Source organism: Arachis stenosperma, chromosome 9, assembly GCF_014773155.1.
Source record: "Arachis stenosperma cultivar V10309 chromosome 9, arast.V10309.gnm1.PFL2, whole genome shotgun sequence".
Taxonomy (NCBI): domain Eukaryota; kingdom Viridiplantae; phylum Streptophyta; class Magnoliopsida; order Fabales; family Fabaceae; genus Arachis; species Arachis stenosperma.
The window spans coordinates 29093630-29165718 of NC_080385.1; the positions used below are offsets into that span (position 1 = coordinate 29093630).

The window sequence follows — 72089 nt, forward strand, 5'->3', positions numbered from 1 at the left end:
AAATTTTAAAATGTGTTTGGATAGACTAACTCAAAGAGAGAACGTATCTTTGTAGAGTATTTAAAATTTTTAAGCACAAAATATTGTGCTAAAACTTTGTTCAGCTTAAAGAGTTTGGTGGTGAGGCAATGAAGCCTGCTCCATGAGTGAAGAGAAATTCACAGACGAGAGATAATTTAAGAGTGGTAAACGACGCACTCAAAATTTTATTCATGCTATACTTATACATGCATTGTTAGAAAGGTAAGAGAGAAAAAAGTTTGAATATATTAAAGATGTTAGAAATAAGAGATTAAATTGGAAAAAGGATTTGTGTATTATTGAGTATATTTAAATTGTTTGAAATGATATAATATAGAAGAATATTTATAAGTTATAAGAGAATCGTAACAATAAAGACCTAATATCTTATAATAAATATTTAGATATGCTAAATAATGTTAATTGATTCTAATTGATCCTAATTATATTCTAACATTTTCCTCACACTCAAGTGACAACTTAAGTTTGCAACTTATTTAAAACAACGAAATAAAGAGAAAGAAAAAAATTGTATAAACGGATAGAACGGGTGCAGACGGAACTGTCGAAAGGAAGCGCATATGAAAGAAGCGCAGACGAAACTGTCGAAAGGAAGTGCAGATGAAGGAAGCGCAGACGGAACTGCCGCTGTCTGAAAGAAGCGCAGACGAAATTGCAAGGAAGTGCAGATGAAATTGGCGGAAGAGTGGCCAACTACCGAAAAACTACTGAAAAGCTGGCGAATTACCGAAAAATTGCTGAAAAAGTGACAAAGTGTAAAGAGATGGCAAACTATCGGAAGGTGACGAAAAATATATGGTTTCTCCATGAGAATAAGTAAGTAGTGAATTAATGAGCTAATCGGTAAAGTGAAAAAGTATCAAAGCATTGACAAAAGGGAAGGAAAAAAAATGGCACGAAAGAAAAGTATGAAAAATACGGTAATTTCAACCGAAAAAAAAACTATTTTCCTCAAGGAGGATACCATGACTCTGATACTATGTTAGAAACAAGAGACTAAACTAGAGAAAAGATTTGTGTATTATTGAGTGTATTCAAGTTGTTTGGAATGATACAATATAGAAGGATATTTATAAGTGCTAAGAGAATCGTAATAATAAAGACCTAATATCCTATAATAAATATTTAGATATGCTAAATAATGTTAATTGATCCTAATTGATCCTAATTATATTCTAACATCCCCCTCAAACTCAAGTGACAATTTAAGTTTGTAACTTATTTAAAACAACGAAATAAAGAGAAAGAAAAAAATTGTATAAACGGATAGAACGGGTGCAGACGGAACTGTCGAAAAGAAGCGCAGATGAAGGAAGCGCAGACAGAACTGTCGAAAGGAAGCGCAGATGAAGGAAGCGCAGACGGAACTGCCGCTGTCTGAAAGAAGCGCAGACGAAATTGCAGTTGTTTGAAGGAAGTGCATATGGAACTGTCGGAAGAGTGGCCAACTACCGAAAAACTACTGAAAAGCTGGCGAATTGCCAAAAAATTGCTGAAAAAGTGACAAAGTGTAAAGAGATGGCAAACTATCGGAAGGTGACGAAAAATATATGATTTCTCCATGAGAATAAGTAAGTAGTGAATTAATGAGCTAATCGATAAGGTGAAAAAGTATCAAAGCATTGATAAAAGGGAAGAAAAAAAATGGCACGAAAGAAAAGTATGAAAAATACGGTAATTTCAACCAAAAAAAAAAAACTATTTTCCTCAAGGAGGATACCATGACTCTGATACTATGTTAGAAACAAGAGACTAAATTGGAGAAAGAATTTGTGTATTATTGAGTGTATTCAAGTTGTTTGGAATGATACAATATAGAAGGGTATTTATAAGTGCTAAGAGAATCGTAATAATAAATACCTAATATCCTATGATGGTTTCAGTGGCTAAGAGAAGGGGGTTGAATCTTAGCCCCCTTTTTGCTTGCTAACACTTGCTGGACTTAGAGGAAACTTTTCTGTTTTTAGCTCGTCCCTAGCCACGAGACATTTTCATTTTGTCTCGTCACTTGACAGGAGACATTTTTTATTTTTCATCTGAACAGTAAAAACAGAATTGAAGTAGGAAGAGAGAGAAGATAACACCCAGATATATCTTGGTTCAGCTGCTAAGTACAGTGCAGCCTACATCCAGTCTCCATCACAACAATGATGGAATTTCACTATAATCATCCAGATTACAACTTGTAAAGTGCTAACCCAACTTACAAGGGGATTCCCACAGAATCATGAAACACAACACAGATGTACAAAGGAACTCTAAGACATCTATGACTTTTTCTTTTAATTTTGCACTCTCTGCCTTTTTTCGCTCTATGGCTTTTTCATACAAACCTCACTGTTTGCCTTTTTCCATGAGACTCAAGACATGACAAAATCAAACAGAAAAATACAAAACAGAAAACAGTGAAGGAGAAGAAGAACTGCTAGCTTAGGTAGCTCTGAGAACTCTGTGCCTTGCACTCTCAAATCTTACTCCTTGCTCCAAACAGTGGTTGTTCTCTCTTTTTAAACAAGAGGGAAGCCTCCACACTTGAAGCCAACACCCAAACCAACTTCTTCCTCCTTCAAGAAAAAGAACCGGTTTGGCCACATAGAGAGAGAAGAGATAGCCATGCAAAACCCAACATGCAATTACCTCTAGTCCTTTCTTGATCATCACTCTTCATCAATCCGAGCGCTCCATCCTTGGCTTCCTCTCCAAGATGGATTTCTGGCCCTTGATGCTTCATGATGATGATGACTTCATCTGCTTCAAACTTTGCCTCTTCCATCACTTCGCCACTCTAGCTACTTCCTGTGGTGGTTGAGCAGAATCAAAGACAAGCCATGCTTCAAGAATCTCCCTTGCTGGCCGAATCTTCTTCCTTCTTTTTGAGTATGAAGGATCCGAGATTACCTCACCAAATCTTACCACATTTGGTGATTATCTCAGTCACAACATACTTTTGGTTTTCTTTTTCTTGCCATCATTAACTTGATGGCCTTGATGCATGCAGCTCCTTCTTTTCGGTAAGAGTAGCTTAGTGTAGCTTCCATGGTTTCCTGGTTAATGACCGAAGAGAAGAGAAAGAGAGAGAGAGAAGAAAGAGAAAACAAAAGCAAAGCTATGAGTGTTATGATGAATAAAGTAATTAGGTGCACTTCTCCATGCTTTGTGTAGTAGCGTGTAAACTACCATTAATTGCCATCAAATCACTTTGACCTTTTCTCTCTCATGTTCCCCATGCTAGTGAATTAAATTTCAAATCCTTCCAAAGAGTGAAATGGAATCCGTTGGAAGCATTGAGGCTTCTTCTTTGCTTCATGGATTCGGATAAAGCATGGAAACATTCATTAATGTTGGGCTTGGTAGCAATAGATTTCATTTTGGCCCAACTTCATTTTTCTTTCGGACCATAGCATGCATAAAGCACATTGGGATATTGAACTTTGGCCCACTAAAAGCATTTGCTTTCCTGGTAAGTTTGGTTTCGGATCAAGCATAGGAAGCTTTCATCAAAAATAAATATGGGCTCAGTTGCAATAACATTTTGTTTTCCAGCCCAATTAAAAACCTGCATCACAAAATTATTAATTAACATATGATTAAAGAAGATTAAATTAATAATTTTGTAATTAAATATTTTAATAATGTTTGTTCATCACAAATATTAATTTGGAGTTTTCCAAACTCATCAATCTCCCCCTTGATGACAAACATTGTTAAAATTGAAATGGAAAGAAATTTAAAGATTGAGTACGAGTACTCCCTTTGAAGATTGAATTTCTCCCCCTTTCAAATTATCACATGGCTCCCCCTTGATGTATGCTATTTTACCAAGGGAAGCACTAAACCTGTGACATTTAAATCAAGCTACAAATAACAATGTTATTTAGCATGTTATATGATGCTAAATGCTTGATTTATGAGCAGTTTTAAATTGATAATCAAAACTCATTTGATATCATAAACTGATTTTCTGCTCAATTATTACATACATCAAAGATATCCAAACATTTTCCTGTTTAATATATCAGAGCAAAACAACATGATGAAAAATATTTGTAGAGCAAAATAAGGCAGTTTTTGATACTTTATACAATTTAAAGGAACTGCCAAAAATAAATTTTCAATCCAACAAGTTTATCAATGATGAATCAACAGCCAGGCATCAAAATAAATTAAACATCATTATAAACCAAATGCCAAATAAACTAATCATGATGAACCAAAAGCCAAATGCAGTTCAATCAGCAGTGATCATAGTAAAACAAATGCAATAACAACATGCATTTTTTGAACAAGGGTGATCATGAATTTTCAATTTGAAAATTTCATCCCTGTTCTCATCCCCTGTTCTAGCCCCTGTTTTTATTTGTTCCAATTTCAATTTTGGAAACTAAATTTTCTCCCCCTCTTGTCATCAAAGGGGCACCTGCACAAAACATGATTAACATAGCAAAATATTCAAGAAAAAGTAGCAAAAGTATATCACAGTATCCTAGAGCAGTGAGTATCAAGTCATGCTCTTACAAAAAAAAGATTGAGCCTAATGGAGCCAATATCAAATAAAAGGAAACAAACAGTCATCATTCATCAGAAAGATTGAATTCTGAACCGGAATCAGCTTTGTAATCCCCTGTTCCCATTTCATCATCAAAGGTCTTAATCATGAAGCCAACTCTGTCATGACATTTCTTCCAAGCCCTTTCCTGTTCATATTCCAATTTTCTGGCAGTCTTGTGGGATTTGAACATCAACTTGGACATGTTGCGCATCTCATTGAGAACCTCCCGGATTGATGCAGTAACATTTGAGGGTTCAGGATGGCTCTCCAGATCACTGAGAGATGGTTCAGAAGGGACAGATTTCTTGCCTGAAACTCCTCCTCCTTTAATCATTGAGATCTTGTTCTCAACAGTTTCATTAGTCAAATCAACCTTAAAATACTCAAATATATATGTGAGAAACATGCCATATGGAAGGTTAGCCTTTTTTGTACTTTTCACTGCTTCCCACATATGGCGTATCATAACATAAGCAAATGAAATTTGGGAAGAAGTAAGAAGAGCAAATAAAATGATAGAATCAGAAACTGTTACTCTGTGGTGAGAACCGCCTTGTGGAGTGAGAATGTGAGTGATGATACGGTGCAACAGAGAGTTCTCAGGGCCGAGTGCTCGATGAGTTGGGATTAGTCCATCCAAACCAGAGAGATTTGCACAGATATGTTGCAAGACTGTTTGTTGTGCAATGCCAACTTGATCATCCCACTTATCAACCATGTAAACTTTTGGTCCTTCATCTTCATATCCGAGAGCAGCGCCTATGGTTTGAGGATTGAGGGTCATGTAAACACGTTTGACGTAAGAGTGAATTGAGCCGTCAATCAAACGCATGTTTGCATAGAATTTCCGGACCAGCCCCGGGTAAACAAATTTCTGAATGTGAATCAGTGGAGTCCACTTCAGAGCATCAAACATGGAAGTAAAGTTGATTCCTTTGGTGGCCAGTTTCTCAAGATTTACCAAGTAAGAAAGACAGAGAGGACGTTTAAGCAAAACCTCTTTATGAAATTCATAGAAAGCACATGAGGAGAACCGAGAGGGATCAAAATGAGAGTGAGTTTTGTGAAATTTGTTCTTGAAATCGAGCGATTCCAAATTTGCGGGTTCTCTTGTATCATGCAGAACAAAGCTTTTCGACCTTTTCTGAGAGCTCTTTGTGTGTGGAGTAGGTCTTTTCGGCGGTGATGGTGGTGGTGAGGTATGTGATTCCTCTTCTTCTTCTTGAACACTAGGTTCCTTGTTCTTTCCTCTCCCTGAAGATTTGTGAGCGATTACCTTGCGGCGCATGGTTTCGGTCCTTTTGGAAGGAGGTGATTGAGTAGAAGAGGAAGTAGAATGAAGATGGATATGTGTATGAGTTTGAGGTGATGAAAAAGGTGGACTTTTAGGAATGGGGGTTCGACCACTTCTCTTTTGTGCCGCTTTCTTTTTCATGGTAGGATGAATGGAGAAGTTGAATATGAAAGGGTGGGAGTGCCGAAAGAGAGTGAGGAGAGAAGGAGGTTAGTGGTGCAATTAATGAGGATTGGAAAGAGATGATGGGGAAGTTAATAACCATAATGGCACGGTTATTAACCAAGGGGTTTTGAAAAAGTGGTTTCCTAGAATCAAGGGATTAGATGGAGAGAGGGATTTGATTTGACAATAACCACTTCCAATGAGATTTGAAATGACAAACAAAAGATTTGATCATCATATAATGAGGAATAAAAAAAAATCAATGAAGGGTCAAACTTGATTTTGTGGGGCCCATTAGAAGCAAAGTCTGCGCAGCCTCCCCCTTAATCATAGCTCCTCCAGCATACCTTGTTTTTATCTCGTCCATTCCTTATTCTTGTCAAATTGAGCAAGCTCCTCTTGCATGGCCTTGACCCATGATGGATCTTCAAGAGCTTGTTTGACATTGTTGGGCTCCATTTGTGACAAGAGAGCAAAGTTGCTAGGTTCAGTTTGCCTTTTGGTGGAGGATCTTGTTGTTACACCTTGAGAGGGATCACCAATGATGAAGTCATGAGGATAACCCCTCATAGACTTCCATTCTCTAGGCTTTCGGACAGGTGTAGAACTTTGATGAACTTCTGGTGGTCTCACTGTTTCAGTTGCTCGTGCCTGCTCAGGAGACAAAATGGAAATGTCTCCTCCAATCTGACGAGATAAAACCGGGCTGACAGATTCTTCATTTTGCACAGATTTAGGATTTTCTTTACATGTTCCATCCTCTTCACAATCTGAATCATTATCCTTTACAGTACTGGGAATTAAGTTAGAATCACAAAAAGTAACATGTATGGATTCCTCTATGGTTCCATACTCTTTGAGATAAACTCTATAGGCCTTGCTTGTGGTGGAATATCCAACAAACATTCCTTCATAGGATTTTGGATCAAATTTTCCAAGGTTTTCCTTATTGTTAAGTACAAAACATTTGCATCCAAAAACATGAAAGTACTTAAGATTTGGAGGGGTTCCTTTCCATAGCTCATAAGGAGTTTTCTTTAACCCTTTTCTAATGATTGTTCTATTCAAAATATAACATGCTGTGTTCACAGTTTCAACCCATAAAAATTTGGGAATTTCATTCTCACATAGCATGGCCCTAGTCATTTCTTGAAGGCTTCGATTCCTTCTTTCAACCACCCCATTTTGTTGGGGGGTTCTAGGGCATGAAAAATTATGAGAAATCCCTAAGTCATCACAGAATTTTTCAAAGTCTTGATTTTCAAATTCTCTTCCGTGATCACTTCTCAAATGGGCAATTTTCAAATCTTTTTCATTTTGAATTTTCTTGCAAAGGGTAGAGAAGGCATAAAATGCATCATTCTTATGAGCAAGGAAAAGTACCCAACCAAATCTAGAGTAATCATCAACCACCACAAGACCATAATGTTTACTTCCCAAACTTTGAGTTCTAGTGGGACCAAAAAGATCAATATGTAACATCTCCAATGGCCTTTTGGTTGAGATTCCATCTTTTAATTTAAAAGAGAATTTTACTTGTTTGCCCAATTGGCAAGCATCACAAGTAAGATCCTTATCAAACTTGATGTTTGGAATTCCTCTAACCAAATTCCTTTTGACTAGCTTAGAAATTTGGTACATGCTAGCATGACCCAACTTTCTATGCCAAAGCCATTTTTTAGATTCAAGAGAGGTAAAGCATGTTATATTTTGTTCCTTTAAATCCTCAAGAGTTAATCCATACACATTATTGCATCTTTTAGCTTCAAATAGAACATCCCCAGTTTTCTCACAAACAACTAAGCAAACAAGCTTCTTAAAAATAACTTCAAAACCCAAATCACACAATTGACTAACACTAAGTAAGTTATGTTTCAAGCCATGTACAAGAAGGACATCATTTATACAAGATGAGAGATTTTTACCCACTTTTCCAATAGCCACTATTTTTCCTTTTGCATCATCACCGAAAGTGACAAATCCTCCATCATATTCATCAAGCTTTATGAAGAAGGTTGTCTTTTCGGTCATATGCCTAGAGCATCCGCTATCCATGTACCACATATTTTCTTTCTTCTTGGATGCTAGGCATACCTACACAATAAGCTCAAGTGACCTTAGGTATCCAAATTTTCTTGGATCCTTTCACGTTAAACCATCTCTTATGTCCCAAATCATTGTAATCAAAAACAACTTTACAAACTTTATCACCAATCATTCTTTCACCAAAGAAACATTGAATAGGAAAGTGTCCACTTCGATTGCATAGCCTACAAAATCTTGGAGTTGCTGTTTTGTTAAAGTAGGTTGGGTCTTGATACTTTGTATCATTTGAAGATGAAGCAATGTTTTCAAAATGTGATTTTTCAGATTTATAAAATCCCAACCCAGCTTTATCATAAAGAGGTTTTTGACTAGCCAAGATTTGATTCAAATTTTCAGAACTTTGGGTGAACTTGGCTAAGTCTTCCTTAAGTCTTTTAACCTCTTTGAACAACTCTTCATTTTGCTTAAAACAATTCACATATGCAAGGACAGAATGGTCACTTTCACAGCTTCTAACTTGGGCTTTTAACTGCTTATTCTCTTCCACAAGATCACAAGCAGTTTCGGCCTCTCTTAGTTTTTCTTTGAGAAAATCATTTTCAGCTTTAAGAATGAAATTTTGTTGTTCTAGATCTTGATTCTCAGTTAGAAAACATCTTATTTTTTCAGAGAGGTGATCTATCATGAGATGAAGGTCTTCAGTTTTAGGGTTTTGAAAGAATACCTGATCTACCTCATTTGCCATGAGACAAGGTTGTGACTTAGTCTCAGATTCTTCATCATCATCATCTGAGTCATTTTCCAAATCTTCCCATGAAGCCATCAGTGCCTTCTTCTTTCCCTTTTTTGGCTTTTCTTCCTTCTTTAACTTGGGACAATCAGATTTAAAATGCCCCATTTCCTTGCAATTGTAACAGATTACTTTGCTAAGATCTTTCTTCATCCTCCTTGAGCTGCTGCCTTTGCCTTTGAGTTTCATCATTTTCCTGAATTTTTTTGCAAACAACACAAACTCATTTTCAGAAGAGTTATCACTGGATTCATCATCCAGAGGGTTAGTCACAGAAGAAAAGGCAATTCCTTTCTTTTTTGAATCTTTTTTCAAATAGGAGTTTTCAAAAGCAAGAAGATTTCCTCTCAAATCATCAAGTGTCATGGAATCTAAGCTACTACTCTCAGAAATAATTAAAGCTTTTGTTTCCCACTCTTTTGTAAGACACCTCAACACTCTTCTCACTAGCACAGATTCTGAATGTGAAATTCCCAGAACCTCTAAGCCAACAATGATAGTGTTGAACCGTTCGAACAGTTCATCAATGGACTCTCCTTCCTTCATTGTAAACATTTCATATTCTCTGTTCAACATGTCTGTCCGAGTCTTCTTTACAATGGCGGTTCCTTCATGAGTGATTTGTAGCTTGTCCCAGATTTCCTTTGCCATTGTGCATCGTGATACCCGTCGGTACTCCTCAAAGCTGACAGCACAGTTGAGCAGGTTTACTGCCTTGGCATTTAACTCTACCTTCTTCCTATCTTCCTCGGTCCATCTTGCTTCTGGTTTGAGGGTGACCACTCCCTCAGCATTTGTGGTAGTTGGAAATTAAGGTCCTTCCAGGATAATCTTCCAAAGTCTTTAATCTACTGCTTGTACAAATATCTTTATCCTCTCCTTCCAATAGGTATAATTTTTCCCACAGAAAAGAGGAGGTCTGTTGCTTGATTGTCCTTCGGTCAGATTATAGGACACCACATTTGTGCCACTATTTTCCGCCATGAGGATCTTTACTCCAAGCTGCAAAGCTTGATCTCTTTGAGACCAAGCTCTGATACCAATTGATGGTTTCAGTGGTTAAGAGAAGGGGGGGTTGAATCTTAGCCCCCTTTTTGCTTGCTAACACTTGCTGGACTTAGAGGAAACTTTTCTGTTTTTAGCTCGTCCCTAGCCACGAGACATTTTCATTTTGTCTCGTCACTTGACAGGAGACATTTTTTATTTTTCATCTGAACAGTAAAAACAGAATTAAAGTAGGAAGAGAGAGAAGATAACACCCAGATATATCCTGGTTCAGCTGCTAAGTGCAGTGCAGCCTACATCCAGTCTCCATCACAACAATGATGGAATTTCACTATAATCATCCAGATTACAACTTGTAAAGTGCTAACCCAACTTACAAGGGGATTCCCACAGAATCATGAAACACAACACAGATGTACAAAGGAACTCTAAGACATCTATGGCTTTTTCTTTTAATTTTGCACTCTCTGCCTTTTTCCGCTCTATGGCTTTTTCATACAAACCTCACTGTTTGCCTTTTTCCATGAGACTCAAGACATGACAAAATCAAACAGAAAAATACAAAACAGAAAACAGTGAAGGAGAAGAAGAACTGCTAGCTTAGGTAGCTCTGAGAACTCTGTGCCTTGCACTCTCAAATCTTACTCCTTGCTCCAAACAGTGGCTGTTCTCTCTTTTTAAACAAGAGGGAAGCCTCCACACTTGAAGCCAACACCCAAACCAACTTCTTCCTCCTTCAAGAAACAGAACCGGTTCGGCCACATAGAGAGAGAAGAGATAGCCATGCAAAACCCAACATGCAATTACCTCTAGTCCTTTCTTGATCATCACTCTTCATCAATCCGAGCGCTCCATCCTTGGCTTCCTCTCCAAGATGGATTTCTGGCCCTTGATGCTTCATGATGATGATGACTTCATCTGCTTCAAACTCTGCCTCTTCCATCACTTCGCCACTCTAGCTACTTCCTGTGGTGGTTGAGCAGAATCAAAGACAAGCCATGCTTCAAGAATCTCCCTTGCTGGCCGAATCTTCTTCCTTCTTTTTTAGTATGAAGGATCCGAGATTACCTCACCAAATCTTACCACATTTGGTGATTATCTCAGCCACAACATACTTTTGGTTTTCTTTTTCTTGCCATCATTAACTTGATGGCCTTGATGCATGCAGCTCCTTCTTTTCGGTAAGAGTAGCTTAGTGTAGCTTCCATGGTTTCCTGGTTAATGACCGAAGAGAAGAAAAAGAGAGAGAGAAGAAAGAGAAAACAAAAGCAAAGCTATGAGTGTTATGATGAATAAAGTAATTAGGTGCACTTCTCCATGCTTTGTGTAGTAGCGTGTAAACTACCATTAATTGCCATCAAATCACTTTGACCTTTTCTCTCTCATGTTCCCCATGCTAGTGAATTAAATTTCAAATCCTTCCAAAGAGTGAAATGGAATCCGTTGGAAGCATTGAGGCTTCTTCTTTGCTTCATGGATTCGGATAAAGCATGGAAACATTCATTAATGTTGGGCTTGGTAGCAATAGATTTCATTTTGGCCCAACTTCATTTTTCTTTCGGACCATAGCATGCATAAAGCACATTGGGATATTGAACTTTGGCCCACTAAAAGCATTTGCTTTCCTGGTAAGTTTGGTTTCGGATCAAGCATAGGAAGCTTTCATCAAAAATAAATATGGGCTCAGTTGTAATAACATTTTGTTTTCCAGCCCAATTAAAAACATGCATCACAAAATTATTAATTAACATATGATTAAAGAAGATTGAATTAATAATTTTGTAATTAAATATTTTAATAATGTTTGTTCATCACAAATATTAATTTGGAGTTTTCCAAACTCATCATCCTATAATAAATATTCAGATATGCTAAATAATGCTAATTGGTCCTAATTATATTCTAACACAAGATATATGAAATGATACAATATAAAAGGGTATTTATAGGTGTTAAGAGAATTGAAATAATAAAGACGTAATATCTTATAATAAATATTCAGTTATGCTAAATAATATTAATTGATTTTGAAACTTATTTAAAATAACGACACAAAAAAAATGCATTAATTGATAGAACAAGTGTAAATAGACATGCCGAAAGAAAATGCAGACAGAATTGCCAGGAAGGAAGCGCAGACGGAACTGCCGGAAGGAAGCGTAGATAGAACTGCCACAATAAAACGTAGACGGAACTACCACAAAGAAATGCAAACAGAACTACCACAAGGAAACACAAACGAAACTACCACAAAGAAAGCGGAACAAAACTGCCGTAAGAAAAATACAGACAAAGATGCAGCAAGAAAAATGCAAATAAAATTGTCGCAAGAGTGGCAAACTGCAGAAAAACGGCCGAAAAGATGGCGAACTATCGAAAAGATGGTGAACTACCTGAAAATTACCGAAAAAGTGGCAGCAGTCCAAGGTGACGGCGATAGCACACGGCAGCGTTGGCGGCGTGCAGACTGGCGATTGGGTGGCGTGCAGACCGGTGACTGGGTGGCGCGACTCTTTTCTCCCATTACGGTCCTCTCCCTCGTCTCAGATCTTCTCTGCGACAGCGCAGAGATGGCGGCGCGACTGGAACTGGGTGCTGCTCCACCAACCTCGCGTCTTCTCCCTCAACGGCGTCCACGGCTCGCGCCTCCAACAGTGACAGGCAGATCGACGAGGAGGCCCGGCGGCGAGACACTGGCGGCGCTAGCTTTCTCCTGGCGATGACAAGGATGCGTGGACTGCCGCGGGCGGCACGACGCGGTGAGGGCGATGGCGGCGCGATGAGCTCCCCCCTCCACGCGGCGAACCCCTTTTTCCTTCTCCCTCAAGTTCATTTTCTGCTTCTGTTTCTTGTTCGCATGGAAAGAGGAAAGAAAGAAATCGGGTGAGCTGTTGCTAGGTTGAGTGAGAAGGAACCGAGTCATGGGTTACAGTTTCATTTTCAAAAATTAGGGTTAGGGGTATTTTAGTAATTTTAGTTAAAAATAGGGATAATATAGTAATTAGAAATAAATTCTAATCCAATAATAATAATGTATAAAAGTACTGTTTGCTCATTAATTTCACAAATTATTTTCAATAAAATGCTTGAATCCAAAAATTGGGAATAATATAATTAATTCTTTATTTTCCCAAAACAGTTGAAATAAGATTAATTATTTAATCCAAATCATATAAATTTCTTATTATTTCATAACTGCCAACTTTATAATTTAAATACAGAAAATAATCCAAAAATTATAAAATTGGATAATAATCATAACTTATCTCAAATTCAATAAATCAAAACTTGCCTTAATTATCTTTAATAAAATAATTTCTGAAATTAAGGCTATAAATAACTATATGATTTGAGACTTGATCATAATAGAACTTTTCAAAAGTTCTGAGTCTTACACTTTAAACCTTAAGAATCAAAACAGGATTAGGTCTAAACGTGGAGACCAATTTAGTACTTTACCCTATACTATAACTAACTCTAATATAAACTCAACACTCGTCCATAAAAACCCTAGCGCAGCTCTTCTCTCTCCCCCATAGAAGTAAAATCGCGAAGCTCTTTTGAGGGCTGTCGCCGCTGTCTCAGTCTAGGCCGCGATGGCCCTCCTCTGCTCCTTTTTCCTTTAACCTCCTCCTTCCTTCTTCGTCTTCTCTGTCTCCCCTTTCTTCTTCTCCTTTCTTCTTCTTCTTCTCCTATGTCTCTGGTGGACGAAATTGTTATTCATGTGTTATTCCATTTTACAAAATTCATTGCTTTTCATTCCCTGGCAATGGCGCCAAAAAACATGATGCCAATACCATGGTTCACAATTCCGTTCAACTTAACCAGCAAGTGTACTGGGTCATCCAAGTAATACCTTACGTGAGTAAGGGTCGATCCCACAGAGATTGTTGGTATGAAGCAAGCTATGGTCACCTTGTAAATCTCAGTTAGGCAGATTAAATGTTTATGGGTTTCGAAATTAATAATAAAAAGAAAATAAAAGGGATAGAAATACTTATGTAAATTAATAGTGGAAATTTCAGATAAGTGTATGGAGATGCTGTGCTCCTCTTGAATCTCTACTTTCCTATTACATTCATCCAATCCTTCTTACTCCTTCCCATGGCAAGCTGTATGTAGGGCATCACCGTTGTCAGTGGCTACATCCCATCCTCTCAGTGAAAACGTTCCTATGCTCTGTCACAGCACGGCTAATTAGCTGTTGGTTCTCGATCATGTTGGAATAGGATCCATTGATCCTTTTGCGCTTGTCATCACGCCCAGCAATCGCGAGTTTGAAGCTCGTCACAGTCATTCAATCCCAGAATCCTACTCGGAATACCACAGACAAAGTTTAGACTTTCCGGATCCTCATGAATGCCGCCATCTATCTAGCTTATACCACGAAGATTCTGTTGGGGAATCTAAGAGATATGCGCCCGGCCTAGAGTAGAACGGAAGTGGTTGTCAATCACGCGCGTTCATAGGTGAGAATGATGATGAGTGTCACGGATCATCACATTCATCAAAGTTAAGTGTAGCGTATATCTTGGAATAAGAATAAAAGAGAATTGAATAGAAAGTAATAGTAATTGTATTGAAACTTGAGGTACAGCAGAGCTCCACACCCTTAATCTATGGTGTGCAGAAACTCCACTGTTGAAAATAGATAAGTAAAAGGTTCAGGCATGGCCGAATGGCCAGCCCCCATGATCTAAGAACTATGCGCCCCCAGATGTTCCTTAGATCTAAAGTGATCAAAAATGACTAATACACTAGTAAAAAGTTCTATTTATAATAAACTAGCTCCTAGGGTTTACATGAGTAAGTAATTGATGCATAAATCCACTTCCGGGGCCCACTTGGTGTATGTTTGGGCTGAGCTTGATCTATCCACGAGCTGAGACTTTTCTTGGAGTTGAACTCCAAGTTATAACGTGTTTTGGGTGTTCAACTCCGGATCATGACGTTTTTCTGGCGTTTAACTCCAGACAACAGCATGTACTTGGCGTTCAACGCCAAGTTACGTCGTCAATTTCCGAATAAAGTATGGACTATTATATATTGCTGGAAAGCTCTGGATGTCTACTTTCCAACGCCGTTGAGAGCGCCCCATTTGGAGTTCTGTAGCTCCAGAAAATCCATTTTGAGTGCAGGGAGGTCAGATTCCAACAACATCAGCAGTCCTTTTGTCAGCCTTTTTCAGAGTTTTGCTCAAGTCCCTTAATTTCAGCCAGAAATTACCTGAAATCACAGAAAAACACACAAACTCATAGTAAAGTCCAGAAATGTGAATTTAACATAAAAACTAATGAAAACATCCCTAAAAGTAGCTTGAACTTACTAAAAACTACCTAAAAACAATGCCAAAAAGCGTATAAATTATCCGCTCATCAGTCTCCCTTGCCACCTCCTTTTCTCCTTCCTCTTCTCCCTTTTATTTATTTATTTTTTTTTTTGCTTTCTGTTTCTTGGTTCTTTTTCTCTATTTTTCTTTCAGAGATTTAGATTTGAGATCCAGATCCAGATCCAAAATAACCTCCTTTCGGACTTGAGTTTAGCTCTATGCTCTTGGTTTTATAATCTACCTGTGGTGTTTTTTTCTTATTTTGTGGTGGTACTATTGGTCTTTTTTATGGTTGTCGATGGTATTTTGATGTTATAGATCTTTTCAGATCTAGAAAGAAATTTCTACAAAAAATAGTTTGTTTATAGAAAAACTTTTAGAATTAGAAAATATTTAGATCTATATGGAGAAGAAGATGATATATCTTACTGTCCTGCAACATTTGTGTATAGATCTAGAAATAAAAGAAACTCAAATTTGTCTATGTTTTTACTTTTTAAGATTTTTAATAATGGAATATTGGGCTTGCTATTATATTATAGTTCAATATATAGGATATTTACCTTCTTGTTATCGATTTAGAATTGATATCTCTATATTATTTATTAGTGCCATTTGACTTTTTTTTATAAATAAAAAATATTATTTCTATAAAAAAAACACTGATATAATTAGCATTTTTGTTTATTCTCTAATGGATTCAAAAAAGACTACATAGTTCATCAATTATCTGTGTCAAACTCCCTATCTCGCGAAGCTTCTCTCCTTCATCTCCCTCAAACTCACTAATTTCTAGAGTGATCAAAATTTGTTGTTTAAATTAAGGAAAAGTATATGGTACTAACATATTATCTGCCAATTTATTGCCAATAATAATTAATTATTATATTTTAAACATATATATAAAGAGACATATCTAGAAAATATATCTATAAAGACATTTCTATTAAACACAGCCATAAAAAAGATATTTTTATTAGACACATTTACAAAGACACTTCTATTAAACACAGTTATAAATAAAAGTTGGCAGAAGTTGCCAGAAATACTATTGGTAATGTAGCGTGATTGTTAAATTAAAGAATAAATACTACTAATTTTGTTAAGGTTAAATACTTGAATTGATATTAAAAAAAAAAAGAATTAACGTCTACTCTTTCTTTATACATGTTCTTGAAGATCCCAATGCAAATGCAATCTGGTTATTGATGCTCCTTGGAAACAAAAGTAATTTCAATTGCCAGGATGAGAACCAAAACAGAGGATAATGTTTTCTTTATTTTTTCCCCGCAAAAAATAATGGAAACATGAATGATTGAAAAGAAGGGCATATCCAGGAATTGATCAACCACCAATTAGGGTTGCAAGGGCGAGCCGTGGTCCCATTCATATTAAAAAAAATTGCAGTAGATGATAATTTTATAGAGTCGTGTTGACATTTTAAGAATAAATTAAACTTTAGTTACTATGTATTATATTGAATAAATTTTATAGGCACTGAATTTCAAAATAAGTTTAAATATTCTTGGAACTTTATATATTTTCATTTAATTTATTTTTAATTGTGTTTCGAAAGTCTAAAAATTTTAATAATGTAATATTTTTTTTAACCAAACAGTTATTTCTATTCATCGATACAAAAATGTCAAATTGAATAGAATATTCTTTAATTATCATTCACTTATATAGTAGTATATAATATTTGGTTAGTCGTATTTTCTGCTAGGCTAAATTCAAAAATATTTTACACTCCAAAATTTTATTCTTCTAAATAATAAGAATCCAACTAAAAATTATGTAAAAGTATTGAACCGCATCATAGCTTAAATTTCATTTTCTCCCACGCCATCATTCTTCAATTGTTTAGATGGGTATTGGAGCTCTCGTTCTTATTTGTAGGGGTGTTTAAAATTGATCTGGACTGAACTAAATCGACGAATCAAACTGAAATAATCGAAATTCGAACAAACTAAAAATCGAAAAAACTAAAAAAAAAAATTGTTATTATTTTTTTGTGGTTCGGTTCGATTTTCGATTTTGATCATGAAAATTCCAACCCAACCAAACTGAACTGGTTTGCCAAAAATCCTAAAAAAATACCAACCCCACCCCCCAGACACCCCCCAAACGAGTGCTACTACTGCGCGTCCCTGACCGGAACCCCCAATCGAAACCTAACCTAGCTCTGCCTTCTCCAAATCTCGCCCTCTACGCACCCAGCCACGGAGCCAGCCACCCACGTCCTTGAGTTTCGAGGCCGGCGGCACCCACGTTCCTCCCACCACCTCGAAGTCTTCCTCCGAAGTCCCAACGCCGAACACGAAATTCCAGAGCAGAGATCCCAGAGCACCACGAAGTACTAGAGCAGAGATCCCCCACCGCCGGTGCACCACGAACACGAAGCCATCGCACAACAGACCAACACCCACTGACCCAACAGGCCAGCACAGCACCACGCCAGTGAGACGCCACCACCCAGCAGCGTTTCTGAGTTCTGGCCACAATCAACAGTTCAACACAGCACCTCCCAAGCTCCCACCCAGCCACCGATTCAAGTCAATATGGAGCCTGAGCCATCGATTCAGGTAATGTTTACCAATTGCTGTTTAGTGTTTACTGATGCATTGTTGCTACTTGCTACTTGTCAGGTAGTGTTGGTAATTTGTATTGATGAATTATTTTATTATTGGTATTGTTGCTGGTTGCTGTTTATTGTTCAGTTTATTGAAATCAGTTTACTGTTCATTTTATTGTTCATAGAGTAAAGTATCGTTTTTGTCCCCAACGTTTGAGGTAAGTCCCAAAGTTATCCCTAATATTTCAATCGTCCTATTTAAATTCCTAATGTTTCAAAATTGACTCAATGTTGTCCTACCGTTAGGGATTCGTTAACAGAATTGATGGTGAGACAAAATTGAGACGATTTTGAAACGTTAGGCACTTAAATAGGACGAAAACGTTGGAGACAAAAACGATACATAGAAATAAATTTTAGTTTTATCCTTCAATAATAACAATTTTTTTACTATACATAGTATTCAGTTATTTTTTAATCACATCTAAGTAAATTACACTTAATCACACATTACTTTCATTTTAAATAAATTTATTTTTTTATAATTTTCCACTTAAAGTTATAAGTTAATATAAAAATATAAAAAATTTAATTAGAATGAAAGCAGTGTGATTAAGTGTAATTTATTTCGATGTGATTAAAAAATTATTGAATATTATATACAGTAAAAAATTGATATTATTGAAGAATAAAATTAAAATTTATTTCTATGTATCGGTTTTGTCTCCAACGTTTTTGTTCTATTCAAGTCCCCAACGTTTCAAAATCGTCTCAATTTTGTCCTGCCGTCAATTCTGTTAACGGATCCCTAACGACAGGACAACATTGAGTCAATTTTGAAACGTTAGGGATTTAAATAGGACGATTGAAACGTTAGGGACAACTTTGGGACTTACCCCAAATATTGGGGACAAAAATGATACTTTACTCATTGTTCATATTATTGTTCAGTTTATGGTTGGTAATTTGGTATTGCTGGTTATTGATTTATTGTTCAGTTTATTGATGGTCAGTTTATTGTTGATAATTTGGTATTGCTGGTTATTGATTTATTGTTCAATTTATTGAGATCAGTTTATTGTTCAATTTATGATCAGTTTATTCTTGGTAATTTGGTATTGCTGGTTGTTGATTTATTGTTCAGTTTATTGCTGGTTTTTAATTTATTTGTTGTTGTGTTTCTGTCCTTGATTTATTGTATTTATTTATGTAGTTTGACGTCAGTTCAAGTGAGAATATGGGAGACACCGGATTGCCGCCAGTTCCTCTTTCGAATGAATCAACAAGTATCAGATCTCCGACTGCATTGCCTGCTATGCCAGCTCCTCACCGAAACACAAGGAAGCTTGCTAGTAGAGGCCGAGAAAAAGGGCGGGCTGTTGAAGAAGCTCCCATTAATGACTCCGCTGAAACTGAGGCTGACGAAGGTAAGAGAAAATCTTGTAGACCTAGGTCTTGGACATAGAATCACTTTACTAAAGATGAAACTAGTAATCCACAGTATCCTAGAGCTAAATATAATTGGTGTGGGGCTAGTTATGCTTGTGATACATATAAAAATGACACTAGTAACATGAAAAATCATTTGTTGTCGCAATGCAAAAAATTTTTGAAGGAAGCATTAGATCCTACCCAAAAGATTCTTTGTTTTCAAGATATGATAAAAGATGATAGGAATGGATAGGTAGTTCACTTTCTGCTATGTCATTTGATGTTGATCGTTGTAGACAAGTTTTTAAAAATATTTATGATGTAACTAACAAAGTTTCTGGTTCAACGTTTGTGACATCTTCTCGACACTTTAATGACTTTTGTAAAATATTGTCTACACTTAAGCATTGGATGGGAAGCTTAGATACGGTGCTTTCAGGCATGGCTGAGAAAATGAAGTCTAAGTATGATAAAGATATTGAGAAAATATAAAAAACACAAACATGATGATTTTCATTGCAGTGGTTCTTGATCCTAGATATAAGCTTCAATTGATTAAGTGGAGTTTTGAAAAGTTGTATGAAAAAGAAGATGTTGAATTCTTGACTTCAAAGGTGAAGGAGACGCTTTTCAAGGTGTTTGATAGCTATAGATTGTTTGGTGGTAACTATCAAAGATCTACTCGACAAGATCCTCCTGAAATTGGCACACAAGAGCTTGAGGCACATGAAACTTCTTTTGCTATAGAATTTGAGAAGGAAATACAATTCAATGAGAGTGTTAACAAAAAATGAGGTGGAGTTATATCTTATAGAGGCATTAGAAAAGAGTGGCGTGCAATTTAACATTCTAAATTGGTGGAAAGTGAATTCCACTACATATCCAATTCTTGGACAGATTGCAAGAGACGTTTTAGCCATGCCAATTTTTACGGTTGCTTCAGAATCGGCATTTAGTACAAGAGGAAGGGTGTTGAATAATTATAGGAGTTCTCTAACTCCGATGACAGCTAAAGTGTTAATTTGTACACAAAATTGGTTCCGAAACTCTCCAAAACTTGTCCTTGAGGAACTCATCGAGGAACTGGAGAAGTTGGAATTAGGTATGGTTAAGTTTCTATTTATAATTTTCTTTATTTTAATCTAGTTTTTATTAATATATATTATTTGTTATGATTGTTTCTTGTTTTATATATTTTATAGAAGTTGTACCCGCTCCTGATCCTAATGAAGAAGATTCTGGTGTTGAGTCTGATTGAGTACATCTTGTTATGGTATGAATTATTTTTTTATATTATTATTGTTGTTGTTGTTGTTGTTGTTGTTATTGTTGTTATGTAACTATTTTTTTTATTTAAGGTTGGTTTGCACTAAGAAGTTTAGCTGTTTTGTTGTAGAAGACACCATAACTTTGTTATTTTTTAATAACAATTTATTTTTATTTTCAGTTGTGTTGATTGTTGAACTATTAAACTTCTTTAATTGTCGTATTTGAATTCATTTTGTCGTTAAATTTTATTAGATCAAGACTTTGTTAGCTATTATTATTTGTGTTTTTCGATTTCAATGTTATGACTTTGTGAAATAGTATAGTAGTATTTTTTTTTGAATTAATTAAAAAAACTGAATTAATTTGATTTGGTTCGGATAGCCTTAATAAAAAAATTGAACCAAATCGAACCACAATTTAATTAAACGATCGAATTAGATAATTTTTTTCTCAAAATCGAACCAAACCGCACCACAAACACCCTATTTATTCGAACTCTGTTATGAATTTTGGCTAATACCATACCAATATTATTAAAAATTCAGGAAGACTTGAAAAAGAAAGAAGCGTCAGAACTATATAATGAAAGTTACTTTTAATTAATTAATTTATCATTATTATTTATTTTAAATTTAACTACGGAAGAGCTATTTTTTTTTTTTTTTGGTCTTGAACTAGTAAAGACTAAAGAGCTTATCGTTTGTTTTTACCCTTTTTTTATTTTTGTCTACAACACAAGTTTACGCTCGCTATTTATTTTGTGATTTTAACCAAGACTCGAATCTATGTGCAGCTCTTTACAAAACATGTTAGAACATACATTTACGCTCACACACTATCTATTTTCTGATTTTAATCAAGACTCGAATCCATGTGCAGCATTTTACAAAAAGTAAGCTAAAATAGATCCAACTTTATCCTTAACAGGCTAAATTTATAATGTATTAAATTGGTATATAGTCTATTACAATTTATTTTTTAAATATTAAGTTTGGCATGTTATTGAATTTGAACAGATTTAAAACCTAATAATAAATTTGATATATATATTTTTTATTTAAATAAAAAATTTTAAAAATTAATTTTTTAAAAAAATATTTATGTATAATATACTAAGTTTAATTCTTATAATAATATTTAAACTTTTAAAATATTTAAAATATAAAAAAATTATAACAAAATATAATAAATTTAAAAATTTTATAGCTTTTTAAATATATAAAATTATTTATATATTTATTTATATTTTAACAGATTTAGACATGTCAGATTAATTTATTCAATTATTTTATAAGTTTAGATCTGACTTATTAATAAAATTAAATTTTTAAATCAATCTAAATTTAAAATTATTTTATTATAATAGATCAGGTCAGAATAGACCGAATATTTGTCGGCTCTCACAGGCTATCTAATCTATTTTCACCCTTAATACTATTGCCTCAGTTGCGTTTATTTATTTATTTTTTCTTTATCATATAATAAATTTAAAAATTTTATAACTTTTTAAATATATAAAATTATTTATATATTTATTTATATTCTAACAAATTTAGACATACCAGATTAATCTATTCAACTAGTTTATAAGTTCAGATCTGACTTTTTAATAAAATTAAATTTTTAAATTAATCTAAATTTAAAATTATTTTATAACAGAACAGGTTAGAATAGGCCAAATGTTTGCCGGCAGGCTATCTAATCTATTTCCACCCTTAGTGCTATTGCCTCAGCTGCGTTTATTTATTTATTTTTTCTTTATTTTTGGTTTCCCACGGTATCCCCTAACCCGACAGGTCAAGGACTAATCCGCCGCGGTACTGAGCTCCATTTAAGGGTTTGTCACTGGCCAATGGGTTGCTGCATGCACAAGGCGGGATTCGAACTCCCGACACTTGCTTAAGCGGACTAGTGAGCTAACCACTAGACCAACCCAACTTGGTTATTTATTTTTTCTTTATGATATTACATTTGTGAAACATGGGCTTTTGATATTGATACTGGAAAGTATAACATGGGCTTTCTGATCCAACAATTGATTTCCAATTCAGTTAAAGCAGCCCACCAAAAAATTATATTCTTCATGTATATGTAGTATAGATAGTTGAGAAAAGAAAAAAGCAAGCCGAGGCCTACTTGATTTATTCGTCTAATCCTATTTGTGATGCGAATGTGATCATGTGAACTTTGAAGCTTCTTTATTTGCTGATAAATGAAAACGGATCTTTTTAATTATTGTTCTCAATTGATATGAAACGAAAAAGTCACTCTAAAATTAATAATATCATTCTCATTTGATGAAATTTTATTATAAATATGCTTTATACTAAGAATAATGTCTCAATTTCGAAGTGATATCAAATTGAAGTAACAAATTTACTGCTCCTAATAAGTTAGGGTACAACTTATGATTTTTTGTTCCTTGTTGTCTTGCTGACTATGGTGGTGTAGGAAATATGTCGGATTTTGTGTGTATTAGGTAACTATTTAAGCAGTTTAATCTCTAAGTATATACTTAGTTCATCAGAAAAGTAATACTATAAATTTAATTATATACTATTGCTAATAAAACCGTAAAAAGTATTTTGTCGGAGACACGTGTCCCTACAGACAGTTAGTTACTGAAATATTTTAAACGTTTGTGCTTTGATAAAATTGAAATAAATTATGTAAAAGATGTATAAAAGTCCAGTAAAAGAAAAAACGAAATTGATAAGTGGGATGTAATAAGTAAAAGTTTAAGAATTTTTGTCAATTAAATCTAATTAAGTTGGCTTAAATTTAATAAAAGTTACTCATATAATATACACATAAATTATATACTTTTTTAGCGTTTTTTTTTTCTTCATGTATTTCTTTTTTATTATTATTCTTTTATTATTATTGTAATCACTACAACAATATACACTATTTTTTAAGATTATATGTGTAAAAAACGAATTAAAATTCGTCAAAAAAATAAAATTTAACACTATTTTAACTATGAAAATATATTAATAAAAATTTTGTCAAAAATAATATTTTTAACATATAAGTAATTATAAAAAAACTTAAATCTTATTTTGATAAATATTGACTGTAAAAAATAATTTGTTAAAAAAATTTGAGAATATATTTTTTGTGATACTTATTAACCGTAAAAAATACTATTTATTTTCACACTTATTGACCATAAAAAATTCTCAACAAAAATTTTTAACAAAGAATGAGATGAGATCTTGAATCTGAAGAATAAACTGAGATGTTGAAGATGAAAAATGAGTAGTATAATCCCAAACTGAGAGCAGTATAATGCTAAAATTGATGGAGCTCAACGAAGAAGGGGAATAGTGGAGTAAGTTGAAAATAAATGAGTGTCAAAATTGAGGAATAATTTTCTACGGTCAAATTATTCATCAAGAAAACATAGAGAATTTGACATTTGTGATATTTGTCAAAAGTATATATTAATTTTTACACTTAACTATGGCTGTTAAAGAAAACGTGTTAAAATAACTCTCTTTTCTTGTAGTAAATTTTCTTTTTTTCTTTTTCTTTTTTTCTCTTCTTTTTGATATTATTGTAGTATTTTTTATTTTTGTTTAATTTTTTTATTTTTATTCTTATTCTTATTAAGAGGATAAAATAAAAAAAATTAAAAAGATAAAAACAAAAAATAGAAAAAATAATAAGATGATGACAAAGAAAAAAAAGAAGAGGAAGAATTTTAAATTGTGCATAATTTATAAAAAAAAGGTCAAAATTTTTTTACTGTAGGACAAAAGGTTTCTTAAGTTTGACATAGAAATTTCGTAACCGTAATACACAGGTTCTTATTAAGCCGATGAATCAAGAAGAATCATGAGAAGGTGAAATAAGAAAGAGAAAATGAAAAAGAAAAAGAAGAAGATAATGTAAGGAGGAGGAATATTTTTTATTTGTACAGAATTTATTAGAAAAATAGTATCGAAACTTTTCTTGTGTCATTTATAAAAAATATTTTATATCATTTTTAACTAAACATTGTGTTTTTATTATCACTCATTTGATTGTATGAGGTATTGAACTAATATATAAGAGAGTCATTCCTGTGTTATTTATCATAAGTTAATGTATCTATTTTTTGGTTATTTCTGTGTCATTTGTAATTTATACTTACCTTATGCATTATATATAATTACTCGTAATTCCTACAAAAAGGGAGGTAAGCCAAAAAGGTGAAGAAGAAGACCTACAACAACCTTCTTCAATATTATTTCATTACTCAATTACTAAATCAAAAATAAAATTAAGCACATAAGGAATAAATTAAACATTGAGAAGACTCAACATGTGAAGTGTTATAATAAATTAACCTGTATGGAATATAAATAATAAAATTTATAATAAAAATTATAAAACTTAAATAAATAGGAATAAAATATAAGAAATAAAAGAAATAGAGTACAATAACGAATAATAATATTTTATAGTTTATAAAAAATAGTTTAATTATTCTGTTAGTTTTTATAGTTTTATCAAATTTTAAATTAGGTCCCTATATTTTTTTTACACTGTTTTTAATTTTGTAATTAGATCCTTCATAGTGTAAAAAATGTTAGAGTTAACTGAATATTTTTTTTTGCAAATTAAAGATATCTATACACTACTAGAAAACTAGTTATTACAGACGGATATTTCCAACGGATTTTATCCCACTGAAATACAAACGGAATTTCAGAGGGATTTTTTTGTCGAAAAACAAAAAAAATAGATTAGCATAAATTACAGACGGAAAAAAAAATCCGTCTATAATTCTATCAGAAAAATTAATTTTTTTTCGCGGAATGGTTACAGACGGATTTTCCGTCTGTAATTAAGCAGACAAAATACGCGTTTTATTAAATTATTACAGACGGAAAATCCGTCTGTAATTTAAAATTTCCGTCGGAAATATTAGAATAAAGATTTGAAGATCACTGTTATCTCTTCATTTCACACTACACTCTCGCGAATTCGCGATTCCTCACTCATCCCTCTGAAGTCTGAATGCTTCATCGGCGGCGCTATTAGCCGTGCACCGCCGTCTCATGGAACCTCCATTGCACTCTATTTTCATCGGCCTTACTCGCATCACTCCCTTCCGTCGCACCCCTTCCCGATTCTTCTTCGTCGCACCCCTTCTGTCGGTCTTGCTCACATCGCTCCCTTTCGAACCCTAATGTGCGTTTCTCTCTTCGATCTCGCCACGTTTTCTCTTTTCCACTGTGTTTCTCTCTTCGATCTTGCCTCAGCTATGCAGTTAACCCTAATCTCCTTTCTCCTTCATCGCTGTTTTCTTTCTTTCAATACCATCGCTAACTCTAACTATATTATCCTATGTTCCATCGCTAACTATGATTCTATTTCCTATTCTATGATAAGAACTTGTAACGGTTATAGTTTTTTATTTTGTGTTCTTATAAACTTGTTCGTGAAATCAAGGTTCCTGAATGCATTGACTAGTTTCATTTTTATTGCTGAGGAAGAGGAGGAGGTATGCATCTGCATTTTCTGTTGTCATATATGTTTCATGCAAAACTGTTTGAAATTTTACTTGAACAATATGTTGCCTTGTATTTAATTTCTTTTTTCGTTTTGGTTATTAAACAGGAAGTAGAGATAGAGTATGTGGAAGGTTATGATGAACTTGAAGAGGAAGATGACATGGAGGATTTTGTTAATTTTAGATACATTTCAATTCTATTTTTATGTATTAGTCTATTATTTTCTTATATGTTGGAGGTGAAAAGTTGTGCATGTGGAGTTGGAGCTCTGTGGTTGAGTTTAGAAAAATGAAATAAACTAGGAAATGAATGCATTTGAAAATCAAAAGCATAACAGAGTTTTCTAATGCAGCTGGAAGCTCTGAAGATGAAGAGGCAGAAGCAGCTGCTCAGAGAAGGGTGAAACAGAAGAATAAGTTAGCTTCAATGAAATCTGAGAAGGATTCTGTTGATCTTAAATCAAAGAAGGCAAAGGTCCTTGTTGAGGTAAATCTATATTGCGTCCTTCAATTGAAAAAATGATATAATTTCTCTTTTAAATGCTGGTTTTTGTTCTGATATGAATTAATTTATGTAAACGAAAACTTGTTCAGAAGTTAACCACTTATTAATGGTGATTTAGGGTATAGGGATTCCAAAATTAATAAATAGAAAACCAAAACTACTACTTGTCTCTTTGCCTCATTGCCAAAACCACCACTGCCTTAAGCTTAGTGTGAAACCAAATCACTTTCATTCATTCATATTCATTCATTCATATACATCAAGGTGGTTAGATTAGGGGTGATTGATTTTAACTTGGGTGACTAATGAAAATCATTTGTTTATTGCTGATAGGCCCACATAGCCATTAGGATGGTAGGCTGGCGACATTATATTGGGCGGAAGGGATGAGCTCGGCGGTGGCACATGGTTGGGCTCCACCAGAGATGGAAGGGTGGCTTTCCTCACCAATTTCAGGGAAGTTGAAAGCCTTCTGGAACCCAAGACTAGGGGAGACTTGCCCCTTCAGGTCACACACACTCCATCTATTTGTTACTTTGTTTCTTAAGATCTTGTTGCTTTGAAAATTCATGTGACTATTTTCATATGGTACCAATTTCAAATATAATCTAATAACTTCATTTATATATCTTACGTAAACTGAGGAAATGTTGGTGATTTAGTTCATGAGTGCAAGAAGAAGCCGAGAAAAATAGAGCTTGTGAGAGATAATTCTCTTAGATTCATAGAGTAATAAACTAGAAAACTGAAATGTACAAGGGAACTAACTATTTATATTACCATAACAGTTAAACAGTTATTAATATCATCCATTACATATTTGCATCACGTAATCTTAACATATTTATTTATAACAAATGAAAATACTGCAACATGACAGAGTAAGAAGAGTCCTCAGGAGTTTGCAGAGCAAATTGTTGAAGAGGCACATGTATATAATGGCTTCAATCTAGTTTGTGTTGATATTTGCAGCTTCAATCTAGGCTGCTCAGAAAGGTATAATGAGTGTATGGGACAAAGCTGATATCATAAAGGTATTATGATATATAACACTTTGCAATTTGTATCTATTTTGATTTCTTTTTTCATTTTCTTTTGATTTCTTTTTTCATTTTCAATTTGTATCATATTTTGTGCTTACCTTGCAAAGGAATAAAGTGTATAGGACTCAATTGGAGGATCTTAGCATGAGTGATCCAGATCTTGTTCCACTTCTTATCCAGGTTCTTTAATCCATTTTCTTTCACTTTATTTTTATTCTTTTTAATTATATTAATTATAGACCAAGCTTAGTGGTGCGCGAAATTGTGAACAATACTTTTCACAACTCTCATAATCCCCGGTCATGAACTCCAAGAACTTGGTGGTTCAATTCCATGGCATTACACAACTTCGCACAACTAACCAGCAAGTGCACTGGGTCGTCCAAGTAATACCTTACGTGAGTAAGGGTCGATCCCACGGAGATTGTTGCTATGAAGCAAGCTATGGTCATCTTGTAAATCTTAGTCAGGCAGACTCAAATGTATGATGGTGATGAACGAAAATAACACAAAGGTAAAGATAGAGATACTTATGTAATTCATTGGTAGGAACTTCAGATAAGCGTATGAAGATGCCTTCCCTTCCGTCTCTCTGCTTTCCTACTGTCTTCATCCAATCCTTCTTCCTCCTTTCCATGGCAAGCTTATGCAAGGGTTTCACCGTTGTCAGTGGCTACCTCCCATCCTCTCATTGGAAATACGTCCCTGATGCTCTGTCACAGCATCGGCTATCCATCTGTCGGTTCTCAATCAGGCCGGAATAGAATCCAGTGATTCTTTTGCGTCTGTCACTAACGCCCCGCCCTCAGGAGTTTGAAGCACGTCACAGTCATTCAATCATTGAATCCTACTCAGAATACCACAGACAAGGTTAGACCTTCCGGATTCTCTTGAATGCCGCCATCAGTTCTTGCCTATACCACGAAGACTCTGATCTCACGGAATGGTTGGCTCGTTTGTCAGGCGAGCACTCGGTTGTCAGGCGATCAACCATGCATCGTGCAATCAGGAATCCAAGAGATATTCACTAGAGCTTTGATTGCTTGTAGAACAAGAATGGTTGTCAGTCACCTTGTTCATGAGTGAGAATGATGATGAGTGTCACGGATCATCACATTCATCAAGTTGAAGAACAAGTGATATCTTGGACAAAGAACAAGCGGAATTGAATGGAAGAACAATAGTAATTGCACTAATACTCGAGGTACAGCAGAGCTCCACACCTTAATCTATGGTGTGTAGAAACTCCACCGTTGAAAATACATAAGCATAAGGTCTAGGCATGGCCGAATGGCCAGCCTCCCAATGATCTAAGATAGCATAAAACGAAGATAGCTACCAAAAGTCTTCTAATACAATAGTAAAAGGTCCTACTTATAGATAACTAGTAGCCTAAGGTTTACAGAAATGAGTAAATGACATAAAAATCCACTTCCGGGCCCACTTGGTGTGTGCTTGGGCTGAGCAATGAAGAAATTTCGTGTAGAGACTCTTCTTGGAGTTAAACGCCAGCTTTTATGCCAGTTTGGGCGTTTAACTCCCATTTGGGTGCCAGTTCCAGCGTTTAACGCTGGGATTTCTTGAGGTGACTTTGAACGCCGGTTTGGGCCATCAAATCTTGGGCAAAGTATGGACTATCATATATTGTTGGAAAGCCCAGGATGTCTACTTTCCAACGCCGTTGAGAGCGCGCCAATTGGGCTTCTGTAGCTCCAGAAAATCCACTTCGAGTGCAGGGAGGTCAGAATCCAACAGCATCTGCAGTCCTTTTCAGTCTCTGGATCAGATTTTTGCTCAGAACCTTCAATTTCAGCCAGAAAATACCTGAAATCACAGAAAAACACACAAACTCATAGTAAAGTCCAGAAAAGTGAATTTTAACTAAAAACTAATAAAAATATACTAAAAACTAACTATATCATATCAAAAACATACTAAAAACAATGCCAAAAAGCGTACAAATTATCCGCTCATCACAACACCAAACTTAAATTGTTGCTTGTCCTCAAGCAACTGAAAATCAAATAAGATAAAAAGAAGAGAATATGCAATGAATTCCAAAAACATCTATGAAGATCAGTATTAATTAGATGAGCGGGGCTTTCAGCTTTTTGCCTCTGAACAGTCTTGGCATCTCACTCTATCCTTTGAAATTCAGAATGGTTGGCTTCTTTAGGAACTCAGAATCCAGATAGTGTTATTGATTCTCCTAGTTAAGTATGATGATTCTTGAACACAGCTACTTCATGAGTCTTGGCCGTGGCCCAAAGCACTCTGTCTTCCAGTATTACCACCGGATACATACATGCCACAGACACATAATTGGGTGAACCTTTTCAGATTGTGACTCAGCTTTGCTAAAGTCCCCAATTAGAGGTGTCCAGGGTTCTTAAGCACACTCTTATTTGCCTTGGATCACAACTTTATTTCTTTCTCTTTCTTTTTTTTTTCGGTTTTTTTTTCGCTTGCTTTCTTTCTTTTTTTTTTGTATTCACTGCTTTTTCTTGCTTCAAGAATCATTTTTATGATTTTTCAGATCCTCAGTAACATGTCTCCTTTTTCATCATTCTTTCAAGAGCCAACCTTCATGAACCACAAATTCAAGATACATATGCACTGTTTAAGCATACATTCAGAGAACAAGAGTATTACCACCACATCAAAATAATTAAACGATTATAAAATTCAGAATTCATGCAATTCTTTTCTTTTCAATTAAGCACTTTTTATTCAAGAAAGGTGATGGATTCATAGGACATTCATAACTTCAAGGCATAGACACTAAGGACACTAATGATCACAGGACACAAACATGGATAGACATAAGCATAGAATTCGAAAAACAGAAGAATAAAGAACAAGGAAATCAAAGAACGGGTCCACCTTAGTGATGGCGGCTCTTTCTTCCTCTTGAAGATCCTATGGATTTGCTTGAGCTCCTCAATGTCTCTTCCTTGTCTTTGTTGCTCCTCCCTCATGATTCTTTGGTCTTCTCTAATTTCATGGAGGATGATGGAGTGTTCTTGATGCTCCACCCTTAGTTGTCCCATGTTGGAACTCAGTTCTCCTAGGGAGGTGTTTAGTTGCTCCCAATAGTTTTGTGGAGGAAAGTGCATCCCTTGAGGTATCTCAGGGATCTCATGATGAGAGGGGTCTCTTGTGTGCTCCATCCTTTTCTTGGTGATGGGTTTGTCCTCATCAATGGGAGTGTCTCCTTCTATGTCAACTCCAACTGAATAACAGAGGTGACAAATGAGATGAGGAAAGGCTAGCCTTGCCAAGGTGGAAGACTTGTCCGCCACTTTATAGAGTTCTTGGGCTATAACCTCATGAACTTCCACTTCTTCTCCAATCATGATGCTATGAATCATGATGGCCCGGTCTATGGTAACTTCGGACCGGTTGCTAGTGGGAATGATTGAGCGTTGAATGAACTCCAACCATCCTCTAGCCATGGGCTTGAGGTCATGCCTTCTCAATTGAACCGGCTTGCCTCTTGAATCTCTCTTCCATTGTGCGCCCTCTTCACATATGACTGTGAGGACTTGGTCCAACCTTTGATCAAAGTTGACCCTTCTTGTGTAAGGATGTTCATCTCCTTGCATCATAGGCAAGTTGAACGCTACCCTCACACTTTCCGGACTAAAATCCAAGTATTTCCCCCGAACCATAGTAAGATAATTCTTTGGATTTGGGTTCACACTTTGGTCATGGTTCTTGGTGATCCATGCATTGGCATAGAACTCTTGAACCATCAAGATTCCGACTTGTTGAATGGGGTTGGTGAGAACTTCCCAACCTCTTCTTCGGATCTCATGTCGGATCTCCGGATATTCACCCTTTTTGAGTGAAAAGGGGACCTCGGGGATCACCTTCTTCAAGGCCACAACTTCATAGAAGTGGTCTTGATGCACCCTTGAGATGAATCTCTCCATCTCTCATGACTCGGAGGTGGAAGCTTTTGCCTTCCCTTTCCTCTTTCTAGAGGTTTCTCCGGCCTTGGATGCCATAAATGGTTATGGAAAACGAAAAAGCAACGCTTTTACCACACCAAACTTAAAATGTTTGCTCGTCCTCGAGCAAAAGAAGAAAGAAGAGAGTAGAAGAAGAAGAAATGAGGGAGAAAGGGATGGCTATGTATTCGGCCAAAGAGGGGGAGAAGTGGTGTTTAGGTTGTGTGAAAATGAAGGAATGAAGAAGGGTATTTAGAGGAGAGAGGGGAGATGGAGTTCGGCCATTATGGGTGGGTTTGGGAGGTAAAGTGGTTTGAATTTGAATGGAAGGTTAGGTGGGGTTTTATGAAGGATGGATGTGAGTGGTGAAGAGAAAGAGGGGATTTGATAGGTGAAGGGTTTTTGGGGAAGAGGTATTGAGGTGATTGGTGAATGGGGGAAGAAGAGAGAGGGTGGTGGTGGGGTAGGAGGGGGTCCTGTGGGGTCCACAGATCCTGTGGTGTCAAGGAAAAGTCATCCCTGCACCAAATGTTGCTCAAAATCACGTTTTGAGCCATTTCTGGCGTTAAACGCCGGGCTGATGCCCATTCCTGGCGTTTAACGCCAGGTTCTTGCCCTTTTCTGGCGTTTAACGCCAGTCTGGTGCCCCTTTCTGGCGTTAAACGCCCAGAATGGTGCCAGACTGGGCGTTAAATGCCCAACTGCTAGGCTTACTGGCGTTTGAACGCCAGCAACATCTTCCTCCAGGGTGTGCTGTTTTTCTTCCTATTTTTCATTTTGTTTTTGCTTTTTTCATTGATTTTGTGACTTCTTATGATCATCAACCTACAAAAAAGATAAAATAACAAAAGGAAATAGTTAATTATAAAACATTGGGTTGCCTCCCAACAAGCGCTTCTTTAATGTCATTAGCTTGACAGAGGACTCTCATAGAGCCTCACAGATACTCAGAGCAATGTGGGAACCTCCCAACACCAAACTTAGAGTTTGAATGTGGGGGTTCAACACCAAACTTAGAGTTTGGTTGTGGCCTCCCAACACCAAACTTAGAGTTTGACTGTGGGGGCTCTGTTTGTCTCTGATTTGAGAGAAGCTCTTCAAGCTTCTTCTCCATGGTGATAGAGGGATATCCTTGAGCCTTAAACACCAAGGATTCTTCATTCACTTGAATGATCAACTCACCTCTATCAACATCAATCACAGCCTTTGCTGTGGTTAGGAAGGGTCTGCCAAGGATGATGGATTCATCCATGCACTTCCCAGTCTCTAGGACTATGAAATAAGTAGGGATGTAATGGTCTTCAACTTTTACCAAAACATCCTCTACAAGTCCATAGGCTTGTTTTCTTGAGTTGTCTGCCATCTCTAGTGAGATTCTTGCAGCTTGCACCTCAAAGATCCCTAGCTTTTCCATTACAGAGAGGGGCATGAGGTTTACACTTGACCCTAAGTCACACAAGGCCTTCTTGAAGGTCATGGTGCCTATGGTACAAGGTATTGAAAACTTCCCAGGATCCTGTCTCTTTTGAGGCAGTCTCTGCCTAGACAAGTCATCTAGTTCTTTGGTGAGTAAAGGGGGTTCATCTTCCCAAGTCTCATTTCCAAATAACTTGTCATTTAGCTTCATGATTGCTCCAAGGTACTTAGCAACTTGCTCTTCAGTGACATACTCATCCTCTTCAGAGGAAGAGTATTCATCAGAGCTCATGAATGGCAGAAGTAAGTCCAATGGAATCTCTATGGTCTCATTTTGAGCCTTAGATTCCCATGGTTCCTCATTGGGGAACTCAGAGGAGGTTGGTGCACGCCCATTGAAGTCTTCCTCAATGGCGTCCACCTCCTCTCTTTCCTTTCCATATTCGGCCATGTTTATGGCTTTGCACTCTCCTTTTGGATTTTCTTCTGTGTTGCTTGGGAGAGTACTAGGAGGGAGTTCAGTAACTTTCTTGCTCAGCTGACCCACTTGTCCTTCCAAATTTCTGATGGAGGACCTTGTTTCAGTCATGAAACTTTGAGTGGTTTTGATTAGATCAGAGACCATGGTTGCTAAGTCAGAGGTATTCTGCTTAGAACTCTCTGTCTGTTGCTGAGAAGATGATGGAAAAGGCTTGCCATTGCTAAACCTGTTTCTTCCACCATTATTGTTGTTGAAACCTTGTTGAGGTCTCTCTTGATTCTTCCATGAGAAATTTGGGTAATTTCTCCATGAAGAATTATAGGTGTTTCCATAGGGTTCTCCTAGGTAATTCACCTCTTCCATTGAAGGGTTCTCAGGATCATAAGCTTCTTCCCCAGAGGAAGCTTCCTTAGTACTGCCAGGTGCATTTTGCATTCCAGACAGACTTTGAGAAATCAAATTGACTTGTTGAGTCAATATCTTGTTCTGAGCCAGTATGGCATTCAGAGTATCAATCTCAGGAACTCCTTTCTTCTGACTTGTCCCATTGTTCACAGGATTCCTTTCAGAAGTGTACATGAATTGGTTATTTGCAACCATCTCAATCAGTTCCTGAGCTTCTGTAAGCGTCTTCTTCAGATGAAGAGATCCTCCAGCAGAGCTATCCAGAGACATCTTGGATAGTTCAGAGAGACCATCATAGAAAATACCTATGATGCTCCATTCAGAAAGCATGTCTGAGGGACATTTTCTGATTAATTGTTTGTATCTTTCCCAAGCTTCATAGAGGGATTCTCCATCCTTCTGTCTGAAGGTTTGGACTTCCACTCTAAGCTTACTCCATTTTTGAGGTGGAAAGAACTTTGCCAAGAAGGCATTGACTAGCTTTTCCCAAGAGTCCAGGCTATCTTTAGGTTGTGAGTCCAACCATATTCTAGCTCTGTCTCTTACAGAAAAAGGGAATAGCATCAGTCTGTAGACCTCAGGGTCAACCCCATTAGTCTTGACTGTGTCACAGATTTACAAGAACTCAGCTAAAAACTGATGAGGATCTTCCATTGGAAGTCCATGGAACTTGCAATTCTGTTGCATTAGAGAAACTAATTGAGGCTTAAGCTCAAAGTTGTTTGCTCCAATGGCAGGGATAGAGATGCTTCTCCCATAGAAGTCGGGAGTAGGTGCAGTGAAGTCACCCAGCACCTTCCTTGCATTGTTGGCATTGTTGTTGTTTTCGGCTGCCATGTGTTTTTCTTCTTTGAAGAATTCGGTCAGGTCCTCTAAAGAGAGTTGTGTTTTGGCTTCTCTTAGCTTTCTCTTCAAGGTCCTCTCAGGTTCAGGGTCAGCTTCAACAAGAATGCCTTTGTCTCTGCTCCTGCTCATATGAAAGAGAAGGGAACAAGAAAATGTGGAATCCTCTATGTCACAGTATAGAGATTCCTTGAAGTGTCAGAGGAAAAGAAAAATAGAAGAAGGAGGTAGAAGAATTCGAACTTGATTAGATAGAGTTCGAATTGTGCATTAAAAAGGAGTAGTACTCCATAAATAGAAGGATGTGAGAAGGAGGGAAGAGGTTTTTCGAAAATCGATTAAAAAGATGTCAAAAACATTTTAAAAATTGATTGATGATTTTCGAAAATTCAAAGTGGAAAAGAAATCAAGTGATTTTTGAAAAAGATTTTGAATTTAGAAGTTAAAAAGATTTGATTGAAAACTATTTTGAAAAAGATGTGGTTGAGGAGATATGATTGGTTTTAAAAAAAAATGTGATTAAGAATATATGATTTGAAAACAATTTTAAAAGATTTGATTTTGAAAATTAGTAACTTGCCTAACAAGAAAAGATATGATTCAAACATTAAACCTTTCTCAACAGAAAAGGCAACAATTTTGAGATGTTCAATCAAATCATTAATTGTTAGTAAGTATTTTTGAAAAAGGAAAGAAATTGATTTTGAAAACATTTGATTGAAAAGATATGATTTGAAAAAGATTTGATTTTGAAAAACTTTGAAAACTTGAAAAAAAATTGATTTGAAAACAAAATCTTCCCCCTAGCACCATCCTGGCGTTAAACGCCCAGAATGGTATCCATTCTGGCGTTTAACGCCCAAAATGCACCCTTTTTGGGCGTTAAACGCCCAACCAGGTACCCTGGCTGGCGTTTAAACACCAGTCTGTCCTTCTTCACTGGGCGTTTTGAACGCCCAGCTTTTTCTGTATAATTCCTCTGCAGCATGTTCTAAATCTTCAATTCTTTGTATGATTGACTTGAAAAGACATAAATTAAAAATATTTTTGGATTTTTAATAATCAAAATGCAACAAGAATCAAATAACAATGCATGCAAGACACTAAACTTAAGATGAGACACTAGACTTAAGCAAGAAACATCAAATATTTTTGGTTTTTATGATTTTGTGAATTTTTTTTGTGTTTTTCGAAAATTAAGTGGAAAAAGATATCAAAATTCTTAATGAGAATTTCAGGAATCAGTGCAATGCTAGTCTAAGACTCCGGTCCAGGAATTAGACATGGCTTCACAGCCAGCCAAGCTTTCAGAGAAAGCTTCGGTCCAAAACACTAGACATGGCCAAAGGCCAGCCAAGCCTTAGCAGATCACTGCTCCAAAAGCAAGATTGATAACAATCAACAAGCTCTTGTGATGATAAGTTGAAACCTCGGTCCAATGATATTAGACATGGCTTCTCAGCCAGCCAGATTTCAACAAATCATCATGAAACTCTAGAATTCATCTTCAAGAATTTCGAAAAAAAAATACCTAATCTAAGCAACAAGATGAACCTTCAGTTGTCCAAACTGAACAATCCCAGGCATTGTTACCAAAAGCTTGCTCAAAACTTGAACAATCCCCGGCAACGGCGCCAAAAACTTGGTGCGCGAAATTGTGAACAATACTTTTCACAACTCTCATAATCCCCGGTCATGAACTCCAAGAACTTGGTGGTTCAATTCCATGGCATTACACAACTTCGCACAACTAACCAGCAAGTGCACTGGGTCGTCCAAGTAATACCTTACGTGAGTAAGGGTCGATCCCACGGAGATTGTTGCTATGAAGCAAGCTATGGTCATCTTGTAAATCTTAGTCAGGCAGACTCAAATGTATGATGGTGATGAACGAAAATAACACAAAGGTAAAGATAGAGATACTTATGTAATTCATTGGTAGGAACTTCAGATAAGCGTATGAAGATGCCTTCCCTTCCGTCTCTCTGCTTTCCTACTGTCTTCATCCAATCCTTCTCCTCCTTTCCATGGCAAGCTTATGCAAGGGTTTCACCGTTGTCAGTGGCTACCTCCATCCTCTCATTGGAAATACGTCCCTGATGCTCTGTCACAGCATCGGCTATCCATCTGTCGGTTCTCAATCAGGCCGGAATAGAATCCAGTGATTCTTTTGCGTCTGTCACTAACGCCCTGCCCTCAGGAGTTTGAAGCACGTCACAGTCATTCAATCATTGAATCCTACTCAGAATACCACAGACAAGGTTAGACCTTCCGGATTCTCTTGAATGCCGCCATCAGTTCTTGCCTATACCACGAAGACTCTGATCTCACGGAATGGTTGGCTCGTTTGTCAGGCGAGCACTCGGTTGTCAGGCGATCAACCATGCATCGTGCAATCAGGAATCCAAGAGATATTCACTAAGCCTCAGATGCTTGTAGAACAAGAATGGTTGTCAGTCACCTTGTTCATGAGTGAGAATGATGATGAGTGTCACGGATCATCACATTCATCAAGTTGAAGAACAAGTGATATCTTGGACAAAGAACAAGCGGAATTGAATGGAAGAACAATAGTAATTGCATTAATACTCGAGGTACAGCAGAGCTCCACACCTTAATCTATGGTGTGTAGAAACTCCACCGTTGAAAATACATAAGCATAAGGTCTAGGCATGGCCGAATGGCCAGCCTCCCAATGATCTAAGATAGCATAAAATGAAGATAGCTACCAAAAGTCTTCTAATACAATAGTAAAAGGTCCTACTTATAGAAAACTAGTAGCCTAGGGTGTACAGAGATGAGTAAATGACATAAAAATCCACTTCCGGGCCCACTTGGTGTGTGCTTGGGCTGAGCAATGAAGAAATTTCGTGTAGAGACTCTTCTTGGAGTTAAACGCCAGCTTTTATGCCAGTTTGGGCGTTTAACTCCCATTTGGGTGCCAGTTCCAGCGTTTAACGCTGGGATTTCTTGAGGTGACTTTGAACGCCGGTTTGGGCCATCAAATCTTGGGCAAAGTATGGACTATCATATATTGTTGGAAAGCCCAGGATGTCTACTTTCCAACGCCGTTGAGAGCGCACCAATTGGGCTTCTGTAGCTCCAGAAAATCCATTTCGAGTGCAGGGAGGTCAGAATCCAACAGCATCTGCAGTCCTTTTCAGTCTCTGGATCAGATTTTTGCTCAGAACCTTCAATTTCAGCCAGAAAATACCTGAAATCACAGAAAAACACACAAACTCATAGTAAAGTCCAGAAAAGTGAATTTTAACTAAAAACTAATAAAAATATACTAAAAACTAACTATATCATATCAAAAACATACTAAAAATAATGCCAAAAAGCGTACAAATTATCCGCTCATCACAACACCAAACTTAAATTGTTGCTTGTCCCCAAGCAACTGAAGATCAAATAAGATAAAAAGAAGAGAATATGCAATGAACTCCAAAAACATCTATGAAGATCAGTATTAATTAGATGAGCGGGGCTTTTAACTTTTTGCCTCTGAATAGTTTTGGCATCTCACTCTATCCCTTGAAATTCAGAATGATTGGCTTCTTTAGGAACTTAGAATCCAGATAGTGTTAATGATTCTCCTAGTAAAGTATGATGATTCTTGAACACAGCTACTTCATGAGTCTTGGCCGTGGCCCAAAGCACTCTGTCTTCCAGTATTACCACCGGATACATACATGCCACAGACACATAATTGGGTGAACCTTTTCAGATTGTGACTCAGCTTTGCTAAAGTCCCCAATTAGAGGGACATTTTCTGATTAATTGTTTGTATCTTTCCCAAGCTTCATAGAGGGATTCTCCATCCTTCTGTCTGAAGGTTTGGACTTCCACTCTAAGCTTACTCAATTTTTGAGGTGGAAAGAACTTTGCCAAGAAGGCATTGACTAGCTTTTCCCAAGAGTCCAGGCTTTCTTTAGGTTGAGAGTCCAACCATATTCTAGCTCTGTCTCTTACAGCAAAAGGGAATAGCATCAGTCTGTAGACCTCAGGGTCAACCCCATTAGTCTTGACTGTGTCACAGATTTGCAAGAACTCAGCTAAAAACTGATGAGGATCTTCCATTGGAAGTTCATGGAACTTGCAATTCTGTTGCATTAGAGAAACTAATTGAGGCTTAAGCTCAAAGTTGTTTGCTCCAATGGCAGGGATAGAGATGCTTCTCCCATAGAAGTTGGGAGTAGGTGCAGTAAAGTCACCTAGCACCTTCCTTGCATTGTTGACATTGTTGTTGTTTTCGGCTGCCATGTGTTCTTCTTCCTTGAAGAATTCGGTCAGGTCCTCTAAAGAGAGTTGTGCTTTGGCTTCTCTTAGCTTTCTCTTCAAGGTCCTTTCAGGTTCAGGGTCAGCCTCAACAAGAATGCTTTTGTCTTTGCTCCTGCTCATATGAAAGAGAAGAGAACAAGAAAATATGGAATCCTCTATGTCACAGTATAGAGATTCCTTGAGGTGTCAGAGGAGAAAAAAATAGAAGGCAGAAGTAGAAAATTCGAACTTTATCAGAAAAAGATGGAGTTCGAATTTTGCATTAAGGGATAGTGTTAGTCCATAAATAGAAGGATGTGAGAAGAAGGGAAGTGATTTTCGAAAATTTAAGTAAAAGATTTTGAAAACATTTTGAAAAACACTTAATTGATTTTCAAAAATAAGAGTGAAAAAGAAATCAAATGATTTTTGAAAAAGATTTTGAAATTAGAAATTAAAAAGATTTGATTGAAAACTTGTTTTGAAAAAGATGTGATTAAAAAGATATGATTGATTTTTTAAAAAAATGTGATTGAGAAGATATGATTTGAAAAACATTTTAAAAGATTTGATTTTGAAAATTAATAACTTGGCTATCAAGAAAAAGATATGATCCAAACATTAAACCTTTCTCAGCAGAAAAGGCAACATACTTGATTTGTTGAATCAAATCATTAATTGATAGCAAGTATCTTTGAAAAAGGAAAGAAATTGATTTTGAAAACATTTGATTGAAAAGATATGATTTGAAAAAGATTTGATTTTGAAAAACTTTGAAAACTTGAAAAAAAATTGATTTTGAAAACAAAATCTTCCCCCTTGTGCCATCCTGGCGTTAAACGCCCAGAATGGTGCACATTCTGGCGTTTAACGCCCAAAACTATACCCTTTTGGGCGTTAAACGCCCAACCAGGTACCCTGGCTGGCGTTTAAACGCCAGTCTGTCTTCTTCACTGGGCATTTTTGAATGCTCAGCTTTTCTGTGTGATTCCTCTGCAGTATGTTCTGAATCTTCAATTCTCTGTATTATTGACTTGAAAAGACACAAATTAAAAAAATATTTTTGGATTTTTAATAATAAGGAATAATCAAAATGCAACTAAAATCAAATAACAATGCATGTAAGACACCAAACATAGCAGTTTGAACACTACTGACACTAATGCATATGAGACACACAAAACACTCAAGTCAAGAGAATTTAAAGATTAGAGCTAGAAAATCATCAAGAACAACTTGAAGATTACTGAAGACACATGCATGAATGCAAAAACATGCAATTGACACCAAACTTAACATGAGACTCTAGACTCAAACAAGAAATATTTTTGGATTTTATGATTTTGTACTTTTTTTTTTGTGCTTTTTCGAAAATTAAGTGAAAATGAAAATAAAGGTATCAAAATTCTTAATGAGAATTCCAGGAATCATGCAATGTTAGTCTAAAGCTTTAGTCTAAAGGAATTAGACATAGCTAGCCAAGCTTCAGCAGGACATTGCATTCAAGAGCTAAATTGATGAGGATCAATCAGCTTTGGTGATGATAAGAACATCACCTTGAAACACTAGAATTCATTCTTAAGAACTCTGAAAAAAAAACCTAATCTAAGCAACAAGATGAACCGTCAGTTGTCCATACACAAGAACAATCCCCGGCAACGGCGCCAAAAACTTGGTGCACGAAATTGTGATCAATACTTTTCTAAACATAAAAAATCCCTAGTAATGGCTCCAAAGACTTGGTGCTCAATACCATGGCATAAACACAACTTCGCACAACTAACCAGCAAGTGCACTGGGTCGTCCAAGTAATACCTTACGTGAGTAAGGGTCGATCCCACGGAGATTGTTGGTATGAAGCAAGCTATGGTCACCTTGTAAATCTCAGTCAGGCAGACTCAAATGGGTATAGTGATAAACGAATAAAGCATAAAGATAAAGATAGAGATACTTATGTATATCATTGGTGTAAGAGCTTCAGACAAGCGTATGAAGATGCCTTCCCTTCCGTCTCTCTGCTTTCCTACTGCCTTCATCCAATCCTTCTTACTCCTTTCCATGGCAAGCTCGTGTAGGGTTTCACCGTTGTCAATGGCTACCTCCCATCCTCTCAGTGAAAACGATTGCATATGCTCTGGTCACAGCATAGCGGAATTCATCTGTCGGTTCTCAATCAGACCGGAATAGAATCCAGTGATTCTTTTGGCGTCTGTCACTAACGCCCCGCCCTCAGGAGTTTGAAGCACGTCACAGTCATTCAATCATTGAATCCTACTCAGAATACCACAGACAAGGTTTAGACCTTCCGGATTCTCTTGAATGCCGCCATCAGGTCCTGCCTATACCACGAAGATTCCGATTAAAGAATCCAAGAGATATTCACTAAGCCTTGGTTGCTTGTAGAACAAGAATGGTTGTCAGTCACCTTGTTCATAGGTGAGAATGATGATGAGTGTCACGGATCATCACATTCATCAAGTTGAAGAACAAGTGATATCTTAGAACAAGAACAAGCGGAATTGAATGGAAGAACAATAGTAATTGCATTAATACTCGAGGTACAGCAGAGCTCCACACCTTAATCTATGGTGTGTAGAAACTTCACCGTTGAAAATACATAAGAACAAGGTCTAGGCATGGCCGAATGGCCAGCCTCCCAAATGATCTAAGAACTAGATGTCCAAAGATTCCTCGATGTCAAATACAATAGTAAAAGGTCCTACTTATAGAAAACTAGTAGCCTAGGGTGTACAGAGATGAGTAAATGACATAAAAATCCACTTCCGGGCCCACTTGGTGTGTGCTTGGGCTGAGCAATGAATCATTTTCGTGTAGAGACTCTTCTTGGAGTTAAACTCCAGCTTTTATGCCAGTTTGGGCGTTTAACTCCCATTTGGGTGCCAGTTCCAGCGTTTAACGCTGGGATTTCTTGAGGTGACTTTGAACGCCAGTTTGGGCCATCAAATCTTGGGCAAAGTATGGACTATCATATATTGCTGGAAAGCCCAGGATGTCTACTTTCCAACGCCGTTGAGAGCGCGCCAATTGGGCTTCTGTAGCTCCAGAAAATCCACTTCGAGTGCAGGGAGGTCAGAATCCAACAGCATCTGCAGTCCTTTTCAGTCTCTGAATCAGATTTTTGCTCAGGTCCCTCAATTTCAGCCAGAAAATACCTGAAATCACAGAAAAACACACAAACTCATAGTGAAGTCCAGAAAAGTGAATTTTAACTAAAAACTAATAAAAATATACTAAAAACTAACTAGATCATACTAAAAACATATTAAAAACAATGCCAAAAAGCATACAAATTATCCGCTCATCAGGGACCTCTGGTTCTCACCCATGCGGGTTTTGTGGTTTTCAGATGCAGGACGTGAGGTTTCTCGCTGAGGCCTGCTGGAGACTTATGGCTTTGCGAAGATCCTTTGTTCTTGGGAACTATGTTTTGGTTTATATGTTTTGCTTAGATACTTTTATCTCCATTAAATAATACAAACTGTGATGACTCCTCTTATGGGAGATTTTTGGAGAATAGGTTTTATGTATTTGTGTCCCTTTGGATTTCCTTTGGGGTTTTCCTTATTTTATCATATGTATATATTGCTATGCTCGGACCGGTTATCTTCGCAGCCGGATCTTGAGTCTTGATATTCCTGTTTTTGACACTCCTTTGTATATATATAATCTCGCGTTGGTTTACCCTTGTTCGTTACGTTATCGATCGGAGTGTTGCGCTTTTGAGTTGCGGTTTTTGTTTACCCCTTTTTCTACAAAGGCTCCTAGTTAATAATCAATCATTCATACTACTATACGTACTAATTTTTTTTTTATTTTAGAGGTCGTAATACCTTGCCATCTCTGAATTATGACTTAAGCATAAGACTCTGTATGGTAGGGTGTTACATTATGGTATCAGAGCAGTTCGTTCCTGTAGAGCCTGAGGGATGGACTGACTATGCTTCTGTGCATTCTCTGTATGTGTGTTATGTGCTATTAGTATATCTATTTGATACAATTGGCATAAACGTTCATGAGCATGCATTTGGGACTTTGAAGCACTAGACTTCCGATATTGAGACTGATCAACTTAATATCGATTGTTGGGTGTGTATAGGAACCAGATGGCGCCTCGTGGACGCGGTAGGGGTAGTGCGAGAGGTCGTACGAATGCTCGTGCACCGGAGAATAACCCTAATGACCCGGTGAACTTTATGGCTGCGTTGGAGAACATGGCTGCTGGTGGACGAAATTGTGATCCATGTTCTAACTATTTTGAGATGAAAGCTTCTTATGGCACTGGTTGAATCCACAACTCCGTTCAACTAACCAGCAAGTGTACTGGGTCGTCCAAGTAATAAACCTTACGTGAGTAAGGGTCGATCCCACAGAGATTGTTGGTATGAAGCAAGCTATGGTCACCTTGTAGATCTCAGTCAGGCGGATTAAACATGACACTTGATTAGATTCAAATAATAAAATAGAAATAATAGAAGGGATAGAATACTTATGCCGATTCATTAGTGAGAATTTCAGATAAGTGGATGGAGATGCTGTATGGCTCAAGGACGCCTGCTCTCCTACTGCTTCTACTCAATCCTTCTTACTCCTTTCCATGGCAAGCTTTGTTTAGGGGTTCACCATCAGTGGTGGCTACTTTCAATCCTCTCGGGAAAATGATCCTATGTGGCTGTCACTCGCACAGCTAATCGTCTGGAGGCATCACCCATGGTTGATGGCTACATCCCATCCTCGCAGTGAAAACTAATGCTCACGCACTCTGTCACAGTACGGCTAATCACTGGTTGGTTCCCGCGCCTACTGGAATAGAATCCCTTGATTCTTTTGCGTCTGTCACTAACGCCCAGCACTTGCAAGTTTGAAGCACGTCACAGTCATTCATTACCGGAATCCTACTCGGAATACCACAGACAAGGTTAGACTTTCCGGATTCCCAGGATCCTACTCGGAATACCACAGACAAGGTGAGACTTTCTGGATCCTCATAAATGCCGCCATCTATCTAGCTTATACCACGAAGATTCTGTTGGGGAATCTAAGAGATACACGTTCAAGCTCGGTTGCATGTAGAACGGAAGTGGTTGTCAATCACGCGCGTTCATAAGTGAGAATGATAATGAGGGTTATCTAACTCATCGCATTCATCATGTTCTTGGGTACGAATGAATATCTTGGAATAAGAATAAAAGAGGAATTGAATAAAGAAAATAGAACTTCATTAATACTTGAGGTACAGCAGAGCTCCACACCCTTAATCTATGGTGTGCAGAACTCCACCGTTGAAAATACATAAGTAAAGGTTCAGGCATGGCCGAATGGCCAGCCCCCTCCATGATCAAGTGACCGAATGAATAATGACTTAAAGTGGTCAAAAGATGTCTAATACAATAGATAAATGTCCTATATATACTAGACTAGCTACTAGGGTTTACATGAGTAAGTAATTGATGCATAAATCCACTTCCGGGGCCCACTTGGTGTGTGTTTGGGCTGAGCTTGATCAATCCACGAGCTGAGGCTTCTCTTGGAGTTGAACTTCGAGTTATGACGTGTTTTGGCGTTCAACTCCGGATCATGACGTTTTTCTGGCGTTTAACTCCAGACAGCAGCATGTACTTGGCGTTCAACGCCAAGTTACGTCGTCATTCCTTGAATAAAGTATGGACTATTATATATTGCTGGAAAGCCCTGGATGTCTACTTTCCAACGCCGTTGAGAGCGCGCCAATTGGAGTTCTGTAGCTCCAGAAAATTCATTTTGAGTGCAGGGAGGTCAGATTCCAACAGCATCAGCAGTCCTTTTGTCCGCCTTTTTCAGAGTTTTGCTCAAGTCCCTCAATTTCAGCCAGAATTTACCTGAAATCACAGAAAAACACACAAACTCATAGTAAAGTCCAGAAATGTGAATTTAACATAAAAACTAAGGAAAACATCCCTAAAAGTAGCTTGAACTTACTAAAAACTATCTAAAAACAATGCCAAAAAGCGTATAAATTATCCGCTCATCACAACACCAAACTTAAATTGTTGCTTGTCCCCAAGCAACTGAAAATCAAATAGGATAAAAAGAAGAGAATATACTATAAATTCCAGAATATCAATGAATATTAATTCTAATTAGATGAGCGGGACTTGTAGCTTTTTGCTTCTGAACAGTTTTGGCATCTCACTTTTTCCTTTGTAGTTTAGAGTGATTGGCGTCTCTTAGGAACTTAGAATTTTGGATAGTGTTATTGATTTTCCTAGTTAAGCATGTTGATTCTTGAACACAGCTATTTATGAGTCTTGGCCGTGGCCCTAAGCATTTTGTTTTCCAGTATTACCACCAGATACACAAATGCCACAGACACATAACTGGGTGAACCTTTTCAGATTGTGACTTAGCTTTGCTAAAGTCCCCAGTTAGTGGTGTCCAGAGCTCTTAAGCACACTCTTTTGCCTTGGATCACGACTTTAACCACTTAGTCTCAAGCTTTTTACTTGGACCTTCATGACACAAGCACATGGTTAGGGACAGCTTGATTTAGCCGCTTAGGCCTGGATTTTATTTCCTTGGGCCCTCCTATCCATTGATGCTCAAAGCCTTGGATCCTTTTTACCCTTGCCTTTTGGTTTTAAGGGCTTATTGGCTTTTTCTACTGCTCCTTCTTTTTCTATATACTCTTTTTAGCTCCCTTTTTTTTTCGCAAGCTTTTGCTATTCACTGCTTTTTCTTGCTTCAAGAATCAATTTCATGATTTTTCAGATCATCAATAACATTTCTCTTTGTTCATCATTCTTTCAAGAGCCAACAATTTTAACATTCATAAACAACAAGATCAAAAGACATATGCACTGTTCAAGCATTCATTCAGAAAACAAAAAGTATTGTCACCACATCAATATAATTAAACTAAATTCAAGGATAATTTCGAAATTCATGTACTTCTTGTTCTTTTGAATTAAAACATTTTTCATTTAAGAGAGGTGAAGGATTAATGGATTTTATTTATAGCTTTAAGGCATGGTTACATACTAATGATCATGAAATAAAGACACAAAACATAGATAAACACAATATTAAAAACCGAAAAGCAGAAAGAAATAAAGAACAAGGAATGAATTCACCTGAGTGAGGGTGGCGCCTTCTTGAAGGTCCAATGGTGCTCTTTGAGCTCCTCTATGTCTCTTCCTTGCTTCTGTTGAATGATTCCTAGTGATTTTGGTGTTCCTCCCCTTAGTTGCTTTCAATATTTGTGTGGAGGACAACTTATTCCCTGAGGTATCTCAGGGATCTCTTGATTTGCAGCCACATGTTCTACCACTGAGCTATGACGGCTTATATTTTAGTCTTTCCATCTCCCATGACTCAGAGGTGGAAGCTTTCGTCTTCCCTTTGAGGTTTCTCTGGCCTTAGGTGCCATTAATGGTAATGGAAAAGCAAAAAGCTATGCTTTTACCACACCAAACTTAAAATATTGCTCGCCCTCGAGCAAGAGAAGAAAGAAGAGAAGAAGAAGAAGAAGAAGAAAATGGAGGAGAGTGAGGGGAGATGGATTCGGCTATATGGGTGGGATTGGGTGGGAAGGAGAATATGAATTGTAAAGGTAGGTGGGGTGTATGGGGAAGAGTGGATAGATGTAGGTGGTGAAGAATGTTGGGAATTGTGACATGGGGAATAGTCATCACAAAAACTAGGATTAGGAGGTAAGGTGGGAATATGTTAGGTGGGGATCCTGTGGGGTCCACAGATCCTGAGGTGAGGATCCTGTGGGGTCCACAGATCCTGAGGTGAAAACAAATACCATTCCTTCACCATATAGGCATGTAAAATGCCTTCATGCATCATTCTGGCGTTCAAACGCCCATTGGTGCATGTTCTGGGCGTTCAACGCCCATGTAATGCATGTTTCTGGCGTTGAACGCCAGTTTCATGCTTGTTCCTGGCGTTCAGCGCCAGTTTGTCCTCTCTGTGCACCATCCTGGCGTTTAACGCCAGGTTGTTGCTTGTTTTGGGCGTTCAGCGCCAGAATGGTGCTCTGTTCTGGCGTTGAACGCCGGCCAGATGCACCTTACTGGCGTTGAACGCCAGTCTGCGCTGCCTCCAGGGTGAAAAATTTTTTCTTCTGTTTTGACTCTGTTTTTAATTTTTTGATTTTTTCGTGACTCCTCATGATCATGTACCTAATTAAACACAAAAATAACAAAGAAACAAAATAAAATAAAATTAGATAAATAAATTTGGGTTGCCTCCCAAAAGCGCTTCTTTAATGTCAATAGCTTGACAGTGGCTCTCATGGAGCCACAAGGTGATCAGGTCAATGTTAGTGTGGTCCCAACACCAAACTTAGAGTTTGGATATGGGATCTTAACACCAAACTTAGAGTTTGGTTGTGGCCTCACAACACCAAACTTAGAGTTTGACTGTGTGGGCTCTTCTTGACTCTGAACTGAGAGAAGCTCTTCATGCTTACTCTCTTTTGTCACAGAGGGATGGCCATGTGCCTTAAACACAAGGTAGTCCCCATTCAATTGAAGGACTAACTCACCTCTGTTGACATCTATCACAGCTCCTGCTGTGGCTAGGAAAGGTCTTCCTAGGATGATGCATTCATCATCTTCCTTCCTAGTGTCTAGGATTATGAAATCAGTAGGGATGTAAAGGCCTTCAACCCTTACTAGCACGTCCTCCACTATTCCATAAGCTTGTCTTATGGACTTATCTGCCAATTGTAGTGAGAACAAGGCAGGTTGTACCTCAATGATCCCCAGCTTCTCCATTACAGAGAGTGGCATAAGATTTATCCCTGACCCAAGATCACATAGAGCTTTTTCAAAGCTCATGGTGCCAATGGTGCAAGGTATTAAGAACTTGCCAGGATCTTGTTTCTTTTGAGGTAGAGTTCTCTGAATCCAAGTATCCAGTTCACTAATGAGTAAGGGAGGTTCACTTTCCCAAGTCTCATTACCAAACAGCTTGGCATTCAGCTTCATGATAGCTCCTAAATATTGAACAACTTGCTCTCCAGTCACATCTTCATTCTCTTCAGAGGATGAATATTCTTCAGAGCTCATGAATGGCAGAAGGAGATTTAAAGGAATCTCTATGGTCTCTAGATGAGCCTCAGATTCATCTGGATCCTTAATAGGAAACTCCTTCTTGCTTGAGGAACGTCCCAGGAGGTCTTCCTCACTAGGATTTTCGTCCTCCTCCTCCTTTGTGCATTCGGCCTTATTGACTATGTCAATGGCCTTGCACTCTCCTTTTGGATTTTCTTCTGTATTGCTTGGGAGAATACTGGGAGGAGTTTCAATAACTTTCTTACTCAGCTGGCCCACTTGTGCCTCCAGATTTCTAATGGAGGATCTTGTTTCATTCATGAAACTGAAAGTGGCCTTGGACAGATCAGAGACTATATTGGCTAAATTAGAATTGTTTTGTTCAGAGTTCTCTGTCTGTTGCTGAGAAGATGATGGATATGGCTTACTATTGTTCAGCCTATTGCATCCACCATTGTTAAAACCTTGTTGAGATTTTTGTTGATCCTTCCATGAGAAATTTGGATGATTTCTCCATGATGAGTTATAGGTGTTTCCATAAGGTTCACCCATGTAATTAACCTCTGCCATGGCAGGGTTCTCAGGATCATAAGCTTCTTCAGAAGCTGCCTCTCTAGTACTGTTGGATGCATGTTGCAATCCATTCAGATTTTGAGAGATCATGTTGACCTGTTGAGTCAACACTTTGTTCTGAGCCAATATGGCATTCAGAGTATCAATTTCAAGAACTCCTTTCTTCTGAGGTATCCCATTGTTCACGGAATTCCTCTCAGAAGTGTACATGAACTGGTTATTTGCAACCATGTCAATGAGCTCTTGAGCCTCTTCAGGCGTTTTCTTTAGGTGAATAGATCCACCTGCAGAATGATCCAATGACATTTTCGAAAATTCAGAGAGACCATAATAGAATATGTCCAATATGGTCCATTCTGAAAACATGTCAGATGGACATCTTTTGGTCAGCTGCTTGTATCTTTCCCAAGCTTCATAGAGGGATTCACCATCTTTTTGTTTGAAGGTTTGAACATCCACTCTCAGCTTGCTCAGCTTTTGAGGAGGAAAGAATTTATCCAAGAAGGCAGTGACCAGCTTATCCCATGAGTCCAGGCTATCCTTGGGTTGTGAATCCAACCATACTCTGGCTCTGTCTCTTACAACAAAAGGGAAAAGCATGAGTCTGTAGACTTCAGGATCAACCCCATTCGTCTTTACAGTCTCACAGATCTGCAAGAACTCAGTTAAAAACTGATAAGGATCTTCAGATGGAAGTCCATAAAACTTGCAGTTTTGTTGCATTAAAGCAACTAGCTGAGGTTTCAGCTCAAAGTTATTGGCTCCAATGGCAGGAATGGAGATGCTTCTTCCATCAAACTTGGACGTTGGCTTTGTGAAGTCACCAAGCATTCTCCTTGCATTATTATTATTTTCGGCTGCCATCTCCTTCTCTTGTTCTAATGTTTCTGAAAGGTTACCTTTAGAATAATTTAATTTAGCTTCTCTTAATTTTCTCTTCAGAGTCCTTTCAGGTTCTGGATCAATTTCAACAAGAGTGCCTTTATCCTTGTTCCTGCTCATATGAAAGAGAAGAAAACAAGAAAAGAAAGAGGAATCCTCTATGTCACAGTATAGAGATTCCTTTGTGTTAGTAGAAAAAGAAGGGGGTAGAAGAATGAAGAAGAATTCGGATTTTTAGATGAAGGGAGGTGAAGAGAAGTGTTAGTAATTAAATAATAAATAGAATAAGAAGAGAGAGAGAGGACAAATTTCGAAAATAATTTTGAAAAAGGAGTTAGTAATTTTCGAAAATTAGAGATAAAATGTAATTAAAATTAAAACATGAAACAATTAGTTAATTAAAAAGAATTTTTGAAAAAGAGATGAGATATTTTCGAAAATTAGAGAGGGAAAAGTAGTTAGTTGGTTTTGAAAAAGATAAGAAACAAACAAAAAGTTAGTTAGTTGATTGAAAAAGATTTGAAATCAAAATTTGAAAAAGATAAGAAGATAAGAAGTTAGATAAAAGATTTTGAAATCAAATTTTGAAAAAGATAAAGTTTTTGATAAGATAAAAAGATAAAAAGATTTTTAAGAAAAAGATATTTTGAAAAAGATTTAATTTTTAAAATTACTTAGCTAACAAGAAACTACAAGATAAGATTCTAGAACTTAAAGATTGAACCTTTCTTAACAAGAAAGTAACAAACTTCAAATTTTTGAACCAATCACATTAATTGTTAGCTAATTTTCGAAAATTAGATGTAAAGATAAGAAAAAGATTTTGAAAATATTTTGAAAAAGATTTTTGAAATTTTCGAAAAATAAAAAAATGAAAAAGATATGATTTTTGAAAAAGATTTTGAAAAGATAAGATTTTTAAAATTTGAAATTTTGACTTGACTTGTAAGAAACAACTAATTTTGAAAATTTTTGACCAAGTCAACCCAAAATTTCGAAAATTTGGAGGAAAATAAGGAAAAGATATTTTTTTTGATTTTTGAATTTTTTTAATTATGAGAGAGAAAAACAACAAAAATACTCAATGCATGAAATTTTTAAATCAAAACAATGAATGCATGCAAGAATGCTATGAATGTCAAGATGAACACCAAGAATACTTTGAAGATCATGATGAACATCAAGAACATATTTTTGAAAAATTTTTTATGCAAAGAAAACATGCAAGACACCAAACTTAGAAATCTTTGATGCATGGACTCTAACAAACAAAAAATGCACATGAAAAACAAGAAAAGACATAAAACAAGAAATCATCAAGATCAAACAAGAGGACTTATCAAGAACAACTTGAAGATCATGAAAAACACTATGAATGCATGGATTTTTCGAAAAAATGCAAGAAAAATTTTTAAAGCATGCAATTGACACCAAACTTAAAAATTGACTCAAGACTCAAACAAGAAACACAAAATATTTTTGATTTTTATGATTTTCTAATTTTTTTTGTATTTTTATTAATTTTTTTTCGAAAATATTCTTAAAAAAAACGAAAATAAAAGAAAAATTTTGAAAAAGATTTTGAAAAGAAAATTACCTAATCTGAGCAACAAGATGAACCGTCAGTTGTCCATACTCGAACAATCCCCGGCAACGGCGCCAAAAACTTGGTGGACGAAATTGTGATCCATGTTCTAACTATTTTGAGATGAAAGCTTCTTATGGCACTGGTTGAATCCACAACTCCGTTCAACTAACCAGCAAGTGTACTGGGTCGTCCAAGTAATAAACCTTACGTGAGTAAGGGTCGATCCCACAGAGATTGTTGGTATGAAGCAAGCTATGGTCACCTTGTAGATCTCAGTCAGGCGGATTAAACATGGCACTTGATTAGATTCAAATAATAAAATAGAAATAATAGAAGGGATAGAATACTTATGCCGATTCATTAGTGAGAATTTCAGATAAGTGGATGGAGATGCTGTATGGCTCAAGGACGCCTGCTCTCCTACTGCTTCTACTCAATCCTTCTTACTCCTTTCCATGGCAAGCTTTGTTTAGGGGTTCACCATTAGCGGTGGCTACTTTCAATCCTCTCGGGAAAATGATCCTATGCGGCTGTCACTCGCACGGCTAATCGTCTGGAGGCATCACCCATGGTTGATGGCTACATCCCATCCTCGCAGTGAAAACTAATGCTCACGCACTCTGTCACAGTACGGCTAATCACTGGTTGGTTCCCGCGCCTACTGGAATAGAATCCCTTGATTCTTTTGCGTCTGTCACTAACGCCCAGCACTTGCAAGTTTGAAGCACGTCACAGTCATTCATTACCGGAATCCTACTCGGAATACCACAGACAAGGTTAGACTTTCCGGATTCCCAGGATCCTACTCGGAATACCACAGACAAGGTGAGACTTTCCGGATCCTCATAAATGCCGCCATCTATCTAGCTTATACCACGAAGATTCTGTTGGGGAATCTAAGAGATACACGTTCAAGCTCGGTTGCATGTAGAACGGAAGTGGTTGTCAATCACGCGCGTTCATAAGTGAGAATGATAATGAGGGTTATCTAACTCATCGCATTCATCATGTTCTTGGGTACGAATGAATATCTTGGAATAAGAATAAAAGAGGAATTGAATAAAAGAAAATAGAACTTCATTAATACTTGAGGTACAGCAGAGCTCCACACCCTTAATCTATGGTGTGCAGAAACTCCACCGTTGAAAATACATAAGTAAAAGGTTCAGGCATGGCCGAATGGCCAGCCCCCTCCATGATCAAGTGACCGAATGAATAATGACTTAAAGTAGTCAAAAGATGTCTAATACAATAGATAAATGTCCTATATATACTAGACTAGCTACTAGGGTTTACATGAGTAAGTAATTGATGCATAAATCCACTTCCGGGGCCCACTTGGTGTGTGTTTGGGCTGAGCTTGATCAATCCACGAGCTGAGGCTTCTCTTGGAGTTGAACTTCGAGTTATGACGTGTTTTGGGCGTTCAACTCCGGATCATGACGTTTTTCTGGCGTTTAACTCCAGACAGCAGCATGTACTTGGCGTTCAACGCCAAGTTACGTCGTCATTCTTTGAATAAAGTATGGACTATTATATATTGTTGGAAAGCCCTGGATGTCTACTTTCCAACGCCGTTGAGAGCGCGCCAATTGTAGTTCTGTAGCTCCAGAAAATTCATTTTGAGTGTAGGGAGGTCAGATTCCAACAGCATCAGCAGTCCTTTTGTCCGCCTTTTTCAGAGTTTTGCTCAAGTCCCTCAATTTCAGCCAGAATTTACCTGAAATCACAGAAAAACACACAAACTCATAGTAAAGTCCAGAAATGTGAATTTAACATAAAAACTAAGGAAAACATCCCTAAAAGTAGCTTGAACTTACTAAAAACTATCTAAAAACAATGCCAAAAAGCGTATAAATTATCCGCTCATCAGCTGCTGCTATGCAAGCCACTGCTGAGGCTCTTGGTCAACAGATGAACAACCATGGTAATGATGGAGGTGGAGTTCAGGGCCCGATGACCTTGGCAAACTTTTTGAAGGTTAATCCGCCTAAGTTCAAGGGGACTACTAGCCCGACTGAGGCTGATACATGGTTTCAGGCTATAGAGCGAGCATTACAAGCACAAGTGGTACCTGAAGGGCAGCATGTTGAGTTTGCCACCTATATGCTCACCGGTGAAGCGTCACATTGGTGGCAAGGCATCCGATGTCTTCTGCAGCAGGGTGATGACTATATCACCTGGAATGCATTTCAAGAGGAGTTCTATAAGAAGTACTTTCCGACTTCTGCTAGGACGGCTAAGGAACTTGAATTGTTACAGCTGAAGCAGGGTACTATGTCCATATCAGAGTATACTGACAAGTTTGAGGAGCTGTTCAGGTTCTCTCGTATGTGCCTAGGGACTCCGGTGGAATATGAGGAATGGAAGTGTGTTAAGTATGAAGGAGGACTCCGGAGTGATATCTTCAGTTCAGTGGGACCAATGGAGATTAGGACTTTCTCCGAATTTGTGAACAAGTGTAGGGTTGCTGAGGAGTGTGTGAAAAGGGCAACCGCTGAGAAAGGGAGTCACAAAGGATCATTCCCACAGAACCGAGGGAAGAGCTTGGCACCTAGGGGTCCGTCTTTCAAGAGGAGAAGCTCTTTCAGGAGGCCCAACAACAACAACAATTTCCAAGGGAAGAAGTTTGGGAAGCAACCTCAGAATGAACAAGCTTGTGCCAAGTGTGGAAGTCACCATCCGGGAGTACCATGCAAGGCCGGATGGGGTTTGTGCTACAATTGTGGAAAGGCGGGGTATAAAGCCGCAAGTTGTCCTGAGAGGCAGAAACAAGGTGCTGGGAAGGCACAACAGACTGGTCGGGTGTTCACCACTTCAGCTATAGGTGCTGAGGGATCTGAGACACTCATTAGAGGTAACTGTAAAATAGCTGGTCAAACTCTAAATGCTTTATTTGATTCGGGAGCATCACATTCATTCATTGCATTTGAGAAAGCCCATGAGTTAGGCTTGAAGATTGTAACTTTAGGTTATGATCTAAGAGTGTACAATGCTACCCATGAAGCCACGGTAACTAGGCTAGGATGCCCGGAAGTTTCGTTTAGGTTCAAGCAGCGTGATTTTGTTCATAATTTGGTCTGCTTACCGATGATCGGTCTTGATCTTATCTTGGGATTGGATTGGTTATCTAAGAACCATGTCCTGCTTGATTGTTCTACAAAGTCGGTGTACTTTATGCCGGAAGATACAGAAGGGCCGGTCGTGGTGAATAATTATTACTTGAATTCGATGATGGTGAACTGTTCTGGAATCGAATGTCAGGGTATCATGTTGTTAACCGCGGGCGTTTCGGGAGATGATCAAAGGCTGGAATAGATTCCGGTTGTGTGTGAGTTTCCGGAAGTGTTTCCCGATGATATTGATGAATTTCCACCTAGCCGAGAGGTTGAGTTTGCTATTGAATTGATGCCCGGGGCGGGACCAATCTCAAGTGCTCCTTATAGGATGTCACCGTTAGAGATGAACAAACTAAAGTCTCAGTTAGAGGATTTGTTGGGAGAGAATTTTATACGGCCAAGTGTCTCTCCGTGGGGCGCTCCAGTGTTACTGGTGAAGAAGAAGGATGGGAGTATGCGGCTCTGTGTGGATTACAGGCAGCTGAACAAGGTTACAATAAAGAATAAGTACCCATTGCCGAGGATTGATGATCTCATGGATCAGTTACAAGGAGCTGGAGTTTTCTCCAAGATCGATTTGCGATCCGGTTATCACCAGATAAGGGTGAGGGGTGAGGATATCCCTAAGACCGCTTTTAGGACTCGTTATGGTCATTACGAGTACACTGTAATGTCTTTTGGGTTGACGAACGCTCCTACGGTATTCATGGATTACATGAATAGAGTCTTCCATCCGTTTCTGGATAAATTCGTTGTTGTCTTCATTGATGACATACTGATTTATTCCAAGACTGAAGAAGAGCATGCGGAACACTTGAGGACCGTGTTGCAGATTCTAAAGGAGAAGAAACTCTATGCAAAACTGTCTAAGTGTGAGTTTTGGAAGAGTGAGGTGAAGTTTTTGGGTCACGTGGTGAGTAAGAAGGGAATAGCCGTAGACCCAACTAAGGTGGAGGCTGTGATGGATTGGAAACAACCAACCACCGTAACAGAGATAAGGAGTTTTCTGGGTTTAGCTGGCTATTACCGAAGGTTTATCAAGGGCTTTTCACAGATAGCTTTGCCAATGACAAAGTTAACCCGCAAAGACACTCCGTTTGTTTGGACTCCTGAATGCGAGGAGAGCTTTCAAACATTGAAGAAAAAGTTGACCACTGCACCTGTGTTAGTGTTACCCGAGCCGAACGAGCCTTTTGAGGTGTATTGTGATGCCTCATTAAAGGGTTTAGGGTGCGTGCTGATGCAGCATCGTAATGTGGTGGCGTATGCCTCACGACAGTTGAGACCGCATGAAGTTAGTTACCCTACGCATGATTTGGAACTCGCTGCGGTTGTGTTTGCCTTGAAGGTGTGGAGACATTATCTCTATGGGGTTAAGTTCCAAGTTTTCTCTGATCACAAGAGCTTGAAGTACCTCTTTGATCAGAAAGAGCTTAATATGAGACAGAGAAGGTGGATGGAATTGTTGAAAGACTACGACTTTGAGTTGCATTACCATCCGGGAAAGGCAAACGTAGTGGCGGATGCGTTGAGTCGGAAGTCATTATATGCGGCTTGGATGATGCTTCAAGAGGAGAAGTTGCTCAAGGGATTCGAGAGTCTTAAAATTGGTGCTCGAGAAGTATCCGGAACTTTATGTTTGAGCCGATTAGAAATCTCAAGTGACTTTAAGTCCGAACTTCTAAAGGCTCATCAAAATGATGAAGCGTTATGGAAGGTGTTACCGGCTATTGAGCAAGGAAAACAGTGGAGAGTGTCGGAAGAAAAAGATGGGTTATGGAGATTCAAGGGTAGGATCATTGTGCCGGATGTTGGCACTTTGAGGCAAGATATCTTAAAGGAGGCACACAAGAGTGGATTCTCCATTCACCCGGGAAGTACTAAGATGTACCATGATTTGAAGGCGATATTTTGGTGGCCGGGTATGAAGAATGATGTGGCGGAATATGTATCAAGGTGCTTAACTTGTCAAAAGGTAAAGATTGAACATCAAAGACCTTCCGGGATGTTGCAACCTTTAGAGATTCCACAATAGAAGTGGGAAAGTATTGCAATAGACTTTGTGTCGGGATTGCCAAGGACTAGAGCTGGTTTTGATGCTATTTGGGTGATTGTGGACCGACTGACGAAGTCAGCTCACTTTTTACCCATTCGTATGACTTACACCCTTGAGGAGCTAGCACGGTTATACATAAAGGAGATTGTGAGACTTCACGGTGTACCTGCTACTATAATCTCTGATAGAGATCCTCGTTTCACTTCAAGGTTTTGGGGTGCATTTCAGAAGGCTTTTGGAACCCGATTAAGCTTGAGCACGGCTTACCATCCTCAAACAGATGGTCAATCTGAGAGGACGATCCAAACACTAGAGGATATGTTGAGAGCTTGTGTTTTGGACCAACCGACGAGTTGGGATCGGTATATGCCATTAGTGGAGTTTGCATACAATAATAGTTATCATGCGAGCATCGGAATGGCTCCGTATGAGGCCTTGTATGGGAGAAAATGTCAATCTCCACTATGTTGGTATGAAACTGGAGAGAAAAGCCTGTTGGAGCCGGAAATGATAGCTGAGACCACTGAGCAAGTCAAGAAAATCCGAGATAGGATGCTTACGGCGCAGAGTCGTCAAAAGAGTTACGCCGATCAAAGGCGAAAGCCCTTAGAATTTGAGGAAGGAGACCATGTTTTCCTTAAGGTTACTCCGACCACGGGAGTAGGTAGGGCGATTAAAGCAAAGAAGTTGAATCCTCGATACATTGGTCCATTTCAAATCCTGGAGAGGATTGGACCGGTGGCGTATCGGATGGCTCTACCACCTCATCTTTCGAACCTACACGACGTGTTTCACGTGTCGCAGCTTCGGAAGTACACTCCTGATGCTAGCCATGTGTTAGAACCTGAGTCAGTTCAGTTAAGGGAAGATTTGACGCTTCCAGTGGCTCCAATCAGAATTGATGATACTAGTATTAAACGGTTGCGTGGAAAGGATGTTTCACTAGTTAAAGTGGCATGGAGTCGAGGCGGTGTTGAGGAACACACTTGGGAACTTGAGTCGGAGATGCGAACGGATTATCCGCATTTATTCTCAGGTAATTGCATTTGAATTTTGTGGGCAAAATTCCCAATTAGGTGGGTAGAATGTAAAACCCGGTTAATTAACGGCTAATTAACCCATAAATGAGAATTTATTCTAGCAAGCCTAAAATGTGATTTTTATGGCTAAATGTGATAGAGGAGATTGAGACGAGAATTTTGGTACCAATTTTATAGAATTCGGACCAAGATTGGACCGAACGGGCCAAACCGGGCCAACCGGACCCAAAGTGGGCCCTTGGCCCAACATAACTAAACCAAAACCCTAGTTTTCAGCACTCTCTCTCCTCACAACACTCAATTCACGCTGAAATGGTGGAGAGGAAGGGAAGAACATTCTCTCAACTTCTCTCTCTCACTTGATCTTCAAACCACCATAACTTTTGATCTAGAGCTCCGATTGCCGCTCTGTTTGCGGCCACGCGTTCACCGCGGAGAGCTCTACAAAACCCATACAATTAATCTTGAGTTAAGCCACAAGTTTCCGTTCGAAATTCCAGCCCTTATTTTCGAGTTTCATGGGTAAAATGTTGAGATTTTGGGTTCTTTGATGTTATAGGACCCAACTCTCTTGAAGGAGAAGGTTAATCTTGTCTCCTTGGACCTTGGGTGTGGTAAGATTCTCAACCCTAGTGTATTTTGATGTTCTATGATGTTTGGGTTTTGAGATGTTGTGTATGGGTATGATGGTTGTGGCTTAGGTTGTATATGTGTGGATATTGGAGCTTGATTGGTGACTTTGAAAAGCTTGGAAAGGGTTTGGTGGTGAAAAATCTGTTCTTGGAGGTGTTGAGGCCTTGAGAGCTTGTGGATAAGTGGTTTGGAAGTGCTCCGGTGGAGCTTGGGAAAATCGGCTAAGGTATGGTTTCGGTTTCCCGTATCTAATATGTAATGTGGTAGGAAATACTTAGGCTAGAGGCCCTAAGATAGGCATTGAATTGTTGATGTTGTTGAATGATTGAGATATATGATGTGGTCATATATGTGATGATGATTATTGATGCCTTGGTGGTATGATGTATGAGAAATATGCATGTTGTGATATATGCTTGATGATTGGTTATGGTTGAATTGTGGGTTGAACCATGTTGATGGTGAGTATGATGTTGATTGTGTACAATAATAATTTATTGGAATTGGTGTTGTTGAGAATTGGCATGAGGAATAGTATATGATATGTCAATGTGTTTGAGTTTGAGCCACTTGGGTGAAGTGGGGTAAAATGATGAGATAGTGATTTTGGTAAATTGTGGTAATGTGTCAATGTGTGAGTTGAGGAGGCTTGATGTTGAATTTGATACATTTGATTGATTTCAAAGAAAAGGGATGAAATTGGCATGTTTTGATTGATTTTGAAAAGAGTTGAAAATGGCTTGTTTTGAAAGTGGCATATTGTGGTTTTGTATGAAAATATGGTTTTTGGGCATACTTTGATGGGACATAACTTGGACTACGGATCTCCGTTTTGTACCAAATCTGTTTAGAAATGAAATTGGATCCGGGATGTCCATGCCGTTCAAAGAACGGGTGAAAAACGATTTAAAATGAGGAAGTTATGTCCGTTGGAAGATTGGGGTTTAAATTTGTGAATTCTGTAGCTTTTAACTTAGAAAATTTTTAGCAGAATGACCCCTTGCGCGTGGGCGCACCTGGCGCGTACGCGCCGATCTTCCAGAAAGCGCCATCCACGCGTGTGCGTGACGTGCGCGGGCGCGCCGATTGTGCTGCACCCAATGCCCAGCCATTTTCCAGAGAGTTATGCCAGAACTGTGCCAGTGTTGTGCCTGGGGCACGAGAACACCCGCGCGTACGCGTGGTTGACGCGTGCGCGTCGATTGGCAAATTTGTAATCCACGCGTTAGCGTGCATGACGCTTGCGCGTCGATGAGTTTTTGAGACCATCCACGCGTGCGCGTGGAGTGCGCGTACGCGTGGCCCTGTTTTCATCCCAAAGTTGATTTTTGAGTTTTAAAAGCCAAATCTCATACTTCTAAGCCTCCGATCTCACCATTTATGTCTTAAATCATTATGACATGCCTAGCTATTAGAAAGGGGCTAGTGAATGAGGTAACTTGCGAGTGAAGCAAGGGAAAAATGAATGATCAATGAGGATCAAGATGATTATGTGAGATGCGGAGGATGGTGGTGGAAGTGCTTGTTATGCCATGGGCCGAAAGGCTGTAATTGTTAATGAAATGGCTGGTTATGGATTTAACCGTGAGCCGGAATAGCTGTGTATGCTATGAATATTGGCTGGTTATGGATTTAACCGTGAGCCGGAATAGCTGTGTATGCTATGAATATTGGCTGGTTATGGATGTAACCGTGAGCCGGAATGGCTGATATGGATGTTGATCCATGGATGAGGATTCATGCATGTTTATGCTGAATTATTGATAATTGTGATTTACACTTCCACCATCAGAGATACGAGTTTCCCTGGGTAGTAGCAGTGGCTAGCCACCACGTGCTCCAGGTTGAGACTTGATACTCTGTTGACCCTATGTCGTAAGTGTGGCCGGGCACTGTGAAAGACCCGGATGAGCTCGCCCCCGAAATATTCACCAGTGAGGGTGATGGATATGGATCATGTTTATGATCAAGTTTATAACGAGTATAACTCGAGTTGGGGATGCGCGACAGAGGGACAGTCCAATGGTTAGCGACCAGGACTTGTCGGGTTGGCTCTATAACCGACAAGATGATATCATCGGCCACTAGGGACAGGCATTCATCATATGCATACTATGTGAATTGTTTGAGATTGCCTATTTGACTGCATATAACTTGCTAATTGTCTAAATGTCTTAACTGCTCCTATTTGTATATTCTTTGTCTGATATAACTGTGTTTGCTATAATATACTCCTGCTGGTGGTTGGGAGGTCTGAAGGAATTGGAAAGGGAAGTATTAGTTAGACTGAAGAATCTTTAGTCAGATGCCCTTATATGGTTTATCTTGTTTATAAGCTTTGATATTATCTGGAGGAAGTTCTAGGATTGCCTTTGGCTTTCCTCTATTATTATGTATTATATATGTGGAAGCTGTTACCATGCTGGGGACCTCTGGTTCTCACCCATGCGGGTTTTGTGGTTTTCAGATGCAGGACGTGAGGTTTCTCGCTGAGGCCTGCTGGAGACTTCTGGCTTTGCGAAGATCCTTTGTTCTTGGGAACTATGTTTTGGTTTATATGTTTTGCTTAGATACTTTTATCTCCATTAAATAATACAAACTGTGATGACTCCTCTTATGGGAGATTTTGGAGAATAGGTTTTATGTATTTGTGTCCCTTTGGGTTTCCTTTGGGGTTTTCCTTATTTTATCATATGTATATATTGCTATGCTCGGACCGGTTATCTTCGCAGCCGGATCTTGAGTCTTGATATTCCTGTTTTTGACACTCCTTTGTATATATATAATCTCGCGTTGGTTTACCCTTGTTCGTTACGTTATCGATCGGAGTGTTGCGCTTTTGAGTTGCGGTTTTTGTTTACCCCTTTTTCTACAAAGGCTCCTAGTTATAATCAATCATTCATACTACTATACGTACTAATTTTTTTTTATTTTAGAGGTCGTAATACCTTGCCATCTCTGAATTATGACTTAAGCATAAGACTTTGTATGGTAGGGTGTTACAAGTTTTCCAAAATAATAAAGGAATTCAAAACGGGTTTAGCATACCTTCCGATACTACTAATCCTTTAAAGAATGAAGAACGAGTAATTCAATCATGAAACAGATCAATGTAATATTTTAAAATAAAATAAAACTTAGATTAATAATCCATAGAGAGCCTAAACAGAGCTCCTAACCCTTTGACAAAGGGATTAGTTGCTCATGATAAAAGAAACTAAGCCTAATGAGAGAGGTGTTCGATGGATGATTCGATTGGATTTGGATTCGAAGATCCTCCTTCTGGATAGAGTTATCCCCCTTGTGAACCTTCTTCACTTATTTACATCCTAAATTCAAATTTAAAAATTAACTCTAATCTTTATCTTTAGGAAAGATAAGATAACTACCTACTTAAATTCAAATTAAATCTTAATAATAATTCAAATCTAATCTAGAAACAAATCCTAACAACTAAATCTTTGTATTTCTAGAAGGAATTAGTGATAACTAATCTCTTGAATCTTCAATCTTTGGATGTGATTAAGGCTTCTAATGGTTTGATAACTGAATTTGGACCTTGTCAAGTGTTGAAGCATTGAATATGGGAGTTGAGTAGTGTGGATACGCTGGGATTGTGCTATGCTACTTTTGGCATGGCCCAATTTCTCCTTTCAGAGAAGGTTGCATACAGGGCTTGCAAGTGACATGCCGGGCTTGTACTTGGAGATGGAGGAGACACCGGTCTTACATGCATGGCCTCCAGGCATTTGGTGGATGGAGGAGGGAGCGCCAAGCTTGCAATGTGGGCTTGGGCATCCGGTTTGGACCGTCTTTAAACTGATTTTGTGTTTCTTGCTAAAAAGGCCTTAATCCTTAATTATTTGGGCTAAAAAAATCTGAAAACACAATAATACTAATACAACTCCAAATATTTTATTAGTTATGAAAATGCATTGAAAAACATAGGAAATTCGATTAAAAGTCTAAGAAGATCTAAGAAAATAATGAAAAAGAACCTTAAAAATTGCTTAAGATGATGGGTCATCACAACACCAAACTTAAAACTTTACTTGTCCTCAAGCAAAAGAAAAAGTAAATAGAGTTTATCTTAAGTGAAAAGAATTGAAGAATTTTCAAAATTAATTTTAAAAATAAAAGTGGGATTTATGATAATCCTTGTGGTCACATTCTTCTTCTCTTATTCTTGATGAATCTTGCATACTTAAGATTTGAGAATTTTAAAAACTTATATCACGAATTATATTATGAGAATTCTTTTGGGCTTATATGACTTGAAGGCAGTTGTTAAATTCGGGAAAAGATCTTTGAGACTTTTTTACTCCTAGTGTTTTGTCACAAGGCAGCTCTTTTAACGGGCTTTCAATCGATAATCCTAGGCTTGTTGGGCCAAGTTACCGGGTGATAAAGAATCCGTTGGATCTAATTACCCAAACCTCTCCTTCACGCAATCACACCACAAGCACATAACTAAAAAATTATTGATCTAGACATAGATGCCTAAAGTCTCTTTGGGATTCTAAATGTCTTATCTTAAGGGGACTCTTTAAGCAGGCTTTCAATCGACAATCCCAGTCCAGTTGGCCCAAATTATCAGGTGATAGAGCAACCTTCAGATTTACTTGCCCAATCCTTTTCTTGAAACACAAACATCACAGGCACATAATTAGCCATAGTTATTGATGCTCAGAGCCTTATAACTTTTTTATTTCTTTAATCTTTCCAGACTTTTTTTTCGCTGCCTCAAGAAATTGATGGTTGAATTCTCATAACACTTCTTCAAATTTCTGTTTTTGAGGATTCCCCTTCTGTTTCCTCAAGATTCCATTATCTTAAGTTTATCGAATGTAGCCACATAATGTTGAGCACCACCACTTTTGTTTTGAATTCATTATTCAATTTTTTTTATTAAGATATCTTTAATTACAAACTGATTACTGAAGAAATTAAACAAGCAAAAGAAAAAAATTTTGATGCAACAGTAAAAAAAGGGAAAACAAGGATAGAAATTTTAAAGAAAATATAATGTAAAAGAAAATAGAAAGAAGAAAAAAGTTAAAGATGAATAATGCATGCTAAAATTTTAAAAATTGATTTTGAAACTTAAAATAAATTTCTGGATGTCTCTTTTTTCTCTGTCTCTCTTTTTATTTAATTTGAAATCAAAATAAAATGCACAAAGAAATGAAAAAGTAAGAAGAAATATCTAACTAACCATCAGAGAAATATAATTCAAATTTACCACATTTTTACTTGTTTTTATTGTCTTCTTTTTGAATAGAGACATATTATTTTCCTGAAATAATACTTTAACAGATGCAAAATAAGTTTACGTAACCACTTTCAACACTAAACTTAGAGTTTGGCCAAATCTCTAAGTTCGAACATATAAGTAAAGAGAGAGGGAAATATGTTGTGAAGTAAAAGGTGGGTAGAGAAGAAGAGAAGATGAACGTGTATGTGTGTAGTGTGTGGATATATATTTGTATGTGAAGCATGATAATAGAGATAAGGAAGAGTGATATAGAGAAGGGTGACATGCTTACATGTTGAGTGGTCTTTGAGAAGATAAACAATAATGGTAGTCATAAAGCAAAAACTTTTGAAAACTAATTTTAAAAATTAAAATCAATAAAGAAAAATTATGAGTAGAGAACATAATCTAATAAAATATATATATTTTTTAAAAAATTTTGAAAAACAATGTAAACCAAAAGAGGAAAATAGAAAAAAAAATGAGAAATAAAAAGAAGAAAAATACAACTATGAAATGCTCAAATGAAAAAAATAGAAAAAAATTCCTTTTTTTTTTCTCAATTAATTCAAAGGAAACACTTAAATGAGAAAGAGGAGAAAAAGATACTCACTAATTGGATTGCCTCGGACATTCTTATTACCTCTTTGTGAACAACTTCCTTTATTATTGGATTAAGCCTTCTTTGCGTTTGCACTACAAGTTTAGAATCTTCTTTCAGTGAGATTTTGTACACGCACATGGTGGACTTATTTTCTTGGTGTTGTTTGAGAATGTCTTCTCTGTTGAACAAGTGTTTGCTGGCTTCTTTTCTTTTTCCTCCTTAGATTGTTGTGACAAATTAGTTATAGTCTTTTTATTGGGCGCTTCTTGCCTTAAAGGATTAGCCAAATTACTCTTCATGGCTTTTTCTGATTTACTAAGATATGAAACTCTTGTATTAATTGCTTTGCATTCTTTTGTATGATTTTGTTCTTCTACTAGTTGCTTGGTAATTTGTCCCATTTGTACCTTTAAATTCTTTATTAAAAATTTTTTATTTTTAAAATAGGCTCTTGCTTCTTGTATGAATTCATTAGTGAATTGAGATGGCTTTTCTGCAACAAGTTCAAGAGGTAATGACTCTTAGAAGAATTGATATTCAACATTAAAATTTATTTTCTATTGGTATGAAATGTTGAAATATTCTTGTCCTTGACTCCCCCAATCAAAATTTGTATAATTTCTCCAATAAAAAAAAAATGAGTAATTTCTTGGCTTGTAGGAATATCCCAGTGGCTTACATTGCGTTTGTTTCACTAGTCTTGTGAGATATGAGTTTTTGGTCCAAGAATTTATTGACTACTAGAATTGTGTCCATAGCATTTGATTCCATGATTCCTTGCACACACAAACAAAAAAAGATCAAATGCACCTTGCGGAATAAAAGAAAGAATAAAGAAGGAAGAAAGAATTTAAACAAGATAAAGAAACTAAAAGAAAGTAAAAAGAATGTAAAAGAAAAGAAAAAAATAAAAAGAAAATAAATGTGAAATAAAAAAAATTAAAATAAACAAGATCTAAGTTAGGATTTAACCATATGTATGTTGTCAATCTCAATTAATTCTTGGCAACGGCGCCAAAAGCTTGATGAGCGAAAATTAAAGTTCACGGATATTGGCAAGAGCACCGGATCGTTCAAGTAATACCACGGTGAGTAAATATCATTTCTACGAGGATTAAAAGACTGAGCAAGCAAATATCAGATTAAATATCTAATTAGATCAATAAAACCTGGATTGAAGAGGCAAGATTTTGTCTTGCTTAGAACCTTGAGTGCTTGAATGCTTAAGAAACAGTGACATTGAGCGTTGATTGAGAGAAGACAATGATGGTGAGAGCTAAGGGCTTCGAAAGTGTTTAAGTTCTAGGAAGATCAATCCTTGTTTATCTATTTTGAAGAACGCAAAGATATTTTCACAACAAATCTTAATTAACTAATTTTCAATTCGTTGGCTCCTAAGTTTCTCTTCAATTAATCAATCGCCAATTCCTTGGTCAACCGATTAATTGAAGAGGTTAAATACAAATCTAATTTAGTTTCTGATAACATTCAAAAGTAGTCCTTAGGTCGAATTATATGTCACGTATTCAAAATTAGAGTAATTAAAAATCATGTGGTGTCTCACACTAATTGAAACACTATTCCTAGTCAAATTCAAAAAGCCATGTGAAAGAGTTTTCAAGTTATAATTCAGATATTAAGTTTTTCAAAATAATAAAAAAATTCAAAACGGGATGAGTATACCTTTTGATACTAATCCTTTAAAGAATAAAATAAAACTTAGATTAATAATCCATAGAGAACATAAACAGGCTTCTAACCATTTGACAAAGAGATTAGTTACTCATGATAAAAGAAAATGGGCCTAATGAGAGAGGTGTCCGATGGATGATTCGATCGAATTTGGATCTGAAGATCTTTCGCCTAGATGGGATTATCCCCCTTGTAAATCTTGTTCACTTATTTATATCCTAAGTTAAAATTCAAAAATTAACTCTAATCTTTATCTTTAGGAATGATAAGATAACTACCTACTTAAATTCAAATAAAATGTTAACAATAATTCAAATCTAATCTAGAAACAAATCCTAACAACCAAATCTTTGTATTTCTAGAAGGAATTAGTGATAACTAATCTCTTGAATCTTCAATCTTCGGATGTGATTAAGGATTCTAATGATTTAATAACTGAATTTGGGCCTTGTCAAGTGTTGAAGCATTGAATATAGGAGTTGAGTAGGGTGGATACGCCGGACTTGTGCTCTCCTACTTTGGGTGTGTCCCAATTTCTCCTTCTAGAGAAGGTTGCACAACGGGATTGCAAGTGACATGCCGAGCTTCTTCTTGGAGATAGAGGAGATGTCGGGCTTACATACATGGCCACCGAACATTTGGTGGATGGAGAAGGGGATGCCGCGCTTGAGGACATGGACACCGGGCTTGGGTGTGCATGGATGCCAAGATTGCAATGTGGGCTTGGGCATCTGAGTTACTTGTTTTTGGGCCCGGTTGAACTGTCCTTGAATCGATTTTGTATTTTCTTGCTAAAAAAAGTCTTAATTCTTGATTATTTTGGGCCAAAAACACCTGAAAATACAATAATACTAAATACAACTATAAATATTTGAGTAGTTATGAAAATCCGCTGGAAAACATAAGAAATTTGATTAGAAGTCTAAGAATATCTATGAAAACCAATGAAAAGATCTCTAAAAATTGCTTAAGATGACGTGACATCAGAAGAACAAGTCCAAACCCTGCTAGAAGCCGGATTCATAAGGGAAGTAAGATATCCCTTATGGTTGGCCAATGTGGTACATGTAAAAAAAAAACAAAACGGAAAATAAAGGATGTGTATCGAATATACCGACCTCAATAAAGCTTGTCTAAATGACTCTTACCCTCTACCAAGCTTTGATGCCTTGGTAGATTCAGCTTTTGGATACAAGTTCCTTTCCTTTTTGGATGCCTGCTCGGGATTCAATTAAATCCCGATGGGTTAGGGGTGTAATCAATTTGGTTTGGTTTGGTTTTGGATCGAAAACCAACCGAACCGACCTGATCGGTTCTACAATGATACCAACCATTCGGTTGGCTGCTGTTTGAATAATCAAACCGAACCGAACCAACAGCGGTTTGGTTCGGTCAGTTTTTTCGGTTTTTTACACCTAATAATCAGAATTTAAATTACCATAAATGAAGTTTAAAACCTTCAATAAACTAGAATAACAAGAATATATCACATCCAGATTCAATACAAATTCAACTTAATTAAACATAAAACAAAGACAATTAAAAATGTCTAGCAAAACAACAAAAATAAATACACTTTAAACTGAAATAGTCACTTTAAAACAAATAAAAACCAAATAGCCACCATGCTTAATCTGAATCCACACCAGACTCAATATTTTAACCCCCAACTTCAGGCATCGGTTCATTGGGCTGTTCATTGCTTGTTGACTGCATATATATAATCATCACAATGAAAAATTAGCATTTTAACTCATCAACAGCACCAAAAGTATTGTTTCTAGCAACAAATTTAGCATTCAAACTTGTGAAACGTATTAATTATATGCAGCCATATATATGCAGACAGATAAAATCAGGTGAAACATATATATGCAGCCAAATTAAACTACAACAACAAATTATGAAACATATATATGCAGCCAATTTAAGCCACAATAACAAATTGTGAAACATATTAATTATAAGTCATGTGAAAACAAAGAAAAGTCATGTAAAATAGTGTGTGTGAGAGGTAATTATGTGCAGAGTACAAAATTATTAATTATAATGCAGTGGTTGAAGCATAAAAGATAAATTTGTGGCTAACTAAAATATCTCAAATCCATAACTTAAAGAAAAAAGATCACCAAAAATTAAATTACGAAGAAACTTAGACAGAAAAAGGTATCCAAATCCCTCAACTTCATAGTTATTAATTAATTCTTCTCATTATTCATCTACAATATATTTATCTATCTATCAATCTATCAATCTACGCACAGAGAGAGTAAGCAGCTCATATTTGTATTACACAACCTTTTCTGTACCTTTCTATTCCAGCATTGTTATGCTCTTGTAGCAAGGTTTTGGCCCTTTATACATTTATAGCAACATAAATTAATCCAACACTAAATTAATCCAGCAGCAAGAATATCTAATAACTTGCAATAAATTATGAAAAAACCAAAGATAAGGGAGACAAAACTAGTCTTGAAGATTAATCAAAGAGAAAATACAATTAGGATTCAAGTGGCCCGGCAGTGACTAAAGTAGGTAAAATATCTCTGTAAGTACCAAATTTTTTTATTTTGCTTATATGAGTTAATATTCGGAATTGGAATCTTAATTGATATGATATAAAGAAGTAAAAATTTAAAAAATTAAATAATGTGGATTTATAATTAAAATTGTGATAAGAAGTATATATATACAAAGAGCTTCTTCAATTCAACGAATAGCAACAGCAACAAATTTTCAATCAACCCAGCAATAAGAACATTTAATAAGTAATAACTTGCAACAAATTGTGAAAAAACCAAGTTACCAACCTCAGAAGACGACATTGTGAGTTACAGGAGAAGGCTCGGACCAAAGGTTTTCTCGCCAACGAAGAGGAACTGCTCGGAGACGGAGACTGCTAGACAATGACGAGGACTACTGTTCGGCGACGGGGAAGAACGGCTCAGACGGATATTGATGATGGCGAGACGATGGCATGAAGACAGTTCTCTGCAACGCCTATTATGGAGATCGACGACGTCCTTCACGGCGACTCGACGACAGCACTCTCAGCTCTCTTGTTCTCTGGCTCTCTCAAGCTCTCATTCTCTCAGGGTCTCAAGCATAGAGGAGAAAGATGGACCTCAGTTTACTGATGTATTGTGTTATGGGGTTGTGACTTGTGGCTCGCTGAGTAGGGATTGGGAGGTTAGAGGTTTGCATATTAGGTTAAAGGGCAAATGTGTAAAAACAAGCATTTCTGAACCAATATTTCGGTTCGGTTTGGTTTGGTTCGGTTTTTACTGAGCCAATTGAAAACCGAACCGAACCGATCGGTTTAATTTAAAAAAAAAAACAAAAAACCCAGTTTTTTGGTTTTTCATTCGGTTGTTGTAAATTTAGATTCGGTTTTGCGATAAATTTCGGTCCGGTTTGGTAACTTACACCCCTATGTGAACCGGACCAGGAAAAGACGTTCTTCCTCACCCCTAAGACCAATTATTACTATATGATCATGCCTTTTGGATTGAAAAATGCTAGGACAACATATCAACAGCTAATGAACAAAATATTTTCTTTACACCTTGGCAAGCTAATGGAAGTTTATATGGACAACATGCTTGTAAAGACCAAGGAAGACTCCAACCTACTGTCCGACTTAACAGAAGTCTTCAACATAATAAGGCAGCATGGGATGAGGTTATATCCCACCAAGTGAACCTTCGTAGTGAAAGCCGACAAGTTTCTAGGGTTCATACTCATTCAAAGAGGCATCAAGGCCATCTCAGACAAATGTAAATGCAAAGCTCAACTTGCCTAAAGGAAGTCCAATAATTAAATGGTAAGCTGACAGCCTTGCCCATATTTTTGGCTGCTCAGCTCTGAAGTCCTTACCTTCGTTCACACTCCTCAGGAAAGGACATCACTTTCAATGGACTTAAGAATGCGATCAAGCCTTTCAAGAGTTCAAAAAATTCTTGAGCCAACCACTCATATTGACCCGGACTAAGGAAGGAGAAGAACTTGTGCTATATTTAGCAACTGCAGACAATGTCATTGCTATGACTCTTATCTGAGAAGACAGGCAAGGGCAAAAGCCCATTTTTTTTACCAGCAAGACATTGCAAAGAGCAGAATTGAACTATCAAAAGGTAGAAAAATTTACCTATGCTCATGTTTTAGCCTCCAGAAGACTGCAACCTTATTTCTAAACTCTCACCATAAAAATCCAAACTAACCAACCCATGAAACATATCCTACAAAAAACAGATATTGCAGGACGAATGCTACAGTGAGCTGTGAAGTTGTCTGAGCTCGAACTCAAGTATGAAGTTTAGACAACTATTAAATCACAGTATTTAGCCGACTTCATTGCTGAATACATAGGAGAACCGCAAAAAAGCTCCACAACATGGATGATATATATAGATGGTTCATCAAATAAAGCTGGCAGTAGAGTCACGAGTGCTAAAGGCCGGTCTAGAAAATTTACAAGTTTAAAAGCTCAAGTTTTGTTGTAGCTCTAAATGGAAATTAACACTCTTTAAAGTTTCACAAAATTTCAAATAAATAACCTCAAGTTTAGTCCCAGATCGTTCTTTCTATGAATCACAATAGAGTGCTCAATCATTGGCTATAAGGAAAAAGGCAGTTTGATCACAATTACAAAATTTAAATAGCAGAGATTAAAAGCACAATTAAATATTAAATGGTAAGGAAATTAAACTAAAAGTAATCAAGAAAATTAATTAGAAAAGAAAGTAAATTCATTTGCTAAAAAGATCTTAGCAAGGATTGAGGGTTAAGGATCACAATCATTGTCATTAACCAGAACATGGTAATTACAAATAGCAAATCCAATTCGTCAACCACTACAAATTGAGAAAAGTCAACTAGGCTTAATTAACTCTAGTTTATAAGTCCTAACCAACTTACTAATTAAATTAGTAAAAGATTAGCATTAGTAGAAATCAACTAAGACATTAGTAACTCAAGATCATTGATAAACTCTATTTTTTAATTCTAAATTGTATTAAAAAAATATGGAGTTTATCAAATACCTTATACAATTTCAGCTTAATTAATTGAGTTTTTCGAATCTTGCTTCCGATGAAGTTGTGTGCGAAAAATATGTTTTTTGTGCAACTAATCATTAATTTCTGAATCTCTTTTATGCCATTCAATGCCGTGATCAAATTTATTTAAGTGTTTCAGAGTTTAAGTACATCAACAACCTCTAAGTATAGAAAATAATGGAGTAAAAAAGCAAATTTAGAAAGCAATTCGGGAGTGGAGCTTTTTGGTAGCTCGTGTGGGTGGATGTCCCTCTCCTGAGCGAGCTATTTGCGTGGGTGGACCTTCCTTGCATGGGCAAGCTTTTCGCCTGAGCGACCATTCCTCGAGTGCGCGAGACAACTCCACGTGTTGGGTTTAATGAAACCTTTGCATCCTCATTTCGGGCTTTCTAGGAGCCTTCAATAGCTATTTCTGATGCCATTATGAACCCAAGATGAAAAGGAAAAGGATGCTACATTCACACTCACTCATTTTTATTTTTTATTTTTTTGGAGAGTTTTAAAACCTTGAATTCTAGAGAGAGAAGCTCCAACTTCACTATAGAATTCAAAAGTTCATTATGAATTTCTCTTTGTTCTTAGGTTTTAGTTTGTTTAATTGTAGTTCTTAGTTTATAATTTCTTGTTTTGCTACTCTAATTTCTTAGTATTTTTTGTTACTTTTTCTAGTTGTCTATTTTAGTTCTTAAACCCTTGTTGAATTCTCATTTTCCTTTAATGAATTTGATATTTTATGTTTTGTTATTTCTTAATTGAAATGTTATTATTGCTTGCTTGAATTGGGTAGTTGTAGATTTTATTATTTTTGCAATTTATGATGCTTTTTTCTTTATGTTTTTCAAGTGTTTGATAAAATGCTTTACTTAATTATAGAGTAGATTTTATGTTCTTGGCTTGGGTTGAGAATTTGGGTGGCCTTGAGTCATTATTATCCAAGTTGATTAATAATTTAAAGATATCAATTAATCTTGTTTTCATTATCGTCAATCTTTTACTAATTTAATTAGTAAGTTGGTTACGACTTGTGGATTAAGGTTAATTAAACCTAATTAACTTTTCTCAATTTGTAGAGGTTGATGAATTGGGTTTGCTCATTGTAATTATCATGTTGTGGTTAGTGACAAGGATAGTGATCCTTAACCTTCAACCTTTGCCAAGATCTTTTTAGCATCAGAATTTACTTTCTTTTGCTAGTTAATTGTCTTAATTGCTCTTACTTTAAATTCTCTTGACATTTACTCATTGCTTGTTTTTTTCTATTTCTAGCTATTTAAATTTTCGTTAATTGCCATCAATACCCCGATTTTTCCATAGCCAATGATCATGCACTCAATTGTGATTCTAAAGGAGAACGACTCGGGATTAAACTCTTGGTTATTAATTTGAAATTGTGACATTTTAAACAAAAGTTTGAAGAGTGTTGAATTCTAGTTTATAGCTACAACAAAACTTGAGCTTTTAAACTTATGAGTTTTATAAACTAGACTTTAGCGCTCGTCAAGTTTTTGGTGCCGTTACCAGAGAATTGGAATGGGTGCTTATTGTTGGCCATTGTTAATATGTGAATAGTGTGAATAGCTTGCTTTTTTTCTTGTTTTATTGTCTTTGCTGGTAGTTATGAATTT

At 37.1% G+C, this 72089-nt stretch overlaps 1 non-coding gene across 1 annotated transcript; it reads left to right on the plus strand.

The window, feature by feature from the left end:
• The first annotated feature begins 34125 nt into the window (after positions 1-34125).
• LOC130952417 (small nucleolar RNA R71) lies at positions 34126-34233 on the plus strand. The gene has a single exon (XR_009074598.1). It is a non-coding gene; the product is annotated as a small nucleolar RNA R71 (small nucleolar RNA).
• Positions 34234-72089: the final 37856 nt, after the last annotated feature.